We start from the raw sequence: 72089 nt of genomic DNA, 5'->3' as shown, positions 1-72089 counted from the left end.
TTTTGTCCCTAGTAAACAGAATGCATGAAATATTCTAGCCCAGCCTTCCCCAACATGATGCTCTCCAGATGTTTTAGACTACAATTTCCATCATTCCTGACCATTGGTCAGGTTGGCTGGGACCAATAGGAGCTGTAGTCTAAACACCATGTTTTTGAAGGCTGTTCTAGCTGAAGACCCTTTTAGAAAGAGAACTTTTTTTGTTCCCTTAGGAACATCTCAGCACTGAGATCTTTTTCAAAAGATAATCTTTCCAGGATAATTTGCTCATGTGGTCTCCAAGGTACTAGCGGGTCTTGAGGAAGAGGAACATCAAAATCCCCTTGATCTATTGTCTCCATCAGAATGGCAACAGTCAGTGAGTGCTAAGATAGTACAGCCCACTCCTTCTCAAACAATTCCCCTTGTTGCTTTACCTCTAACATGCAATCCTGCTCATGCCTCCACCTTCCCCAGTGCTCAACAGTTGAGCCACTAGGCCGCTCAGTCCATTCTGCCACTCTAGGGTTAATGAAAGGAGGTTGGAAGGCCTCTCTTTCCCCCAAGGGAGCAGGTGGCCAGTGAGAATCCTCCTAAACTGACTGTATATTAGCTCTTCACCCCATTCAGGTGTTGCCCTGCCCTCCCCGGCACGCATACCTTTTCCTTGTCTTTCCCAAGTTTCTTCTTCTGTCACTCCCTTTTCTTGCATTTTTGTCCTTCTTGGCTTGCCTCCTCTGCCGTCCTTGCTCATAGGCAATCTCTCTCTTCCTGCAGCCACCTCCCTCCTTGCTTTCCTGTCTTCCTTTTATCCTCCCTGCTTCTTCCCCTTTCCCAGCCACCACCACCCCACTTCAGGTGATGCTCATTTTGGGTGATGGGGCCAGCTGCAGGCACGCAATGGCTAGCGATGCCCTCTGTTTGAATTGTCGCCATCTGCAGCCACTCTGTCCTTGCCCTTTGTGCTGGTATGGGAGCCTGGGCGTGTGCAGAGAAAACCAGCAATGCCATGAGTGACTCGACAGGCGTCTGGTAAGAGGCGGTGAGCCTTGCTGATCCCTCACAGTAACTTAATACTAAAAATTATTCAGGCTGACAGCTGATGCTTCCCAGCTATCGTGGAAAGTCAAAGAGGTCTTTACCTCTTAATTTGATGTATGAACTGTCATGTCACAATTCAATCTTGGAAATTAATGCTATAAGAAGAAGATCTAGAATTCTATGATTTAAAAATCCCAGGTTCTGTAAACAGAAAGTCTGCATTCTATAAATGGAGTAAGTTACGGAGAATATTGGGTGTCATCCAATGTTGCGCAACTGGACAAATGTTTGCAATGAGATTTCCCCTTCCTCTCTTCCCCTGCACCCTCCCCCTACTCCAGGGCAGATTTAGGAGGGTGAATCTGTTCCACCAGTGGTGACTGTTATGCTGGCAGACAGACACAGTTGGATACAACCCTCTGAATATTCAGTGCTGCCCAAGTTCCAGCGGGACCCACACTTGTGCAATGGGAATTTAGCACTTTGGATAGGAACTGGAAACTAGCAGAAACACTCATTTCTGGAATGGGGCAAGTCAGTGGAGCTTGCCTAGCAAAGCTCTACTAACCTGTCTAGACCCAGAAATGAGCTTTTCTGTTCATTCCAGGGCTTGCTTTTTGAATCGCTAAATTGCTGTTGTGCAAGTTGTGGGTGTACAAACACACACAGAAAGGTTACTGTAGTATGAGAACCCTCAAAATATTTTAAATCAGCATGATACAGATGTCCATGTTACATATACACCTTTGTAGGTCAGAATGCAAGGTAGTACCTTAGGATGTCACAAGTTCTTGAGACACTGTAAGCAACCAGAATGAAGTTCTCATCTTCATTATCGCTACAATATTTGCGACTACAGATCTAACTGTTCCATTCACAATTGGAACCTCAAAGAAAATGCTTCCTGTTTCCTCCTAGCTGACACAAGTGATGTTATCTGCTTACTACGATGCTGGGAAAGATTGAAGGCAAAAGGAGAAGGGAACGGCAGAGGATGAGATGGCTAGATAGCATCACCGATGCAATGAATATGGACTTGAGCACACTCCGGGAGAGAGCGGAGGACAGGAAGGCCTGGCATGCTATGGTCCATGGGGTCACGAAGAGTCGGACATGACTTAATGACTGAACAACATGAAATGGATTTAGGATAACTAGGTACATGAAACAAAGCTAACTGTCCCATTGCTTCTAAAAAAATTCAAGTTACCTCTTCCTCAAACAACTTATCTTTCTGCCGCAGGATCTTATCATAAAGGTTTCCCCCTGCAATTAAGAGAAAGAAATGCTTAGCTGTTGATTGTAAATATTTTATCAGTATTTACTAGGAACACTCCAGGAATTTGCTGTTTTCCTAAAATGTTTTCTATTGAAAAAGGGAGTCCCTCTTCTCCCATATTCTTTGCTGTTGCTTACTGAAATGCACCAACCAAACAAATCCATGGACCCACCACTGCTGTATATTACAAAAGGCAAAATTATACATTCAGAATTAAAAATAAATCTCTTACTATAAATGTGTGGTGTATGTACACCCAACAGAACTTGCTTATACAAGCAAATACACAAAGTGTCTAACATTGGAACAATTGTTTAAGAATGCAGTACCGTGTACTGACAACCATAAACAATTTAAGTTCAAAAATCTCTATATGACAATAATAAACGTTAGTAGGTTGTGTTTAAACTACACTTTATACAGACATAACAACACTATAAACACAGAGTATTAACAATATACAAATTGCTCCTCAAGAATACAAAAGGGTGTAGTGCCAACTATACACAAAATGAATACAAGTCAAGATGTATCTTACAACAAACAATGGCAAACAGTAGTAAATTTTAACAACTCTGGAATATAGTATTGTTTCTGTACTTCATCAGGAAGATAAATCTATTTTTTTCTGTATCTGTTGCAATATGCAGCCAAACTGTGTTTGTCTCAGTTAACATGCTCTATCTAAAGAGACAAGATGAGAAGGCAATAAAATAACAACTTGCAACAAAAGCCTGAAACAACTATTATTAAATTTGCTACTACCACCTGAGAACATGAAAAAACTGAAGTGCTTCAATGACCAATTGTCAAAAGCTATGCGGAGTCAGAGCAAAATAATTTTTCTGTTATCCTAAAATAGCAAAATAGCAAATTTTAGCAAACAAAGCAAACGGTTAGAATTCATGACTGATTCCAGTCAACTGAAGTTTGTTTCATAATAGCATATGGAGATTTTAGTCTTACCAAGTATGTTCCAGATCAGATCTTACTCCTAATTTAAGAAAATAGATGCACACAAGCATATGGGAGGTTATCCGTAGCTTGTTCAAGAGAGAATGCCACAAAGTGGCTTTATATAATAAAATCAAGTTAAAGAGACAGAGTAACTATTTTCAGTAGAGACGACTGAACAACAACAACGAAAGTCAAGAAAGGTTCAATTGATATGAGGGACACCTGTTGATATCATGACTGGAAAAGAATGTAAAGAATTTGTTTAAAGAAAAAACAGACAAATCTAACTTATCATGTAAACCCTCCGGACACATGGATTTTCATTTATGTATCTAAAAGGATTCCCTTTTTGCTAATGCCTGTTCTGTTGGGAGTACATATGGCACACTTTTACAGTGAATTTCAAATTCTGAATGTATAATTTTGCCTTTTGTAATATAAATCACCTGTGGGTCCACTGATTTGTTTGCTTGGTGTTTCACATTTAGGGTCCTCCTCCTTCTTGCTTCATGCTTACTATAATGCACCATGAGCCCAAGTGATGTTGCAGACAAAAGGTTCGGTAAAATACATTTATCTGCCAACATCTGCAGGAGCTCTTCTTCAGAACACACATCACTTCTGTAAGCCTAGAAAGTAACAGTCTCTCTTTCAGATTTATTTTTACTAGGATGGCAAGACTAGCACTTAGCTGATGTTATCCACCATCCTCTACATTTAGTGCAGTTCAAATGCAAACCATTAAGAATTTTGTTACTGAATTTTATGTGGTTTGTACACTTGGTTAGAAAGTCAGGCTAGCTAGATGGTTCTGCAATGAGCTAAAAATATCACCTGAAAGCAAACAAGCATGAATCAGCAAGAAAAAAAAATTGCAAGAAAATGTCAAGAACAGCAGATATGCCACATATTCCATGTCTTCATTTTCTCTGTTATCTTTGAGATTTGCCACTGTTTTGTGTTCACCAGATACAGCAGTAAAATGTAAAGGTGCCATATGGCATTGACGATTTAATCATAGCACTGTCCAGCAATTAACACAGGACCTTAGGCAAAGAAAGACTGCTTATTTTCCAGTGTACTATTAAAGTTCTTGTTTTATTTACCCTGCAAATTTGTATCTGATTTGTTGCCCATTCAGCACCACATCTTTCCTTTAGCTAGTTTTGTTCCTAAGCTGCTTCTTCCCACCAAGTATGTTTTAGATTATATATCTATGGAACACAAATGGCAGTCCTCCAAGATGAGTCTGGTTTGTGTTTCTAGATCTGCCACTACAGCTGGGCGTCTATAAACAAGACCTAGCCGCTCTGTATTTCATCTTTCTCCACAGAACCCAAGATGGAAGAGGTGCTTGCTGTTTACAAGACAGAGTTCTCACCATTACAGTACTCCAGTTCAATCAACAGCGTGGTGTTATCCATGAAATGATTGTAATAGGCAATGATGTTGTCATGCTGCAACAGAGCAAGGATAACGATCTCATTCAAAGCATCACGACGTTCTTTTTCTGACAGTCTGGTAAGATCCACTTCCTTCCACACTACAAGTGAGTCATCCTGGAATACAAGAAATTTTGTTAGTTAAGGGTGCAATCCTACGCATGTTTAGACAGAAAAGAGTCCTACACTCCCAGCATTCCCCAGCCAGCCATGCTGGCTGGGGAATGCTGGGAGTTGACTTTTTTCTGTCTAAACATGCATAGGATTGCACTCTAAGCGTATTGAGGTTAAAAGTCCTTTAAAGTTGGATGTCATTGCTTAGAAGTAAAAAAATGTATGCACTTTCTGATTCATCCAACAATTATCTATGGAATTTAAATGGAGTTTCCCTATTTCTGTTGCCAAAAATCAGTATCAACAACTGACACTTTTTTCCTTTTGAATAATTATCAAACGTCATAAACTTTTCAGAGGAAGGATTGTGTTTTTATTTCATACACATCTCCACCCAAACACAGTCTATATTCATAACAGGAACTGATTAGCTCATGGGAGATATTCCATGATATTCCATCCACAGCATTTATAGGAAAAAGACATAAAAGTTAGGGGGCATTTAGTATCAATATTTCATCCTTGTAGCAAGATTCAAGGTCATTCTATAGTTTTATCCTTCCTTGAGTGTTGTGCTTGCTTTATTAGCCTATGAGTAGCCTTTGTTATCAGCCTCTATGATCTGTAAGTGATACGTCTGTAAATCCTTGCAGAAATATGATGCAGGGCCACAGCTGCCTTCTTTCTCTCTCCTTTCCCATTCTGTCATTCCTTTTCTGCCTTGTATAGGAAACTGTTGGAAAGGAAACAACATCCCTACATCCTTGTGCAATATTTCATTTCCAAACAAATTCTGTAGTTTTCAAAAAGGCAAATTAGAGCTAGAAATTAATAATTTGACATCAATGGAAATTTTCCTCCCAAGCCAAATAGTAGCTTCAGGGACAAGTTTAGTGAGGACTACAGCATAGGAGCAAAGTATTACCCCCATCCTCACCCCCATGCAGATCCAGATTCTCCTCCACTGAACAGCAGCTATTTTCAGTTAAAAAGTCATTCACACAACTGCAAATGGTGCATTTAATTAATTTAAAGAAGTAACTGAGATTAGAGTACCACGTACAAATGAAGTAACTTAACAAAATCTCCTGGATTCTCCAAAAGCAGAAACTTTCTGAGTTCAACCATGGTTTAACATCATCATCGTGAGGAAGAACAACCCTCCTTCCAAACAGCCAGCTACAATGCCAGCTCCTGGTGTAATGTAGTGGTTAGAGTACTGGACTAAGACTGGGGGACCCAAGTTCAAATCCCTACTCAGCCACGAAGCTCATTGGGAGACTTTCCGCCATTGAGTATCTCTCAGCTTGGCCTACCTCACATGGTTGTGGACTCACCAATAAAAGTTTTTCCCATTGCTATTTTTCTCTAGGCTTACACTGCCGAATGTCTTCCTATCATGCAGTTGCTCAAAGACACAGAAGCCAGAAGAAACTGTTTGCAACCCTAGGAAATGGTAGGGCTAAATCTGAGCCAAGGCTAAACAGGGTTCTTACTGCTGCATAAGGCATGGCAATGCAGTTACTATTTTGAGCATGCACAAAGTGCTTTCTCCTCTTCACTAAGCAATCATAACTAGTCTCCCAACACAACTGAGATTAGGGAGAGCAGTTTTCAGAGCAGAGCTGGAGGGCTTGAGCCCCAGTACCTCTTCTTTTAGGCATGAAGCACCTTTAGATGCAGGAGAGGAAAATGTTTAGATAATACCATGTCTGGGGGGCAGGGAGAGAAAGGAGACTAGGGAATGTGGAGCAAGGATTTGGAGGGTGAGGATGACAGCGGCAGGAGCAAGGCCAGCTGTGGAAAGGAGTACATAGTGCCCCCTACACACACCAAGAACTTTGAACATAAGAAGGGGTGTACTAGATCAAAAGCTTATTCCTTCAGCATTCTGCTCCCACAGTAGCCAACCAGAGAGATGCCCATTGGAAGCCCACAAGCAGGACATGACTTCAACAGTACCTGCCTGCTTGTGTTTCCCAGCAAGTGGTATAGTATAATATACAGCCATCATAACTAGTAGCCACTTATACACTTAGGGTGCAATCCTATGCATATTTAGGAAGGAAAAAGTCTTACAACTCCCAGGAGAATGCTGGGAATTGTAGGCCTTTTTTCTGTCTAAACATGCATGGGATTATACCTGTATCGTCCAAATGGGGTAGGGAGAAAGGAGATACAAAAGTTTGGTCTCAGGGCACAAGAAGGAATGATGGTGTCACGGAGGGGCCAAGGGAAGTCTGGGAAAAGTGTCAAAATGACTATTAAGTGTGGAGCTGTTGTGTTTATTTTTTAAGGGAACACCACCCCTCAATGTTGGAAGAAACTCCCCAACCCCCCAGAGAACCTCATATGTCAGTTAGATGTTGCTGCCCAAAGTGCTCATGCCCCACCCCCCACAACAGTCCAGCAAAGCATGAAATTAGTATTCCTTTGCAAGACAGAGAATTGTTGGGGCATTAAAAGCTGCGGAAATAGCGATTTCCGCCTAAGCAAGCAAAAATTGCTTGGGACGCAGGAGCTTTCATCTTCAAATACCTCACTTCCAAAAATGTGAGATCATAGTGGCCTACCTTGGGGGAAGGGGCGGGAAGTGTTGCAACCAGCACAACAAGAAAACGGATTGCAGGTGGAGTGGAGTGGAGGGTCCAATCCCCACATAGTGCACCAGGCCCAGAAGTTTCTGTTGACACCTCTGCGACAACGAACACTATTCCTCCCTCTTCATAAGTTACAAGGGCTGAGATTCCAACAAAGGGAGAGGAGAACTAAGGGGGTCTCAGAACAGAGGCCTCGAAAAACGCGACGGAAAGCGCGGGGAGGAGACAGGATGCCCGGGACGGGGGGGGGGGCTTCAGATTTACCTCAGTCCGGCGGTACAGAGTGGCCTCTCCGAAGGCCCCCCGGCCCAGAATACGGATGGGGGCATAATGCAGCTCCTCTTGCTCGCCGCCCAAGACAGGGCCAGGGGCAGGCCGGGGGCCGCTCCTGTTGGAAGACTCGTTGCCGAAGTCGGAGCTGATGGAGTCGCAGTGCCTCTCATACTGGTTCAACGACATGGCTGCTCAGCCGCTGCCGCCTGCCTAAGACTGAGGAAGGGGACGCCGAGCGGGAGCCCTGCAGGGATAAAGGGGCGCTGCGGCCCCCCTCTAGGGTGATGGTGGGCACGCTTCCTGCCGTTGCCTCAGACGCCGCCGCCGCCGCCACAGCCGCAGCTTCAACGGGGCTGTGCGCACGCGCGCACCCCTCCCCCGGCCTCAACCCAGACAGGGTCCCCCGGACTGCCCCCCTCACCGGCCTCTCCGAGGCCCCTCAGCCCCCGAACGCTCCATGCTGGCTGCTTCTTCCACTGACCCGGAACCACTTCAGCCCCGCCGCGTTCCCGCTCCCGCGCGGGAACCCGCACAGGCGGGGTGGAGTGGCGGCGGGGCACCACAGAGCCGTGCAAAGAAGACATAAGACAGCAGGGGACTCTGAGGGGTTATTGCGGGTGGGGTGGGGTGTCTATAGGGAGAGTCGGTGGGTCTGTGGCCCGCTTTGGGAGAAGAAACTATAAGCGCTGCGAAACGCGAACGGGTCCATCCGCAATCTACTGGCAAGAACCCAGGATTGCTGCGGCTGCCAAGACGTTCTAGAACGAATGACAAGAATGCCCATTGGTAACAATGTGAGCTATCTGAAGACCCATAGGAAACTATGGGAGCTGCGGATGCCAATGGACATGGCCTGGCCCCCTTGAAATCAATGCGAGCTACACATAAAGCAAGAAGGGAATGCGGAGAGGGATTTTATTTCGTTTAAATCGCTTTAGAAAAATATTGGTATTTTAAAGCTTAGCATTCTCTTAAATATACAAATCATGTTAACTACACTGACAGTGTGAAATGGTGGCGAATAGCAAAGCAAGACCTTGAGAAGTTACTATGATGTTGGGAATGGATGACAGGCCTGGGCCTGGAATGTCGGTCCCTGAAGACATCCTTCTAGCCTCTCAGGGTCCGCCATTCCACTCCCAGGGACAATCAATCTACTCCCAGGGGCCAGGATTCCTGGTCCAGGGACTGTCATTCTACTTCCAAGGGCTGTCATTCCAATCCCAGGGAATGTCATTCTAGTCTCAAGGTTTGCCCCATCATTACTTCCTGTCAATGTGGCTAATATGGTTTGCTTATTTAAGAGTTTTCTAAGCAGCCTTTAAAAAATATCAATATTCTTTACAAAGTGAGGTAAAGGATATAAGAAAATCATATTAAATATATTAAGGGCACAATCCTATGCATGTTTAGACAGAAAAAAGGCCTACAACTCCCAGCATTCTTTTTTCTGTCTATTTCTATTTTTTTCTGTCTAAATATGCATAGGATCGCACCCTAAATGGCCCTTCCAATTCTTTGATAAAAACATTTAAGGGCACAATCGTATGCATGTTTAGACAGAAAAAAGGCCTACAACTCCCAATATTTGCTGGGAGTTGTAGGATTTTTTTCTGTCTAAATATGTATAGGACTGTGCCCTAAAACAAAAAGACCAATATAAACCATTTAATTGCTAACCCTGTGAACCCCCTGCTGACGTGTAATGTATGAAACAAGTTGAGCCAAATGCTTTGGCTGCAATCCTATTTACATTTACCTGGGAGTAAGCCCCACTGTACACAATGGGGCTAACTTCCAGGTAAACATACATCATGCTGCTAGATTTTCATCTTTAAAAATTCCTCACATTTGCAACATCTTTCCTAATCTGCCTTCTTGTTGCATTGGCTGCAACACTCTTCCCCCAAGGCAAGCCACTATTATCCCACATTTTGGAAGTGAGACATTTGAAAATGAGAGTGGTGATGCTTCAAGAATTTTTAGCACGCCCCTCCCCTTGCTTGCAGGGAAATCACTATTTCTGCAGCATCAGTTCCTATCAATTAGAATGTGTCTCTCAAAGGGAATAGTAATATTATCTCTCTCTCTCTCTCTCTAAGCCTTTGAGTCAAAGGAAAAAGTAACTGCCTGCCTTGCTGGACTGTTGTGAGGTAGGGAAAGGCACTTTGGGCAGTGTCATCTAACTGACATGAGGTTCTTTGGGGGTTGGAGGATTTCTTCCAAAATACTGAACGGGGCTTCTCTTGAAATTTAAACACAACAGCTTCTCATTCCTCCTCCATGACACCTCCTTTGGCCTTGCCACCAAACTTCGGTAGATTCATGGAATAAGAGAAGGGGTCTTTCTATGGACTGGTAACTGGTTAAAGAACAGAAAGCTGAGAGTAGGAATAGATCTAATAGTAGAAGAATGTAAACAGCAGGGAACTTTATTGGGACCAGTTCTTTTTAACTTGTTCATAAATGATCCAGAATAGGGAGTGAGCAGTCTGGTGGCCAACTTTGCTAATGACACCAAATTATTTAGGGTAGTTAAAACAAAAAGGGATTGCAAAAATTCTCTCCAAACTGGGAGAACGGGCATTAAAATGGTAAATGCAGTTCAATGTAAGCAAGTGCAAAGTGATGCATGTTGGGGCAAACAAATCCCAACTTCAGATATACACTTATGACATCTGAGCTGGTTGTGACTGATCAAGAGGTCTGAGGGTTATGGTAGATAGTAGTTCAATGAAAATGTTGACCCAGCATGTGGCTGCTCTGAAAAAGGCAAATTTTATGTTGTGCGTAATTAGGAAATGAATCAACTGCCAATATCATACTGCCTGTATATAAATCTATGGTGCAACCATACTTGAAATATTGTGTACAGTTCTTGTCACTGGACTTCAAAAAGGACATTGTAGAGTTGGAAAAGGTATAGAAAAGGCAAGCAAAATGATCAAGTGGCTAGAGCAACTCCCTCTATGAGGAAAGGTTACAATGTCGGGATTTTTTAAAAAAATGTTTAGCTTAGAAAAAAGCCAAGTATGGAAAGACATGATAGAGGTGTATAAAATGATGTATGGTGTGGAAAAAATAGATAATACTGGAACCCAGGGTCATTGCATGAAACTGGGAGGTACAGGATAGATAAAAGCAAGTACTTCACAGCCCATCGTTAAACTGGAATTTGCTACCACAAAATGCAATGATGGCCACTAACCTAGATGGCTTTAAAAAGGGATTAGTCAAATTAGTGGAGGATAAGAGTATCAATGGCTACGAGTAATGATAACTATATATTACCTCCAGTATCGGAGGCAGTATGTCTCTGTATACCAATTGCTGGAGAACATCAGTGGGAGGGTGCTATTGCACTCATGTTGTACTTGTGGGCTTCCCACAGACAGCTGGTTGGCCACTATGTGAAAAGAATCCTGGACTAGACAGGCCTTTGGTCTAACCCAACATGGCTGTTCTTATGTCTCTTCATTGAGTTCAATGGGATTACTCCCAGGTAAGCATATTTAGGATTACTGCCTTAATAGATCTAATGTATCCCTAGGAAAAAGACACGAGTGCATATTCACATTTTTACTGCTAATAAGTAAACACAAATATTTATAGATTTATAACAGCACCATACATGTAAAAAAAAACCCCAGAACTTTAGACCTTTCAGGGTTTGAAATATGCTGCACCTTTCAGATTTACTATATTAATGTTTATGGCAAAACAGCAGCATATATTTTTTAGATAATTTGCTTGATGGTTGTTTTTATCTCAACACAGCAGCTGCATGGATATTTGCAGTACAGAAGGAGTGGGCAAAAATTAAATTGGGATCTACTGGTAGATCTCTGGGTGATTTGCAATAAATCAGCAAAGGTTTCTGATTCCCAGTGGTTTAAAAATAGAAACAAAAGCCCCCCCTCTTAAATTACAGAAGAAAGCAGTAGATTTGTGTGTGAAAGGATGTGTGCATGAGCTCCAGTGTTGGTAATGAACAAATTCCTGGGATCTGTATGTGCTCACAGGCCCATTGTGCTGCAAATATACATTCACCTTCCTAAGCCAATATTTGCCCTTGGTTCCAATTGGTGGACGTCAGGGTTCAAGTGAAAAACAAAGTAGATCCTGCAAGCCTAAAGTCTGCCCACCCTTGCAGTGCAGACTTGCTACCTGCTTCCCAGGTGATGCCCACACAAGTATGTCAATAGCCATGCACTGTGTTTGCCCTTCCCTTCCTGTGGGCTCTACTGAAGAACCAACTTGGCCAGGGAGTGCAGTTCTGGGCACACTTGCTCAAGCTCACCAGCGGTGTAGCTACTTAACAGTCTTATGCAACTCCATTTATGAAGCAGAAAACTATAATTTCACATCTCCACCCAACATTATTCCATGCTTTACAACTGCTTCTACATTCTTGATAATGTTAGAAAGAGTAAAACTGTTTGCCAAACTTGATTTGTTCAAGGAATACTCTGAGCATGTGCAGTTTCACATTTTAAACTCTCTTAAATAATAAACCATCATGAATACTGGAATAAGATGGAGTTTGCTTCTGCTGCCGTGACGCTAAACACATTTACAAGGCAATAAGCACAATTTTGTTGCAAGAAATGGATAATATTGTTATGTATCAAGCGGGGGGTACTGTGGCTTAATTATCGTTTGGAGCCTGTAGAGCTGGGAGTAGCAACAGTGGGTGGAGCTTCTCATCACTGTGGGTGGAGCTTCTCATCATGTCAGACTTTGAAGCTTTGGGAAGGAAACTCAAGAACTTTGGGGCCCAGATAGTTTTCTCATCCAGCCTTCCAGTAGTTAGAAGAGGGATAAAAATGAAAGAAAAATACTCTGGGTGAATGACTGGCTATGAAGGTGGTGCCGACACAAGAGATTTGGTTTCTGGGACCACGGGCTATACTTTCTGGAAGAAGGGCTGTTGGCAAGGGACGGGTTGCACCTCACAAAGGATGGGAAGAATGTGTTTGGCCACAGCATGAAGAACTTCATCAGGAGGGCTTTAAACTGAATCCTACGGGGAAGGGAGATGTAAAGTTGGAGATAATAATGGACGATGGCTCATGCACCGCAACGGAGAGAACAGCTCTAATAGCACCCAATAATAGTCTTCAGACACAGGAAGAAAGCCAGACTATGAAGCACATGGTCTTCGATGTCTATATACTAATGCCCAGAGTATGGGAAACAAACAGAACGAACTTGAACTCTTAATACAAGAGGGAAATTATGACCTGATAGGTATAACTGAGACTTGGTGGGATGACTCTCATGACTGGAATACAGCAATTAAAGGATACAACTTGTTCAAAATGAACAGGAGGAAAAGAAAGGGAGGTGGGGTTGCACTGTATGTGAAAAATACATATCTCTGCACAGAAATACAGGAGGATGAGCTTAGCAGCCCCATCGAGAGCATCTGGATTAAAATAAATGGAGCAAAGAATAAAAGGAACCTGATGGTCGGAGTCTACTACCAGCCACCCAATCAAGGAGAAGACGAGGATGAAACTTTTGAAAAGCAAATAGCCAATGTTTTAAGGAAGCATGATGTAGTAGTAATGGGGGACTTCAATTTCCCTGGTATTTGTTCTAAGGGAAGCAAAAGCCGAGTGTAGTCAAACGCATACCCTGGATTTTAGGAAAGCTGATTTTCATAAACTCAGAACAATGATCAGTAAGGTCCCAAGGCAAGCAACGAGAAAAGGAGTCCAAGATGGGTGGGAGCTTTTAAAAAAGGAAATTCTCAAGGCACAATTACAAACAACAACAAGAAGAAAAGGTGGAAGACAACAGAAGAAGCCAGTGTGGCTTCACAAAAAGCTTAGAGATGACCTGAAAACAAAAAAGCACATATATAGGAAGTGGAAAGAAGGCCAGGCAACAAAGGAAGAGTACAGGCAGGTAGCACAGAATTGCAGGGATGGTGTCAGGAAGGCTAAAGCTGAGCACGAGCTGAAGTTAGTGAGGGATGCTAAAAGCAACAAAAAGGCTTTCTTCAGCTACGTGCATAGTAAAAGATAGAGGAAAGGAATGGTGGTTCAGCTATTAAATAAGGAGGGCAAAATGACAACAGATGACAAAGAAAAGGCAGAGGTGCTCAATTCCTACTTTGGCTCAGTCTTCTCCCAAAAGAGGGCCTATGACCCGCCTGGCAAAGGCGAAGTACAGGCTGACGGGGCAGAATTGCAGCTTGAGATCGATAGGCATATAGTCAAGGAACACCTAATTACCTTGAATGAGTTCAAATCTCCAGGCCCAATGAACTGCATCCTAGAGTAATAAAGGAACTGGCAGAAGAACTCTCAGAACTGCTGTCTATTCTCTTTGAGAAATCATGGAAAACAGGTGAAGTGCCAGATGATTGGAGGAGGGCTAATGTTGTCCCTATCTTCAAAAAGGGCAAAAAGGAGGAACCTGGGAACTACAGACCAGTCAGTCTGACATCAATCCCTGGGAAAATTCTGGAGCAGATGATAAAGCAATCCATCTGGAAGCACCTTGAAAACAATGCCATGATTACTCGAAGCCAACATGGATTTGTCAAAAACAAATCCTGTCAGATGAATCTGATCTAAGTTTTTGATCAAGAAACCTCCCTTGTGGACTGTGGGAATGCTGTAGACATAATTTACCTCGACTTCAGCAAAGCTTTTGACAAAGTGCCCCATGATATCCTGATGAGCAAACTAGCTCAAAGTGGGCTAGATGAAACAGCGATCAGGTGGATCCACAGTTGGATACAGAATCGGACTCAAAGTGTGCTTATCAATGGGATATTCTCCAACTGGGGAGAGGTAATGAGCGGGGTACCGCAGGGCTCAGTCCTGGGCCCAGTGCTCTTCAACATTTGTATTAATGACTTGGAGGAGGAGGTGCAGGGAATGCTGATCAAATTTGCAGATGACACAAAATTCTGCGGGATAGCTAATACTTTGGAAGACAGAAACAAAATTCAAAGTGATCTTGATATACTGGAGCACTGGGCAGAAAACAACAGAATGACATTTAATAGGGACAAATGCCAAGTTCTGCACCTAGGAAAAAGAAACCAAATGCACAGTTACAAGATGGGGGATACATGGCTCAACAACACTACAAGCGAGAAGGATCTTGGAATTGTGGTAGATCACAACCTGAAGATGAGCCAACAATGTGATGTGGCTGCAAAAAAGGCAAATGCTCTTTTGGGCTGCATTAATAGAAGCATTGCTTCCAAATCCCGGGAAGTACTAGTTCCCCTCTACTCAGCACTGGCGAGGCCTCTTCTGGAGTACTGTGTCCAGTTCTGGGCACCACATTTTAAGAAGGGTGCAGAAAAACTGGAGAGGGTTCAGAGGAGGGCAACAAAGATGATCAGGGGACTGGAAACAAAGCCCTATGAGGAGAGACTGAAAGAACTGGGCATGTTTAGCCTTGAGAAGAGCTGAGGGGAGATAGGATAGCACTCTTCAAGTACTTGAAAGGTTGTCACAGAGAGGAAGGCCAGAATCTCTTCTCGATCATGCCAGAGTGCAGGACATGGAATAATGGGCTCAAGTTACAGGAGGCCAGATTCCAGCTGAACATCAGGAAAAACATCCTGTTAGAGCAATACGACAACGGAACCAGTTACCTAGGGAGGTGGTGGGCTCTCCCACACTGGAGGCCTTCAAGACGAGGCTGGACAGCCATCTGTCAGGGATGCTCTGACTTGGATTCCTGCACTGAGCAGAGGGTTGGACTCGATGGCCTTGTAGGCCCCTTCCAACCCTACTATTCTATGATTCTGATGTCCCAGTGAAATACTTATAGCAGAGTTCCCGATAAAAAGTAATAGCTGCAGAACTCCTACCTAGTTTATTTTCCATAGGCAGGACAAAATATTAAAAAATCCAGATTGCTTGGAACTTTTAAGTCATAACCCTAGTTCAAATGATTACAATTAGAAAATAGCTTTGCAGTATGTATGTGCCTAAAGAAGACATTCAAAGGAGGACTTGTGAAGTGACTGTGATCATTGAGGATGCTGGGAATTTCCCTTCTGAAAAGATGATAGGTTGTGCTTTCAAATTAGACTTATTAACATTAGTCTAAAAAACAGTAGGACTCTAGATCAGTGGTGGGCACACTTCAGGCTTATGGGATTTTTTTTTGTTACTAGAACCCCATGGCCCACTAATTGGATTTTAGCGCAAAATAGTGTTTAGGGGTAGAGCCAGAGGCAAACTGGTGGTTTGGGAGTGAGGTGAATTAACTACTGCATCCCCCCATGATCCTGAATATAGAAGTACAAATCTATATCTAAGTTACTACTAGTACAAGACTCTAAAACTGGCCAGCAAAGTTGCACAAACACCTGGTCATAGGCAACCAATAAATACTCCTCTATTTTATAGGAGATGAACACTGAGGCAGAGACAGACATGTTTAGTTCAAGGCTAGATGTGACAGAGAATGTTTGTTTACTTGGAATTTTAATTGCTATTGTTAAAACCTTTGTTGAGTCAGAAAACCTTGTTTATGTACTACAAATTACTCTGTGATCTAATATTAGGGCCTCCTCTACTTTCTGCCCACCCCTGATCTAGAAAAGGTAAATCTAAAGCAGGCTAGTTGTAGCCTGCACTACAAGTTGTTTGTGCAATGAGGCTAAGCAGATACATACAAAAGGATTGTTATTGGCTGCATTTGCCTGTTACCAGTTTATAAACTCCTTTACAAATCCTTATTCAAGCATTTAAATCTTTCACTTCAGATGCATCACTTTGGGAACTAGTTGAATGCTATAAGAGGAGAGACTTAACAACTGCCATTCCTGCTCTACATATCAACACAAGTGCATCTTGAAACGTAGCAAAGTATGTGTCTACCCATTCAAGTCCCAGCAAAAGGGTTAAGAGTTCCTTCAAAAGTAACTTGTTCACAACAGTAACAAGTCTCCATATAAGAAAGTGTGTGCAGAATTTGCCAGAACTGTGGAAGTTTTTGTTTGTTTTTACAGGGGTGAGGATGCCCAACCCCAAACCCCATGATCAGCTTGGAGGCTAGGATCAGCCACTGTGGAAGCACCTTGTGTAGGGAGCCTCCCACTCCCACAGCATCAGTTTCCCCCTGGTAGCTATGATAATGCAAGTAGAGAGTGGCCCCACCCCCATTTTTACTCACACAATGCATACATAGTTAATTGAGAACAATGGAACCATTTCATTAATGATCCACTTCTCCCTACTGAAGTTATCCATTTTTTGCCACATAGAAGACAAGTGTATACACATGTGCAAACTAGTCCAGCAATGGCCTGCTAGGTTACTATTATTTCAGATGGCCGAATTGCAGCTTGTGTGCCGAATCTGCCCCCCTGCTCTCTCCCCAAATCCACACTCAAGCATTCTGTACTTTGCCATGTGAAAGCATCTTGGCATTCTGTGCCAACTGTCTCATCCCAGAATTCAGTGTATGCCTTGGCACTGTAACTGTGTTTACCACTGTACTGGAAAAGGCATTTCCACTGCTTTCCTTAGGCCAAGAACCATGCAAATACTCTCACAGCCATGAAGCATGGGCTGAACACTGTGTAGGGGATTTTTCGTATTGGCTGTAAAAGTGCAGGGAGAGGCCAACGTGCTTTACTCCATCCTTCAACTGAAATATTACTTTGAGATGTGCGCGTGCATATCGACAGATGGGATAGCTTCTTTGCAAATAGGGATGTGCATTATTGGCTGAACACAGCAAGGAAAGCGCTGTATGCAAGGATGAGGGAAGCAGCAAGTATAGACTGGCTGGCAACAGTCTATACCTACCTTTATGTTCCTCCTTTAGAAACTGCAGTGTATTTAGCAACTTTTATAACAGAAATCTTTAACGATGTCTCTGTATTTAAAAAGTTGAATTCTTATGTTCCACCTTAAAAATAACCTCTAATTTTATTAACTGATGAATTAGGAACATTAATTGTGCACAAATGCTCCAGGCACCAAGGCCAAGAACAATTATGTACATGGCCCTTGGGCTAAGGAAGTTTGCCATCAATATTTAAACACACACACACATGTCACTATTCCTTGAGGAAACTCAAGAGTAGCTTATAGAGAGACCTTCCAGGCAATCTCTGCTCCAAGCATTAAACAGGTCAAGACCTGGTAAGCTTTAACAATGTTAACAGTTTCATTGCTTTTACACAATTCTCACAATGGACAGTAGCTTCCAGCACCCTGAATTTTATTTAACTGATATGTTGGCAAAGCAGTTGTCAAGCTTGGTTCTACAACTTGGAGACCATTTAATTGAAGAACCAGGCTTCTCTGTCTTTTATTTGGGGCCAGTGTGGTATTTTGGAGAGTGTTTGGGGTTTAGTGGCAGGTTTCCCAGGTTCAAGTTCCTACTTAATCATACACCCCTCTTGGGGGGAAGGATAAGTGAGATAAGGCTAGTGGCATGTTTTGTACAGTGAAAAAAATCTAGAAATGATAGCCTACTCAAGTCACAGAAGCTGTAAAGAAATAGCTAATTAAGTAAGTTAAGGTATAAAGAGTTCAAGAGTTTTATAGAGAAAATGATCTGAAGAAAATCCCCCCACCATTTTTATTGAAAAGTGACAAATCCCCAACCACTTGTTACAGATAAATCTGTACAGGTTTCCACAACCTGTTCTACTTAGCATCAATTATACCACAAGAATTAGGAGCAAAGTCAGGACATACTACAGCAATGCCACTAAGACATAAATCTAATAGATATCAACTCAACACTTCACCAACTTAAAAATGTAATTTCTGATTGGCAAATAAGTGGCAAACTCAAAAGAATGAACAAGAGGACACCTCTCCCAAATAATTGCTTATTTTCTTAAAATTTAGCAAACTTGTTACTGCAGTATAAATAAGGGAATCTAAAATAGCCACTACATCCCCTGAAGCACAACCATCCATCACCATTTCTATTTTAGGTTGTAACTGCAGGAAGTTCAGGGATCTTAATTTAAAAGCAATGTTGAGCACTTGCAGACAAAATTCACAGCACTGATTTTGGGGGAAGAAAAGAACTAGGAGAAGATGACCAAAAAAAAGTTTTGAGGTTCCAATCTAGCTCCCTACATTTTAAGTTTCTCTTGTGAGCATTGCTCTCTCTATGTTTGCCTCATGTGTTTAGATAATATTTAAGACTGAAGCCAAACAACAAATAAATGTTTCTGCTTTGTCATCAGGAAAATGTTTTTTATGCTCCTTCATTTGCCACAGAACTGGGGAATGCAATCAGAATCTTTGGATTCCTGAAGCCAAACTGGAAAGAAAATGGCAAATATTTATCAGTTAATTAGTTAACCTAATAACCCCATGCACCCACCCAATGAGTGGCATGTTCAGCAGTGTCATGGTGCTGACAATTAAAGAATTACAGAGGAAGCCTTTTCTATACTACACCATATTTAATGCAAATATATGGGAGCCAGAAACTACAGAACGTTTTAGGAGCAGGATCCTTTTTATGAAAACAGAGCTGAACATCTGTTGTGATTCAGAACCACCATGTGGAAGGTATTTTTACCACTGAAGTAAGTCCTGAAACTTGTAGAGCCCAGGAACTACATGTTTTAAAATTTAGCGACAAATTACAGTTCACCTTCATTTTCTCCCATTGGCTCACTCCCTGTCATTATGCATCCAAATACTATAGTGCATGGATGCAGGGCTACAAGCATATGGATGTAACTTGATTTAAAATTTGCTACAGTGCAGGTATGATACTGTCCAAGTAGCAATTTTACTTATACCTATGGCAGATGACAGAGGCAAATTCCTAACCACCCCAATGGAATTAACTTGAGCGTGCACTTCAAGTATGCATCTTGCAGGTTCTTCTTACAATTAAACAAATGGCCTTTCACAGTATCCAATGTGCTTTCCAGAACTATAGCACTTTAGAACAAGAGACGATAATACCTCAGAGAATGCAACAAGATGAGAACAAGAGCCTGAGAAGTCTATACATCAAGCTTTTCTTCTGTAATCTAAGCAATATGGCCCATCTATTTTCCTTATGGTCTTCCTGCTCCTACTAACAGAAATATCAAATATTTTGACAATTACCACTGGTAGTTTCTTCCCCACGCTTGAAATGTAGCTAGTGATAATTGTGGAAAAAGATCTGCTTCTGGGAGATTTGGCTCCAAGCACATCTGAGCCATTCTCTCACAAAACTCTTGTGTGGTAACAAATGAAACGCTTCAAGTTTAAACAAATTCTGTGTATTCACAAGTGGTTTAGAGGATCAGTTTGGTGACATCGGGAAGAGGTCACCTATTCTCTGCTGTAAAGGAGAGAAAGAGACAGCGCAAGAGCCAACAGCAGCTGTCTGAGACAGTTTTATTTCATCCCTGTCCAAGAGTCCCCCAAAATCACAACTTCTGCCCCTCCCAAATCTATCCAATAGTTCAGAAGCTTCCTCGTTGTTTTCTGTGCCAGCATTTCCCTCCCTCCCTTTGGGGGCCAATTGCAGAAAAAGCTCCATTTGGCAGGTCAACTCCAAGGTGCCTCTAAACGGCCACAACTGGATCACTGTGTTGTTCTGCTGGGGTTTTAAAGAAGGGGGAACTGTCCCTCCTGCTACTCAATCAACTTCTTGGCCTTGAAGAAACGGCGCAGATAGAAGACCTGCCAGGTAGCCAGTCCAATGAGGCAAAACATTGAGAAAATGCTGAAGTATAGTACCCGAATGTTGGTAGACTCTGAAACAAAAAACAAAGTTTGTTACTTAGAAGAAATGCCAAGAAATGCCCTTGATCACTTCAACCCCATAGTCTACTAAAGGGATGAGGAACCTCCCGCCCACAGGCCTAATCCTGCCTGTGGACCCTCTTTAGGTTCCTCCTGCCCCCCACAGGAATCCCTGGTTACCTCCAATCTAACATATAACAGCAAGGGATATGGGTGGCGAGCGAGGAGGAGCAGCCCCTCTTCCCAGCGCTGGCTGAGTCCTTTAGCACAGCGCCCTCATAGGGATGATATGCACTGTGCAAAGGCCAGGGAGGAGTGGCAGCATCAGTTGAGTCCCTTGCTCCATGCTGAAAGAGGCACAGTATTCCTCTCAGCATGGAGAAAGGCAAAATGGGTGGGGCGATGAAGTCAGTAGGTGTGGCTAGACACACTGACCTTTTCTGTGCAGTGAAGAGCTCAAGGGAGGACAATTTGGTCTTCATCTCAAATTGATTTGGCACCCCGGTCTAGTATCTTTTCGCTTGGAAACACTGACATTAAAATAAGCAGCAAAAAAGATGGAGATGCATGTAGAAGATGGAGATGTATGCAAGAGTAACGTAGGTCTTTCAGCAGAAACCCCAGATGCTTTCACTCAGCAAAAGCAGAATTTATGATCCTAGTCCTCATGGCTACTGAAATGTGTTTGAAAATAACACAGGCAGTGTCTGTGAAAGACTTCAGGATTCACAGATGGAGCACCTCTGCCATGCATGAACACTATTTATAGAAATGAGTACATTACATACATTTCATTATTGTACCCATTTGGAAGGAAGAACTGGTTTCCTTAGGGCTGGATACAAACAGCCCTCATTATGGGTGAAAAAGAAAAAAATGACAGAATCCAACTGAGAGTGGAGAGAAGGAATTGATTCATTCGTCGTCATCATCATGGTGATCACTCATGACCGAGTAAGATTGTCTTCCAAAGATAGAGTCTATATAGATAACTCTTTAAAAGGATTAGACAGATTCATAGAAGATAGGTCAATCAACACATTAATCTCTAGCAGTGGGTCTGCAGGTGGCTGTAAAGGCCGATTCTGGATCTACACAACCTCCCACAGTGAGAACATAGGTTTCCAGGTAGAAGGCAGTCACGGTGAGGGTTTGCTTGATGTGCCTTCCACTGAGCTCGTTTCTCCCTTTTGCTCTGTACTCGTGCTTCTTCAAAGTCCATAGCACCTTTAATATAGGCTGACCTCCAGTTGGAACACTCATGAGTTAGAGCGTCCCAGTTCTCAATCCTTATGTTACATTTTTTTAGATTAGCTTTAAGAACATCTTTACATCTCTTTTGCTGTCCACCAATATTCCATTTTCCACTCATAAGTTGGGAATAGAGTAACTGCTGTTGAAGACAATAATCAGGCATTCGAACAACATGGCCAATCCAGCGAAGTTGATGTTGGAGAATCATTGTTTCAATGTTGGTGGTCTTTGCTTCTTCCAGTATGCTCACATTACCGTCTGTCTTCCCAAGTAATTTGCAGAATTTTTCGGAGGCAGTGTTGTTGGAATTTTTCAAGAAGTTGGGAGTAGCGTTTATAGATGGTCCATGTTTCACAGGCGTACAGTAAGGCTGGTAGTACAATGGCTTTGTAAACAAGCATTTTGGTCTCCCTGCGAATGTCCCAATCCTCGAACACTCTATGCTTCATTCAGGAGAATGCTACAGTCGCAGAGCTCAGGCGATGCTGAATTTCTGTGTTGATGTTGGCTTTGGTGGAGAGATGGCTGCCCAGATAAGAAAAGTGATCAACATTTTCCAGCATCATACCGTTAAGCTGGATTGATGGCGCTACAGAGGGATTGGTTTGTGCTTGCTGGTAAAGCACTTTGGTTTTTTTGATGTTAAGCGAGAGGCCGAGCTTTTCATATGCTTCTGCAAAGATGTTTAGGATAGTTTGGAGATTTTCCTCTGAATGTGCGCTGATTATGTTATCATCAGCATATTGAAGTTCTATGACAAAGGATGTAATTACCTTACTTTTTGCTTTCAGCCCACTGAGATTAAAAAGTTTTCCATCTGTTTGATATATAATTTCTACACCAGTGGGAAGTTTCCCAACAAGGTGTAGAATCATAGCAATGAAGATAGCGAATAAGGTTGGAGCAATGACGCATCCCTGTTTAATGCCTGATCCCACTTTGAATGGATCACTTTGAGAGCCATTGTTATCCAAGATTGTTGCGGTCATGTTGTCATGGAGGAGCTGCAAGATGTTCATAAATTTATTAGGGCATCCGGTTTTCAGAAGGATGGTCCAGGGAGCAGTACGATTTACAGTGTCGAAGGCCTTAGTCAGATCAATAAACGCCATGTACAGGGGTTGGTTTTGCTCCCTGCATTTTTCTTGGAGCTGTCGTGCGGTGAAGATCATATCCACTGTCCCCCTGGAAGGGCGGAACCATTTTGGGATTCAGGGAGGATGTCTTCTGAGATAGGTAGAAGGCGGTTTGCGAGGATCCTTGCCAGGATTTTGCCTGCCGTAGCTAGAAGGGAGATGCCTCGATAGTTTCCACAATCTGTTCTATCACCCTTTTGAAAGAGAGTGATAATTATGGCATCCCTGAAGTCTGCTGGGATCTCCTCCCTCATCCAGATTTTTTCCATGAGCTTGTGAAGCTGTTGTGTAGCTTCAGGCCCACCTTCTTTAAAGACTTCAACAGGGATCCCACTTATGGTGGTGAAATATTCAGTTATCATGACAGGAAGTTCAGAAGTTGATAGATGATACATCTACAAATAGGTGGATTATTGCAAGGTCTCAGAGCCTTACCTAGACTACAGACTAAGCATCAAGTAAGCATTGTGACAGCGTAATCCCTAGCCATATGACTTAGTGAGAGATGTATATCAGTGATGTTACTCCATGACTTGGAGCATGCAAATACTTACCATTGGTATCCCGCATCTCCTCTTCCCGCTTCTTCATGTAGGCAAAGTCATTGACAACAGATTCTGAAAGATCTTCCAGGCGTCGCAGTTCTAGCTCCAACGGCTTCAACTTCTCCACCTTAGCAATCTGACAAAGGAAGAGACCAGAAAATGACTGAGCCAGTCAACACCAGTCACACACATTTAAATTTGGGCTTCCATTTCAATAAGCCAATGAACAACATATAGCATTCCTGCCATTAGGAGGCACTCCAAGAGTTCAATCCAACAGCCACTAGAGCAAAAGTCCACTCACACAACGGAACTTCTGCTCATGCAATGGGACTTCCCCATCCTCTCTTTCCCCATAAAGTCCTCTGTGTGCCCCAAATCTGCTCTAGAGCAACTCCCAGCTTTCCAGGGATTTCAGAGGTACAGAGGAGTTGCAGGAGGGAGAGGAATTCCATTCTGCTAGCAGATAACCAGTGTTATGTCTACATCCAAGCCTTATTCCCATTAAGATGTTTCTTTTGAATACAGAGCTCCTTGAGTACAGTTCTAGGGTTGGCTAGAAAGTAGATTGGGATCTACTGGTAGATCTCTGGGTGATTTGCAATAGATCAGCAAGGATTTCTGACGCCCAATTGTTTAGTAACAACAACAAAGTGACTCTCCCCCACCCTAAATTATACAGAAGTGAAGAAAGCTGGGTGGGGGAGTAATCAGGAATGGATTTTTACGTGGAAGGACTGTGACCTCCGTTCAGTTCTGGCACTTAAAAGAAATTCCTGGGCTCAGAATTATATAATTTTAAGTGCATGTCTTTTGCACCACAATCCCACTGTTATATCTCAAGGTTCTAGTAAAAAACCAAAGTAGATTCCACAAGTCTGAAGTCTGCCTATCCCTGGTTCTAAGTAATAAGCATGTTAAGCACCACAATAGATAAAATTACTGCACATCTTTGTTTGTATAGACATATTACAAACCTTTCTCCCTCTACCTGAGTTCTAAATTCATTTCAAGTTAATTTTTAGAGTTGGTTGGGTTTTAAAACAAGGCTGTGTCACCATTACTTGAAAGGAGAGTCCTAATTCAAAAATGCAGCTAGCTTAGTTTATTTTTGAACATATGAAGCTGCTTTATATGAACACAGACCATTGGACTATCTGGATCAGTGTTGTCCACTTTGACTGCACATGATTCCTCAAGGTCTTGAAGAGGTGTTCTGCTTCTTCAGATCCTTTTAACTGGATATGCCAGAGACTGAAGTTGTGTTCATCTGCATGTAAAGCCTGTGCTGCACTGCTGAGCTATGGCCCCTCCCTTCCTCCTTTTGACAGCATATTCTTAAAAATTACTATTATTAACGTTGTTGACCACACAGTCAGATTTGGCTGCATGACATCAACTGATAGCAAATGAAGCCAATAATTTCCCCTCAATCTGAATGGGTAGGGGAGGAAATGTGTCAGCTCAACGCTGGGCCAAGACTCCTTTTTTTGCCACACTGAACAGTCTTGACTGGCTACTTTGACATGATCCCCATTTGGCTGGGATCACACTGCAAAAAAAAGAAGAAACAAAGCACCAGAAACAAGGAGAACACAATGGCTGTAAGCTGTTATAAAACGCTGACACAAAGAGTACATGTGTGTTGTTTCAGGAATATTTCTGCATCCCTTTCAGGAATATTCATGTAATATAATATACATGTGTGTTGTTTCAGGAATATTTCTGCAATGAAATTTCTACACAAGCACTAGTTCTAATACTCTGAAGTACATCTTGTGCTGAGCAACAAGCTACCTAAACCAGGAATACCTCCCTTTCCCCATCTACTGTAGCTTGCAGCTCTGGCTGAATACAAGAGGGCAGCAGCCAATGGACTGCACCTCATTGTGGCAGGGGTACAACAGGACCAACTGCCTGGTGATGGGAATTGCAAAAACCTTGGCAAGCCCATGTACACTCATTTGATTTGAGCCAAGGATGGTTTCATTTTAAACTAGGATCAACATATTTAATTCTTTAATCCATTAGATTAAGTTGATTTAAAAGGTACCCTTGATTAATCAGGCAGATTTTTAAAATGCAAATTATTTTTTTAACACCAGGACTTATTAAAATTGCAGAAGGCAACAACCATCTTAAAAAGAGACGTTCTATCCAGTGAGGGAGAGAATGGACAATGTCTCTTCTAAGATGATGCCAGCTGTTACACATGTACAATGTGCGCATCATCAAAAAACAAGTAAAAGTTGTTGTTTCTTTGGAACTATTTTTTCTCATGTGAAGGTATGTAGATTAATCAGTCAACTAAAACTTATATAATTAACAAAGAGAGCAATCTTCTGTATGTTTACTTTAGCAACATACTCCTCCTATACATGCCTACTCAGAAGTCTCACTGAATTCAGTGGAACTTACTCCCAAGTAAGTCATTATAGCAGGGTGGATAAAAATCAATGATAATTTTTTTTAAAAAAAAAATCTGATTTGTAAAATTTAAATCAGATTGTTGTTTTAAAATCATAATTAAAATGCTATTTTTTTCTCATTTTCAAAAATAACAAAGTTACAATTAAGTCTCATCATATACATGGTATATATACATGGTTTAAATATATGTAACCCTACACTTACAGTATCATAAAAACAAATTCATGGCTCTGTCACACTCACACATAATTGGTAGGAAACTCAATCAAACACAGACATTCATTTTAGTTTTTCATCTCATGAAAATGGCTCAGCCTGGTCTAACTACGCTTTTTGAATGTTCTGGGCTTTTGATTTCTGTTTCTCTGACTAAAGCTACACGTGCAGTGGCACAGGCTGGATAGGGTTGCTGCTGTTGTTCTGTGTGTATGTGGTGATGGAGCTGGGCCAGGCAAGGAAGAGGGGTTAGTTAAGACAAAAAGACAACATAGAATGGTGGTGAAAAAAAATCAAAATTTTAAACATTTAAATCCAATTTTTAATTTGAAAAACATGTAATTACCACATTTCTCTTAAACAACAACTTGTTGTTGTTGTTCAGTCGTTAAGTCGTGTCCGACTCTTCGTGACCCCATGGACCATAGCACGCCAGGCCTTCCTGTCCTCCACTCTCTCCCGGAGCGTGCTCAAGTTCATATTCATTGCATCGGTGATGCTATCTAGCCATCTCATCCTCCGCCGTCCCTTTCTCCTTTTGCCTTCAATCTTTCCCAGCATCAGGGTCTTTTCCAGAAAGTTTTCTCTTCGCATTAGGTGGCCAAAATATTGGAGCTTCAGCTTCAGTATCTGTCCTTCCAATGAGCACTCAGGGTTGATTTCCTTTAGGATTGACTGATTTGACCTCCTTGCAGTCCAGGGGACTCGTAAGAGTCTTCTCCAGCACCACAGTTCGAAAGCATCAATTCTTCGGCACTCAGCCTTCCTTATAGTCCAGCTCTCACAGCCATACATTGCTACTGGGAAAATCATAGCTTTGATTATACGAACCTTTGTTGGCAAGGTGATGTCTCTGCTTACTATGCTGTCGAGGTTTGCCATAGCTTTCCTCCCAAGGAGCAAGCATCTTTTAATTTCATGGCTGCAGTCACCGTCTGCGGTGATGCTGGAGCCCAAGAAAATAAAATCTGTCACTGCTTCCATTTCTTCCCCTTCTACATGCCAGGAAGTGATGGGGCCAGATGCCATGATCTGAGTTTTTTTAATGTTGAGTTTCAAACCAGCTTTTGCACTCTCCACTTTCACCCTCAACAAGAGGCTCTTGAGATCCTCTTCGCTTTCTGCCATTAGGGTGATATCGTCTGCGTATCTGAGGTTGTTGATAATTCTCCTGGCAATCTTAATTGCGACCTGTAATTCATCCAACCCGGCGTTTCTCATGATGTACTCTGCATATATGTTCAATAAGCAGGGCAACAATATACAGCCTTGTTATACTCCTTTCCCAATTTTGAACCAATCAGTTGTTCTATGTCCGGTTCTTATTGTTGCTTCTTGACCCTCGTACAGGTTTCTCAGGAGACAGGTAAGGTGGTCTGGTACTCCCATCTCTTTAAGACTTTGCCACAGTTTGTTGTGATCCACACAATCAAAGGGTTTAGCGTAGTCAATAAAGCAGAAATACACGTTTTTCTGGAATTCTCTTGCTTTCTCCATGATCCAGCGAATGTTGGCGATTTGATCTCTAGTTCCTCTGCCTCTTTGAAACCCGCTTGTACTTCCGGTAGTTCTCGGTTCACATACTGCTGAAGCCTAGCTTGCAGGATTTTGAGCATAACCTTGCTGGCATGTGAAATGAGTGCAACTGCGCAGTAGGTGGAACACTCTCTGGCATTGCCCTTCTTTGGAATTGGAATGTAAACTGACATTTTCCAGTCTTATGGCCACTGTTGAGTGTTCCAAATTTGTTGGCATATTGAGTGCAGCACTTTAACAGCATCATCTTCTAGGATTTTAAATAGCTCAGCTGGAAGACTGTCTTCTCCGCTAGCTTTGTTGTTAGTAATGCTTCCTAAGGCCCACTTGACTTCACTCACGAGGATGTCCGGCTCAAGTTCAGTGACCGCACAAGTTCATGGCTATCAGGGACATTAAGATCTTTCCTGTATAGTTATTTTGTGTATTCTTTCCACCTCTTCTTAATCTCATCTGCTTCTGTTAGGCCTCTGCCTTCTTTGTCCTTTATCATGCCCGTCTTGGCACAAAACGTTCCCTTGAGATCTCAGATTTTCTTGAAAAGAGCTCTAGTCTTTCCCATTCTATTGTTTTCCTCGATTTCTTTGCATTGTTCATTTAAGAAGGCCTTCTTGCCTCTCCTTGTTATTCTCTGGAATTCTGCATTCAGTTGGATATATCTTCCCCTTTCTCCCTTGCTTTTTGCTTCCCTTCTTTCCTCAGCTACTTGTAAAGCCTCATCAGACAGCCACTTTGCTTTCTTGCATTTCTTTTTCTTTGGGATGGATTGAGTTGCTGCCTCCTGAACAATGTTACAGACCTCCGTCCATAATTCCTCAGGCACTCTGTCTATCAGGTCTAATCCCTGAAATCTATTTGTCACCTCCACTGTATATTCATAAGGGATATGATTTAGGTCATACCTGAATGGTTTAGTGGTTTTCCCTACGTTCTTCAATTTAAGCCGAAATTTTGCAACAAGAAACTCATAATCTGAGCCACAGTCAGCTCCAGGTCTTGTTTTTACTGACTGTATAGTGCTTCTCCATCTTTGGCTGCAAAGGACATAATCAATCTGATTTTGATATTGACCTTCTGGTGATGTCCATGTGTAGAGTCACCTCTTGTGCTGTTGGAAAGGAGTGTTTGCTATGATCAGTGTGTTCTCTTGGCAAAACTCTTATTAGCCTTTCTCCTGCTTCATTTTGTACACCAAAGCCATGCTTGCCTGTTATCCCGGTGATTTCTTGACTTCCTACTTTAGCATTCCAATCCCCTGTGAAGAAGAGGACATCTTTTTTTGGTGTTAGTTCTAGAAGGTGTTGTAGGTCTTCATAGAACCGATCAACCTCGGCTTCTTCGGCCTCAGTGGTTGGGTCATAGACTTGAATTACTGTGATGCTGAATGGTTTGCCTTGGATTCGAACTGAGATGATTCTATCGTTTTTGAGATTGTACCCCAGTACTGCTTTTCCCACCCTTTTGTTGACTATGAGTGCTATTCCATTTCTTCTAAGGGATTCTTGCCCACAGTCGTAGATATGATGGTCACCTGAATTAAATTCGCCCATGCTTGTCCATCTGAGTTCGCTGATTCCCAAGATGTCGATGTTCAATCTTGCCATCTCATGTTTGACCACCTCCAGCTTACCTTGATTCACTGATCTTACATTCCAGGTTCCGAAACAATATTGTTCTTTACAGCGTCGGGCTTTCTTTTCACCACCAGACACATCCACAGCTGAGTGTCCTTTCGGCTTTGGCCCAGCCGCTTCACTCTTTCTGGCGCTACTTGGAAATTCCCTCTGCTCTTCCCCAGTAGTATATTGGACACCTTCCAACCTGAGGGGCTCATAGAATCATAGAATAGTAGGGTTGGAAGGGGCCTACAAGGCCATCGAGTCCAACCCCCTGCTCAATGCAGGAATCCAAGTCAGAGCATCCCTGACAAATGGCTGTCCAGCCTCGTCTTGAAGGCCTCCAGTGTGGGAGAGCCCACCACCTCCCCAGGTAATTGGTTCCATTGTCGTATTGCTTACAGTCAGGAAGTTTTTCCTGATGTTCAGCCGGAATCTGGCTTCCTGTAACTTGACCCCATTATTCCGTGTCCTGCACTCTGGCATGATCAAGAAGAGATCCTGGCCTTCTTCTCTGTGACAACCTTTCAAGTACTTGAAGAGTGCTATCCTATCTCCCCTCAGCTCTTCTCAAGGCTAAACATGCCCAGTGCTTTCAGTCTCTCTTCATAGGGCTTTGTTTCCAGTCCCCTGATCATCTTTGTTGCCCTCCTCTGAACCCTCTCCAGTGTGTCTGCATCCTTCTTAAAGTGTGGTGCCCAGAACTGGATACAGTACTCCAGATGAGGCCTAACCAGTGCTGAATAGAGGGGAACTAGTACTTCCCGGGATTTGGAAGCAATGCTTCTATTAATGCAGCCCAAAATAGCATTTGCCTTTTTTGCAGCCACATCACATTGTTGGCTCATCTTCAGGTTGTGATCGACAACAATTCCAAGATCCTTCTCGCTTGTAGTGTGGTTGAGCCACATATCCCCCATCTTGTAACTGTGCATTTGGTTTCTTTTTCCTAGGTGCAGAACTTGGCATTTGTCCCTATTAAATGTCATTCTGTTGTTTTCTGCCCAGCACTCCAGTCTATCCAGATCACTTTGAATTTTGTTTCTGTCTTCCAAAGTATTAGCTATCCCGCAGAATTTTGTGTCATCTGCAAATTTGATCAGCATTCCCTGCACCTCCTCCTCCAAGTCATTAATACAAATGTTGAAGAGCACTGGGCCCAGGACTGATCCCTGCGGTACCCCACTCGTCACCTCTCCCCAGTGTGAGAAGTCCCATTGATAAGCACTCTTTGAGTCCGATTCTGTATCCAACTGTGGATCCACCTGATCGTTGTTTCATCTAGCCCACTTTGAGCTAGTTTGCTCATCAGGATATCATAGGGCACTCTGTCGAAAGCTTTGCTGAAGTCGAGGTATATGATGTCTACAGCATTCCCACGGTCTACAAGGGAGGTTATTTGATCAAAAAATGAGATCAGATTTGTCTGGCAGGACTTGTTTTTGACAAATCCATGTTGGCTTCGAGTAATCACGGCATTGTTGTCAAGGTGCTTCCAGATGGATTGCTTTATCATCTGCTCCAGAATTTTCCCAGGGATTGATGTCAGACTGACTGGCCTGTAGTTCCCAGGTTCCTCCTTTTTACCCTTTTTGAAGATAGGGACAACGTTAGCCCTCCTCCAGTCATCTGGCACTTCACCCGTCCTCCATGATTTCTCAAAGAGAATAGACAGCGGTTCTGAGAGTTCTTCTGCCAGTTCCTTGATTACTCTAGGATGCAGTTCATCTGGCCCTGGAGATTTGAACTCATTCAAAGTAATGAGGTGTTCCTTGACCATATGCCTGTCGATCTCAAGCTGCAATCCTGCCCCTTCAGCCTGTACTTCGCATTTGCCAGGGGGGTCATAGACCCTCTTTTGGGAGAAGACTGAGCCAAAGTAGGAATTGAGCACCTCTGCCTTTTCTTTGTCATCTGTTATCATTTTGCCATCCTTATTTAATAGCTGAACCACCATTTCTTTCCTCTGCCTTTTACTATGCATGTAGCTGAAGAAAGCCTTTTTGTTGTTTTTAACATCCCTTGCTAACCTCAGCTCATTCTCAGCTTTAGCCTTCCTGATGCCATTCCTGCAATTCTGTGCCATCTGCCTGTACTCTTCCTTTGTTGCTTGGCCTTCTTTCCACTTCCTATATGTGTCCTTTTTTGTTTTCAGGTCATCCCTAAGCTTTTTGTGAAGCCACATTGGCTTCTTCTGTTGTCTTCCACCTTTTCTTCTTGTTGGAATTGCTTGTGATTGTGCCTTAAGAATTTCCTTTTTTAAAAGCTCCCACCCATCTTGGACTCCTTTTCTCGCTAGCATCGCTTGCCATGGGACCTTACTGATCATTTTTCTGAGTTTATGAAAATCAGCTTTCCTAAAATCCAGGGTACGCATTTGACTACACTCGGCTTTTGCTTCCCTTAGAACCAAGAACTCAAGTACAACATGGTCACTTTCCCCCAGAGTTCCTGTAACTGCTACTTTATCCACTAAGTCATCTCTGTTGGTTAGGATCAAGTCAAGGATAGCCGATCCTCTAGTTCCTTCCTCTACTTTCTGTAGGAGGAAGTTATCCGCCACACAAGTCAGGAATTTCCTGGAGGGGACACGTTTTGCAGAATTTGTCTCCCAACAAATATCGGAGAAATTGAAGTCCCCCATTACTACTACATCATGCTTCCTTAACATTGGCTATTTGCTTTTCAAAAGTTTCATCCTTGTCTTCTCCTTGATTGGGTGGTCGGTAGTAGACTCCGAGCATCAGGTTCCTTTTATTCTTTGCTCCATTTATTTCAACCCAGATGCTCTCGATGGGGCTACCAAGCTCCTCCTCCTGTATTTCTGTGCAGAGATATGTATTTTTCACATACAGTGCAACCCCACCTCCCTTTCTGTTCCTCCTGTTCTTTTTGAACAAGTTATATCCTTCAATTGCTGTATTCCAGTCATGAGAGTCATCCCACCAAGTCTCAGTTATACCTATCAGGTCATAATTTCCCTCTTGTATTAAGAGTTCAAGTTCGTTCTGTTTGTTTCCCATACTCTGGCCATTAGTATATAGACATCGAAGACCATGTGCTTCATAGTCTGGCTTTCTTCCTACCTGTGTCTGAAGACTATTATTGGGCGCTATCAGAGCTGTTCTCTCCAATGCAGTGCATGCGCCTATGTCCATTGTTACCCCCAACATTACATCTCCCTTCCCCATAAGATTCAGTTTAAAGCCCTCCTGATGAAGTTCTTCATGCTGTGGCCAAACACATTCTTCCCATCCTTTGTGAGGTGCAACCCATCCCTAGCCAACAGCCCATCTTCCAGGAAGTATAGCCCGTGGTTCCAGAATCCAAATCTCTCTCATCGGCACCACCTTCGTAGCCAGTCATTCACCCGGAGTATTTTTCGTTCTCTTTGTATCCCTCTTCTAACTACTGGAAGGCTGGATGAGAAAACTATCTGGGCCCCAAAGTTCTTGAGTTTCCTTCCCAAAGCTTCAAAGTCTGACGTGATCTCTTCGTAGCTCCGCTTGGCGGTATCATTTGTTCCCACATGGATGAGAAGAAAGGGATACCTGTCAGTGGGCTTTATGAGTGCAGGCAACCTTTCAGTCACGTCTCTAATCTGTCCTCCCGGAAGACAACATACCTGGCGAGTCCATGGGTCTTCGCGACATACTTGGGTCTCGATCCCACGCAGCAAGGAGTCTCCCACTACTACCACTCTTCTCTTCTTCTTCTTGTAGGCCTGTGTTTCATCACCTCTGTTTGACTGACCTTTAGCCTCTTGCTCACTCTCATGCAGGTTCCCCTGTGATTCTTCCTCTGCAGGCTGTCCTCCAGTCTCATCCGCAAGTACCTGGAATCGGTTCCACAGCTCCACTGCTTCCACTGGCGCAGAGTGGCGTCTAGTTCTTCTTCTAACTGTCACCCTTTTCCAAGGAGTATCCTCTATTCCATTTTTCTTCACCTCAGCATTTCCCACTGCCTCATCTTGCTGTTGCTTTTCAAGCTTCTGGTCTGCCCTTTGCTGCTGTAGTTCCCCCATTCTGTCCAAGAACTCTTCGTGTTCTCTTATTCCCCAGAGGGTCGACAGTCGCCGCTCCAGTCCACTTACTTTTTCCTCCAGCAGCGTGATCAACTTGCACTTGTTGCAGGTGTAGGCCATGTTGTTCTCAGGCAAGAAAACAAACATTGCACACACCTTGCAGGTCACCACCACTGGAGAGTCTTGTCCTTCCATAGCCTCTTTTCCCTTTTTGTGTCTAGCTTTGTGATTGTTCTAGACTAGCCTGTGCCTGCTCCTCTACTCAGTAGAGGTTAAAAGCAGAGTCCCACTGGTGTGAAAGTGTGTGTTACAAGACAAATAAATGGAAAAAAGTTAGTTAAAATAAAAAATAAAAATAATTAAAAAAAATGTTAGGGGCCTCCCCCTTGACCTCCCCTGCCGAACTCCCCTGGCCAACTCCTGTTAGCTCCCCCGGGTCACTCGCTCTGTTCGCTCGCTCTCTGGGAGCTTGCCTGCTTCTGCTCTGCTCTGCTCATCTTCCGGCGTCATATCTTTTAGCCTTGTGATACATTCCATGGGGTTTTCTTGGCAAGAATACTGGAGTGGGTTGCCATTTCCTTCTCCAGTGGACCACATTTTTTTCAGAACTCTCCACCATGACCTGTCCGTCTTGGGTGGCCGTGCACAGCATAGCTTATGGCTTCACTGAGTTACGCAAGCCCCTTCACCAAAACAAGGCAGTGATCCATGAAGGGGAAAAAATAACTAGGTTAATATTAAACAATGTTAATGTCTGGACAAAAGCATGTTAGCAGAACAATTAAGGCACAATCCTACGGTGATGCCCGTAAGCCTCCGCACTCGGAGGTTTACAGGCATCCTATGCAGAGTGGGAGGAGTGGCGGAAGCGATCTTCACTTCTGCCCTCCTCCCAATCTGCATTTTGGCTTGACGGGCTTTTTCACCCATCTAGCTGGGGCGCATCAGGAAGGAGGCTGAGGAGGTCTTGGGATATGTTGTATCCCGGCTTCCCAGTCCCCTCCCCACCCCGCCCACTGGTACGCCCCCTTTACCCTCTCTCTGAGGTTACCTTTGTGACCTCAGAGAGGTAGCCGGCACGGTTTTCTTCACACTGGCTGCGAGGGGAAGGGGGCAGGTAGCACGCCTTTCTAGATCCGTGGTCTCTGACCTCAGATTCAGGAATCCGAATTATCCTATGCATCCCCCAGATTCTGTCTAGGGGCCACAGGATTGCTCCCTCCATCTCTAAAAAGAATCAACACCTCTACCAAATACATTGGTTTGGAGAGAAAAGCCTCCTTTAACTCAATCTGATGATCTCAAATATGAATATTTACACTCTGCCCAAACATAGGCATTGCACCTTCACCTGATGAAAATAAACTATTCTAGTCTGCCCAGTAACTATCATATCTTGTTTCTACCTATCAGGCATGGGCATTTCATTCTTGTTTCCTACTTAGTTTTTGTGAGGGTAAAGCTGGGCCAAGACAGAGCGAAGCAGAAAAGACCACTGGAAAGAAAAAGACGACAAAGTTGTCCAGTGTGCATTTGCCTGCATCCCCATAGGCTGCAATCCTATAAACACTTGCCTGGGAATAAGTCCAATTGAACTCAATGGAACATATTTCTGAGTAAACATGTATAAGATTGTGTTGTTAAGCTCAAAGTGTCATGGGTGCTTGTCATAAGAAAGATCCTTTATAGGAATATTTTAAAGATATTCCCTCTATAGATAAAAAAAGGAAAGCATGACAAATATATATAGTGAGATAGAGATGCAAAGTCTACTTGTAAGAATGAAACAGTGTAAATAATACTCCACGTAGTTGTAAATTAGCATGGTCAGATTTGTGTCACTGTTGAGGCAACATCTGAAAACATTTCAGTGGGAAACATGATTTAAACCAGTGATTTAAATCTTGATTTCAAATCTAACAACCCTGGGGTACTGGACTGCAGTCTAAGATTTCTTTAATCAGGAGTCTACCCTAATTTGAATATCCATACAGACCCAGTTCACATCCAACAGCAGCAAATTGTGGGTTATTGGTACTTCCCAACCTGTACAAGATATCTTTACTTCCCAACCTTGCCCAGACTGGAGGTAGTTTCGTGACATGCGAACCTGGACACAATGGGTTATTTATGGGTTAAACAACCCACAGTTAACCTATGATTAGTTCTTAGGTTAACTGTGGGTTGTTTAACCCACAAATAACCCATAGTGTCTGGGTTCACACACCAGAAAACAACTTCTAATTGAACAAATCAGAGGTTGATTATGCAAAGCAGCAGCATGCAACAGGCATGCAATCTGGCAAATTGTGAGTTAATTAACTCACGATTTGCAGCTATTACATGCAAACGGGCCCGTTATTTTAGTCCAACTTGAGTAATGGCTGTAAGTAGTCAGAAGGAACAAACAAGATTTTATTGCCTCAGTTATTGATATGACCCCTATTGTAAAGCAACAGAAGACTAAGTTTCTGCATTTAATTAGTATCTACAAGCATTAAGTGCAGCTTAGAAGCAGTTATTAAGGGTCTTGCTCTTGTCCCCTAACTATCTCTACTCTGAAGCAACACAGAGGTAGGAGTAGCAACTGTGAAATGCCACAGGAAGAAGTCCCTAGAAGTTATTGATTGGCTAAGGAGCAGGGAGCAAGCAAGTTGTAAAGGATATGAAGAGAGAAGCGGTGATTGGGGTGTAAACATGTACAGGACAGCACTGTAACTTTTTGCTTATATTTCCCACATTACACCATAGATCCCAGTACAGAAAGTACTCTACCCAATTGTTCAGTAAAGCTGATCCCACCCCTCTGATGTCTGGCCAATGAGGGTAATGGCAATGGGATGATTCACAGGCAAGGAAAGCAGTGACTTCCTGCTTCATTTCCGTGTATTGCATGTGCTAACACTATTTCAGGAGAAGTGCAAGGTATCTGTACTTCCCTCCTTTGTCAATTATTAAAAAATTGCCAAAAAATTGCTCCACATTGCCATGACCGCATTGTGTTCCTGCCTGGTGGGATGAACACTGATTTTCCTGACTTGTGAACCACAGCAGTGGGTAACACTATATTTATTTTACAGGCTAGAGGACAGCATGGTGGGCACTAGTCATTTTTTAATTAACATTTAAATAACCTTTCACAAAATAAAAGGCAAATTAACTTTAAGCTTACTAGTCTATCACATAGAAAAAAGTCTCATAAGGCCAGAAAAGTCACATGGGAGGAACAGCATAGTCAGAGAAGCAGTATAATAATACAGTCATGGGTTTAAGACCTCCAAGTTCAAACTGCAAGGTGGCTTAGACTCCAATCTTAAACACACTTACTAGGGAGTAAACCGCAGTCAACACTATGGGACTTACTTCCAGGTAAACATGCATAGGATTGTACTCTGACGGTGTAATCCTACCTATCTCTACTCAGAAGTAAGCCCCACTCAGTTCAGTCAGACTTACTCACAGATAAGTGTGTGTAGGATTACAGCCTTAATGTAATAGAGCAAAGAAATACAGAGTAGATTTACTACAATGACTGCTCATTGTAAGTCATGCCACAAGGGGGCAACCAAACCACGGTGACCATAAACATTACAGCAGCTTTTTGTGATGTAGCAACAGTACAAGACTAATCCATCCTTTCAGTTAAAGCCTTGAATTTTAGTTCTAAAGGATACGAACAGGATCTAGAAACCTACATGGCCAGAAACAACAACTTTCAAGAGAACCATACAACTTGTGTCACAGATTTTTAAAGTGAGATGCAGAAAGGAAAGGACCAATGTTATGTTTAGCAGGAGAAACATTTTGAGAATTTGGGGACAATTTGCACAAAGCCACAGTGACCTGGAAATATCTGGGTACCTCCATTCATGAGGTCAGCTACAAGTTCTGCCTTGCTTTTATACCTTGCAACATGTGCCTACTGGACTCCAATGGTCTGTTATCACCATCTCTTCTTACTTAGGGAGCTTTGAGGTGGAAGCTTTTATGACTGACCAGTTACTCAAATCAGCATTCCTGAAATGTGCAATCCTCACATAGAGATTGCATGGATTCCCATATGGATTTCTAGTAGCCCAAATGGTCTAGAAGAATAATCACAGAAGACACAGCAAATGAGATGCAAGATAACCTCTACACCAGGGATGGGGAATGTGCAGCCCTCCAGATGTTGTTGGACTGCAACTCCTGCAATCCTTCACCATAGGCTATGCTGGCTAGGGTGATGGGAGTCTCAGATTCTCCCTTTTAAACTTAAACTACTGGAGACTTATGAATGGGTCTCTTTTCTCTCTCCTTTACAGATGTGGCAGTGCTGTTTTACTCAGCACTGTTCTATCTATCTATCTATCTATCTATCTATTTCATTTCTATACCGCCCAATAGCCGAAGCTCCCTGGTTTTACTCTGTTTCTACTATTTGTTTTATTGTTTGTGGGCTTTAGTTATTCCTATAAGCCAGTCTGAGAATCCTTTAAAGGCGAGCAAAGGGCTGGATGCGCCCGATCTCCTCTAATCTCGGAAGCTAAGCAGGGTCAGTCCTGGTTAGTACTTGGATGGGAGACCACCTGGGAATCAGGCTTTCTGCACTGAGCAGGGGGTTGAACTTGATGGTCTTGTAGGCCCCTTCCAACCCTATGATTCTATGACTCAGAGCTCATACAGTCTCAAAGCTCATAATTGTCCCTAAAGATATTAGCAATACTGGGCAAATAGAAAGAATTCTTTAGGAAACCTTCACATGGCATCAACTTTCAGAGGGCTAAGTTCTATAGGGTATGCTAACTCCTTCCATATACATTATGGAGCTGATTTTCATCCACATTATATTCGATATGCATGCAGCATATAATTTTGAACAAAGGAGGCTTTAGCACCAAGTATGAGAGAGCAATCTGTAACAATTGGCACTAGGCCAACCTGTTGGAGCTTTAAACTGGGACAAAATACAGATGACACTGATGCAGATATCTATCCTAAATGAGCAGTCCCACTACAAAACGAGAAAACCCATTCCAGTGCAGGCAATATATAGATAGGATAAGTGATACAGGGTAAAGGAAGAACTAACAGTAAGAGATCTCATAGAATCATAGAATAGTAGGGTTGGAAGGGGCCTATAAGACCATCGAATCCAACCCCCTTTTACGCTCCTTGTGTGGGTTGGTCATGAGGCCATGACCTTTCTCTAGCCAGTGTGTGATCAATGTTTAGGACTGCTTTATACGTGCTTTTTCTGTACTAGAGACACCTACTGAAAACACAAGTACACCACCATATTATGAAATGCAGCAAGTTTATTTATAATCCAAATAGTCACAGCAAAGCGAACTTGCACTGTGTTTTATACCAGACAAGGAAATTTGAAAAATGTCATGAATGACGCAACCATGAAAAGCCACTTTCCATGATTCTTCTATATCTTGCTCCAGGGAAGGAGCCTGAAATTTAGGAGGAGAACCTATGACCATTAAAACATAGAATAAAAAGGGAAGGTCTGTAACTTAGTAATAGAACACATGTTACTTTCGTCTGAACCATATCAACAACATGAAGCTGTCTTATACCAAGTCAGACCATTAATCCAGCTTGCCCAGTATTGTCTACTCCAACTGCTAGCTGCTCTCCAAGAACTCAGGCCAAAGTGTTTCCCAACACTTGCTACCCGAGAGTCTTTTAACTGGTGATGCCAGGGATTGTTCCCAAGGCCCTCTATATGCAAAGCCCTTCCATTGAGAGCTGCACCTCCCTTTGTGTGCACAAGGCTTGAGGTTCAATGCCTGGTATCACTAGTTAAAGAATCTCATCAGGGCTGGCAAAGACCTTTGTCAGACCACAGATCCATTTAGCCTGGCATTCATGACTCTCCAAGGGCTGGGGCAAAGTATAAGGCAGCTTCATGTGCATGCCAGCAGGAAGTGACTGACTTGATCTGATGGAAAAGATAAAAGCTGCAAAGAAATAGTTATAACTTCAATACAGTGAAGTTCATGCAAAGTCTTTGTCACTTTTATATCCAAAGCATCTATTACATTGGTAGGGTTTGGGCAATCATACCCGGCTTAATGAGCTTAGATAGGAACAAGCCTTTTCCTGTGCATGTAGCCCCTTTTCCTTTCCCTTCATGGTATGCCTGATTGGAATGTGGAAGTCTCCAGTTAACCATAGTTTCCCATCTCATCCAAAACAGGAAACTTTGGTTGCCAACTATGCAATAAGCCAGAATCTTAGACCATGATTTGAAGATGGCTTCAAATCCTAGTTTGTTGCAGAGCTTGTAACCAACATTTCCTGGTTTGAAAACTATGGTTAACTGGAGACCACAGCATTCCATTCAGGCATACCATGAAGGAATAAAGGAAGATGCTGTGTGCATGGGCAAAAGTCTTGTACATATGCCAGCTTATGATTGTCCAAATGCAGCCATCGTATGTACACTGAGCTGGATACCCCACTTGATGACTGATCTTTCCCCTTAAATATAAAATTGAGATGTTTCCTAAAATAACAAGGAAAAATAAGAATGCTCCATTAACAAAAGATATATGCACTGGAACAAAGTGGACAGAATATAAGGAAACGTTTCTGGGTCACTGAAAAGTCAGATGCTGAAAAAATCAAAAGGCAGAAGAAGAAATGGTATCTCAAATGCAAGTGTAAGAAATAGACTTCAGGTTATTCAAGGCTGAATTCTCATTTTAGATTGACCTGATTCTTCATTAGGTGGCACTCTAGTATGTTCACCACCCCCACATCTTCTTACCTCATGCACATACTTCTACATGTCTATGAGGTGAATAAAATAGCACTTCCTGTAGCCCAATTCATAAACTATATAAAGCAGATAATTTAGGCCCCAGGTTAACTTACAGTGAAATCCTAGGCATGTCTATCAGAAGTAAGTCTTACTAAGTTCAATGGGGCTTACTCCCTAGTAGATGTGTTTAGAATAGTAGCCTTAGGGAGCCATCCTATGCATGTTTAAACAGAAAAAAGTCCTACAATTCTCAGAATACTCCAAGCAGCCAGGATGGCTGGCTAATGCTGGAAGTTGTAGGACTCTTTTCTGTCTAAATGTGCACAGGGTTGTGCCTTTAATGTCATTATTTTTCATAGCTTTAAGCTGGTGAAGCAGATGCTTCATGAAGTCTTAATAATAATAATAATACAGGAATCTGCTTGTAAGTTTTAAGTCTCTGTTTTAAGGATTTATGTATTTTTCAGCATTGTCATTAAACACATTTATTCATCGCTTACCAGACATATTGGTATCTTACTACTGAACCTTGTGATGAAATGAACTAAATAAATCTAACTTCACGGCTAAGAAAGTCATTGCCATACATCAGATTCCCTTCTCCCCACTGAGTTTAGGAACTTTTAAAAACTCCACAAAATGAGTGCTGTAGTCTATGCTATATACAATATCACATGATTGGTAGGAAGAGAATCAGAGGCACAGGCAGAAAAAGCAGGGATGTACCTCCTCGTAGTTCTTTGCTTCCACTCCGTGCTTCATATTCAAGGTCACGAGCTGGTCTGGCATCCGCCCTGTTCCTGGAAGTGCAATGAAAGGATTCATTGTATGCAGTGCCCAGGCTGCCAGGAAATTCCCAGCCCCCCACCCCCCAAACTAGGGAGGGATTTGCAGCTCTCCTGCCATACAAGCCTCTGAACATCTAAAGAGGCAGTCCAGCTTTGCCTAAAATCACAGAAAAATCTGCAGATAGGATTGGCTAGAAGAACTCCCAGAAGTAATGAGAACAAGCTGCAACTAAGCATGTGGAGCGTGCAGAACACAAGGCACTCGGATTTCCTGGTCTTCACTCCACCCCCTAGCAATAAGGAAACATACAAAGCATTTAGTGCCAGACAAACTGGAAGGAGCTAAACGGTAAATTCTATCCAAATGGAAATGCAAGTAGAAACCCAAAGTGGTGTATTAGACTGAACAGAAAAAAGAATTGACCATAAAGGAATAGACTGTTCCAAGGTTAAGGATCACCTAGCCAACTACAAAAACATTTGGGGACTGGTTAATTAAGAATGATACTTGTGTCACTGTGATGCCACCTGCCTGATCCCTCTTTCTTCTTACCTTCCTTTGCCTTTCTTTCTCAAGCAACCAGGGCTGATCAAGTCTCCCCTTTGAAACTCACCTTCAGTGTGAGTTTTGCCTGTAAAATTATATATAAGCCTATAGCATATGCTCAGTTCAGTCTCCAGTGAACATTTTGCAGCCAATGTATGAAATCGCTAGCTCAGTCATTCAATTTTAAACCTGACGCCTTCTGCTTTAATGTACATTCAGTGCAAATGCCATTGTTCAGCTTTGTATTGTTTCATGTCTCATCCTGCAAGTGACAGTAATTTGTCTGTGCAGGTTTAGTACTGTGGGCTTATCTCCAGTCTAGAAGTAGGCAACTTGGTGTCATAGAATCACAGAATGGTAGGGTTGGAAGGGGCCTACAAGGCCATCGAGTCCAACCCCCTGCTCAATGTCCTCCACATGTTCTGGCCTACAACTCCCATAATCCCTGACCATTGGCCATGCTGGCTGGGGCGGATGGGAGTTGTAATCCAAAACATCTGAAGGGTGCTAGGTTGCCTACCAAATAGATAAGATTCTATCTAGATTCTTTAGTACTGTGGCCTTACCATCTTTTATCTGCCCCGGGGCTGTATGATTTGGTATTTCTTCCTTTCTGATATTTGAAGGAATTGTAACTATTTTCTTAAGAGGAAACAGATCGAAATATATATTTTTAAAGCCAGTTTATTCTCAGGCTTCCTGTTCCTAGATGTATATTGTTGGTCTGGTTATGGTTACTTGGGCACTGGTAGGGTTTGAGCCAAGCAAGGTGGACCAAATTAAAGGGGAAGGGAAAAGATGGGAAGGCCCACCTTCAGTTGGAACAACCCTTACAGCTATAAATGACAGTCTACAACAGGGGTGGGTAACTTGTAACCCTCTGGATATTTTGGCCTACAACTCCCATCAGTCTACACTAATGGCTATGCTGGCGAGGGGGGTTGGACTTGATGGCCTTGTAGGCCCCTTCCAACCCTACTATTCTATGAGGGCTGAAGGGATTTGTAGGCCAAAACACCTGGAGGGCCACAAGTTCCCACCCGTACTCTACACATTTACTTGGAAGTAAGTCTCCCTGAGTTTAATGGAGCTTACTCCCATCCCATATACATTTACCAGGGAGTAAAACCTACTGAAAACATTGGGACTTCCTACGTTTTCTGAATATGCATGTACAAATATGTCAGCTTGGGCAGAAAAAAACCCTACAGAAGTTTCAGTTTAGGGTAGAGTTTTTTTTGGTCTGACTTTTTTGGGGGTGGAAGGGGTAACTGCTTCTCATTTCTACTATGAAGTAACTTCAAAGTATTTTTCTTTCTTTCTTAATGCTTCAATTGCAGATCAGCTGTTTTTACACTCATTACTGTTAAAGGCATGAGATAGGATTTTAAGTGGGGGCTATGAAAGGGCAGGTATGCAGAATGGAAGTTTTATGCCACAGTAACAACCAGGTCATCACCATCACCATCATTAGCATTTCTATACTGCCCCACAGCCGAAGCTCTCTGGCGGTTTACAAAAGTTAAAACATTAAATACAATATAAAAAGTTTAAAAGCCATTTACAAAAAAGCACACAGATCATGCAATGTCAGACACAGCATTGTTCAAATTAAAAGATACCTTAAAACAAGATCAGGACACAATAAAAAGTCCATGATAAGGGATCCAGCCTATCAGAGCTTCAGTCACTCCAGTGTCCAAGTTAACATCAAAGGTAATACAGCCCATTATGGAAATGAATAGTATAATTATGCTGGACTGTTTTTCTGCCTTAGAAGTTAAGGGAATTAAACCCTATTTTGGAATACATGCATAAAGCTTGCCTTGCACGGTAGGATGTGGATATTTTCCTAAGCTAAAAGAAGGGGGTGGGGAGAACTGGCTAGCTAGCAAACCGACCTCTCCATTCATACCCCAAAAGAGCTCCTAGCTACTGCATGTACATCTACCTCATAGATCAGACATATCAGCCTGGGATTCTACCTTCTCCACAGAAGTGAAAGACACAAGGTGTTGGCATTACTACTCCGCCTTATGGAGTAGCCATGCAGCAGTGGCAATTTTGGGTTCCTATCTGCCAGTTCTATGCAGGCAGTGGGCAGCTGCATGTTCCCCTGCCATGAAGCCAATTGCTCCATGACCTCCAGGGAGTGGAGAGGGGAGTAACCAGGCGGGCTCTAATTAGAAACAACTGTGTATACCCACCTGCTGGTTCTAGGAAGCCAGCTGGCAGATGGAGTCACTGCAGAAGGCAAGGGAATCTCGTTAGTCCCTCTGGTCCACCCCTTTTACCTATCACAAATGACTGCAATGCTTCATATAATATACTTGTGTTTCATGTAATGTACAGCAACTCTTCTTCCTCAAACCAGGAAGGATTTATTACAGTGTACATTTCACAGGTAGGTGGCAGCACAGCACAGTATATGAAATGCAGTGTGTGGGGGTAGGGCAGAGAAATACCTCTCTTCACTGGATGGAAATGACAGCATTTTCCATGGTTCTGTTCCTAACAACTTTGAAGATGCCATCTGTAGTTTTCATAATAGTAGAGGAGCAAAGTAGCCCCCCAGACCCTCATTGTTGCCCATTTCTATGTAAATTAATTCCCAGTATAGGCATGGAGATAATAGTTATATAATGAGTGTGGACATATCTGCCTAAACAACTCGGGGCCACTATGTGACATCTAGAAAGCAAGCCTTCTCAGCATTGGCACCCAGTCTCTGGGACTCCCTTCCCTGTGCAGTTCACAAGGCAGAAAATGCCATGAGTTTTAAATCCCTCCTGAAAATGTACCTGTTTATGCAAGCTTTATCTGGATTATAATTGATACCATGCTGCTGCTTCATTTTATTATTTTTCCATTGTTGTTTTTTAATTGTTTGTTATTTATTTTTGTTGTACCTGTAATTGTTTATTGAGTATTTTAATAGTGGTATTAAATATTTTAGCATGTAACCAGCTTAAAGATTGTATATCAAGCAGTATACAAGTATTATAAATCAATAATAAATAAATAATATTCATTTTAGTAAATAGTATTCTTAAGGCTGTATTCTTATGAACATTTATTTGGGAGTAAGCCAACTTAAGTCAGTAGAACTTACTTCTGAATAAATATGTGTAGGACTGCACTACACACGATTAAACTACAGACACTTTGGTTCCTTAGACAGAGATGCTGGAACAGATAGGAAGAATAGCATCTGAGTAATACTAGGCCAAACTTATGGCAAAAATAATAGCAGGAACTTTCAGAATAATAAAGTGTTGCTTTGAACACATGTTAGATAAGCACCATACAAATACTTAAGAGAAGTGACAGAAGTACTCCAGTGGATTTCAAAACGTAGATAGGCCACAGAAATCTAAACGGTATTGATGAGAAAAGTTTCGAAATGTTGCTTCCAACTCCATGTGATATGCCTAAATGGCTCAGCAAAAAACTGGTATTCGTGATAAAAAGTATGTATAAGCAAATTATTATTATTATTATTATTATTATACCACCCCGCCTTTTTCTCAGTACTAGGACACAAAGCAGCTTACAAAAATTAAAACATATGAAAATATACAAAAACTAAAATATAAATTAAACAATACAATTAAAATTATATTAAAACATTCAAACAGCATTTATGCATTTTTATGCAATACAATATATTTGACAGTCAAGATCACATGATAAACACACAAATGGTCCTTACTTCTTTAAAAAGATGTATTACTTTATGCACCACTGTATCCATGTTCTTGCCTCAACAAGTTCTTTACCATTATTGCAAAAAATCTACCTTAAAAACAGAAGGTGGGGTTTATATGAAATACAGCTTGCACAATATTTTTACCACAAAACCTGTCCATAACAGGTCTGAAATTGACGAGCCATATCAAAATCAAAATGGGATCACTGCATATACTGCAACAAGGCTACCTGCAGATCATACAGCATGCACTCCTAAACTGTTCCCCCTTAATCCCAACAGGACCACGAATCCGGTAACATCAAGTTATACACTTGCCACGGTGAGCGCACACTGTCCTCTGGTGAGCAGCTCCCTTCCGTGATTTGGAGAAGAAAAGGCGGGGGAAGTAAGTAAGAGAAGTGTGGTGTAGTGTTGGGTGCTGCGTCCCAAAAGCACATGGCATGCCTTCAGCCAGGTGCGCCCAGCAATTAATGCTCCTGTCTCAACCCATTTAGCCTTGCTTTTGAGAGAGATGGAGTGGGACAGAAGGGTTAGGTGCTGGTGCCTAAAGGTGCTCCAAGGTGCTTTGGGAAGCGGTGCCCAAGAGTGTGTGCTTCATACTGGTGAGCCTCGGGAAAAGCCAAGTGACAGGAAGCCTGAAGGTGTAAGAAGTGCCTTCAAGAAGCATCGCCCAACAGCACGTGCTCCCACCCCATCTGACATTATGCTCAGAAAAGACTCCATGAGTGCTGCTGACCAAAGGTGCTGTGTGCTCATTTGGGAAGCAGAATTCAACAACACGCACTCCCCTACACTCCGCCTTTTTATTAGGAAAGACTGGGAGAAGGGGAGCATTAGACACCCCTTCCTGATGGTACACTGATTGCCTTCAGAACGCAGTACCCAAGAGCGGGTGCTTCCCCCCTCATTCGGCCTTTCCCTCAGGAAAGGCTGAGAGAGGGAACCATCTCCTGAAGCTTTCTCTGTGCCTGCCAATATGCCCAACTCCCATTCATAAAAACTCACTTAAATGTTCTCAGTGTTTCATGGTTTTAAAACAATTGCTCCTTATATGTTCAGTAAAAAGGTAAAGGTGTCCCCAACCAGTCGTGTCCGACTCTAGGGTGTGGTGCTCATCTCCATTTCTAAACCAAAGAGCCAGCGCTGTCCGAAGACGCTTTCGTGGTCATGTGGCCAGCATGACTGAACACCGAGGTGCACGGAACGCTGTCACCTTTCCCGCTGAAGTGGTACCTATTTATCTACTTGCAATTTCTTGCTTTCGAACTGCTAAGTTGGCAGGAGCTGGGACTGAAGACGGGAGCTCACTCCGTCACGCAGCACTCGGGTCTCAAACTGCTGTCCTGCCGACCTTCCAGTCTGCAGTTCAGCGTTTTAACCGCTAAGCCACTGCAGCCCTTCCTTTGCTCAGTAGGAAGGATCTTTTTAACAAAATGGGATCTTTGCAAATTTAGGCAAGGTATAATCAGAGAAAAGCAAGAAAAAGAATGGAGTGCTCCTGATTTGGCTTTGAACATATGCCTGTTATTAAACATAATAATATTGGGCAAGTAATTTCCGCACAATGGATCTTCAGGAGATATTCCGGCTGAAAGGACACAACATTGCATTTAAGACAAATAAGTAAAATTTGATCCCGCAGAAATGTCTGGCACATACTATCCATTCCTCCCAAACTTCAGCACATAGTACAAGGTGCAGGAACACCGCAATTAGAGAATTGCACAGACACGACTTTGCAGCCCCAGGAGCAAAGTGAGTGACGCAAGGAAAGAGCCCTGTGATAGCAATATAGAGCTCACCATGGGGACCTCCCTAAATCTTGCAAGCCAGCTCTTCCCTCTGCTACGGTCTCTAAAAAAGTTGTGCCTTTCACTTCCTCTTCCCCATTTTTGTGGCTAAATGCTTGAGAAATCCCATTTGCTCAGACTCCACTTGGCTCAACGGCCTGAAGTGTCTGTTGTCCTGGCTCTGCCTTCCCAAGGCAGATATAACCCTGTAACTATGACTGACACAGCATCCTCAACCACTCCACTGGCAGTATGTCAAAAACTACCAATAATCTAGATCAGGGGTCCCCAACTGCCGGGCCACAGACCGGTCCCAGTGCGTGCCCTGTTAGCAACCAGGCCGCAGTAGGGGTGTGAGAAACCGATTAGGATTGCTGGGTCTGCGCAGTGCTGTACCCGGCATGGCGTGTGGCTGATGAAATGAAGCGGGAGGGTACTGTGCGCCTGTGCAGTGATGGGAGGAGAGGAGGGCGTGGCCCCGGCTAATAAGCGGCCGGCGTGGGGTGGTGCCGCCCAGGGCGCGTCTCCTTCTCTCTGTGCTCTCACGGCCCACGCTTTCACGGAGCTGGGTTGGAGTAGGCACCATGGCCGGCTACTGCGTGGAGGAGCGCAGCTGCCCCAACAGCCTGGACTACAGGCTTTACTTCAGTGAGTCCTCCATGGCTGGGCTGGCGAGAAGCAAGGCTGAAAAGCCTTCCCACCGAAGGCGGACCCTGAGCACGTGTGGATGTGAGTATGAATAAAAGGGACGGAGCAGCATGCCTCTTCCTCAGGAGGCTGTTCATGGGGCAGCAAGCAGCCAGCCTGGGAAAGCCGCCACCGTCGCTGGGCTTCTCTGTTTGTGCCACAGCTGCGCCTGGAGCCTCCTCATTTAAAGAAATGATAACAAGCCAGGATCATAAAAACGTAGCAGAGTCGACCTTTGGCATTATTGATGATGACGAAAGTTAAAGTAATTCCATATTAGTAATATGCAATCCTAAACATGCTGGGGTGTTAAGCCGCATTGATCACAGTGGGACGTATTTGTGGGCAATAATAATAACTTTATGTTATTAATGTCAATTATTATTTTATATTAATGTCAAAGGTCAGCCCTGGAAAGCTTTTATAATGCTGATTCATAATTATTTAATCGAGCAAGTTCTGGGGCACGGCCAGTAGTTGCTGTGGATGTTAAGACTTTTATTTCTGGTGTTAGAACTGCTGTAGCTTAGTCACTGTGGAATCCCGTACATATCTAACTAGAAGTAAGTTGCGCTGCTGTCAGTAGGGCTTCGTCCCAGGTAAGTGGGTATGGGATTGCAGCCCAAGGGACTTGCAGCATAGTCCTTTTGAGTCCCTGTTCTGCAAGTAATAGGCTACGTAAATCTTTACGTAGCCGATTACTGCAAAGAATAGGGATGCAAATGGCATGCACTACACGGACGCCGTTTGCATCCAAGCGGCCAGAAGTCCACCAGCGAAACCATCCCCTCCCCCGGTCTGTGGAAAAATTGTCTCCCACGAGACCAGTCCCTGGTGCCAAAAAGGTTGGGGACCGCTGATGTAGATAGTACAAAGGTCTATTATTTAGGGACATTCCAATTTCTTTAGACCCACTACAAGGCACTGTGCTGATATAAGAACTGCATGTGTTTGAGACAAATATGAAGCTCTTAATTACTTGTCTTGAGGCATGGATAATTCAGTGGTATCCTTCAAAAGGCAAACGTAATTAAACAAGCATTCTGACAAAATCCCAGTCCTATTTCCTTCTACCCTCAGAAAACATACAATTTCAGCCAGGGAAATTACTCTCCTTCTAAAAGCAGCAGCAGATTTCACTCCCAGCATAATAGTTATAGCTTAGCCCCATCTTTGATAACCTTCCACCAGCAGACAATTACATTTTTATTTACACAAGCCTTTGGCCCATAAGCTAACTTGCAAATATATTGTAATTGGTTTTAAATGGTTGTTTTGATGGGGTTTAGTGATATTTTACCTGCTCTGTTTTTATGTTTGTTACTTTGTATTTCAATGCTGTTTTATTGTATTTATTATATTCTATTTGCATTACTGATATTAGCTCCATTCAGCACCATTTAGCAGAACACTTTCTGTGATGTCCCATTTTAAGTACAGGAGGCATTCAACCCATGAGTTCCAGCTGTGACAATGAGAAGCAGGAAGGTTCCTCAAGCCTCAGCAAGGCTTCTGCAAGACACATGCTGCCCATTTGTGACCAGAAGCAGTAGCAAAAAATACGCCTGGAGAACTATGGGCTATTTGCCCTGAATGTCAACCCAGATGTCTGGCAAAAAGAAGGGCAAGTGCGTCACTCCCAAAGGAAATGTCAGCTCTAAGACTTATTAGGCAACTGCCCCCACGGCCTGGGTACACAACCGACGTACTGCACACTTCCCCTTCTTCCTCTCATGACAGAACACACCAACCACGTGTCATGCGTGTACCAGAAATGGGCTTTCTGGCTGGCTCAAAGATGCTAGCAACTGATTGACCAAGAGACCAAGGTCCATCTCCAAGGAGTAGGAAGTGCTCCAGTGTTCAATAGGGGGCCATACTTTGAACCAATAGGGGCAAAACAAGAGTTAGCACCAAGTTTGGTCTAATATTGGGATCCCGCAGAGCAAAGAAGATTCACTGAGTGAGGGAATGCCAAAGCTTTGTCACTGGAAGCCCAAGTGGCTGAAGCAGCCAGGGGTATCTCTTATGCGCTTTGGCTGGTATGCCAGCTACAACCATTCCTGGACAGGATAGCTTGGCTACAGTAACAACTTTGGACCAGCTTACCTGAGGAAGCACCTTCTCCCACATTGTCCTGCTAGCTCACTGAGATCTGCAGATGAAACCCTCTTGATGGTGCCACAGCCATCAGTTATCCACTTGGCAACCACCCAGAAGCGGGCTTTCACAGCGATAAAACCTACTCTTTGGAACAGCCTCCCCTTGGATATAAGTCATACTCTGACAATATTATTATTTCAACACATACTGAAAACTTATTTCAACAGGCATTTCCTGACCATGATACTGGCTGCATACACTACCGCCAGATTAGACAGCATCTTTATTTTGAATTGTTTGGGTTTTTTATCTTGTTTTATTGTTGCTGATTTTTGTATTATTTTATTTTGTAAATTACTTTTAATATTTGTTAATATAAAGCACTATAGAAAGGTTTTTAATAAATAAAATAAAGAATAACAGAATCTTTCCGTGCCTCTTGTACAAAAGAATCAGTGTGCAGATGGTGGGATCCCATCTGCATGTGGCATAAGAACAGGGCACAAAAATGTAATTTCTACTTCAGGAAGAAATATGAATCATTTGCAAAATTAGCCCTGGGTTTGTTGGCTGTGAATAGGAGGAAGCAGTTTGTTGTGCCCACATCCTGTTGATTTTGGATGTGTGCAGGCAAGGTTTTGGGGATTTGGGGCCCCCTCCCATATTAAATTCCAGCAAGAGTCCACATATCTATCTGATGTGGAAGACAGCAAGGGGTTTCTTTCTTGAAGAGACTCATGAGATTTCTGTCATAGCCACAAGTCTAATTTTCTTATCCTGTGCTTCTTGTCCTCCATCCTGGACTATAACTTCTTTTTCAGTCCAGACAATTCTGATTTCACCATTCCTCAAATACAAGTACTTCTGGGAAGGATTGCAGCAACTGGCCTTCACCAGTGATTAAATGTTTCTTTCACTCTAAAAGATCTCAAAACACTTGGCAAAGCATATGCCCCCCGTCTCTCATCCAAATCTTATCCTTTTAAATGCAGTCTACAAAGAGAGAAGGGAAAGAAAAGAAGCATAACAGGGCCTTTCACACTCACCCACAGGGAGTTTGCTCTCAAAGCAGGCCTCAAACATGTCATAGTCTTCCGTGGTGAAAGCAAATTTGCCCTTAGAAGCATCTTCCTTGGAATACAGAATATGCCCAGCAGAGTCAGTGATCTGTGGAGAAATGAAGAATACGAAAGGCAAACAGGTTAACATCCTAGTCCTATGCTAAAATATGGGGGTGGGGAGGGGGAGACAGAAGATTAACATCTTCCCAAAACACGGCATGCTTCACTCCCACCATAGCTGAAGAGATTAAAACTGTAGTGAAAATAATCTCTGATGAATTAGAGTTGTCAAAAAAAAATCTGCCTCGCTAGCCTCTTCTGACATGTTAAAGCTGTAACATTCCCATAAAAGCACTCACTGAAACAGAAGGCAGCGGAGAGTGATGGGAGAACTCATTTACTTCACTGAACATACATTACAGCAATTCTGAGCAGAGCAAGCCACAGGTGATACTGACCAGACAATTGCACAACTGAGCCTAATTACTAAATGAGACACTACATTTGCACATTTTCCCCAATGCCAAAAGAGCATAATATAAAATAATATTTAAAGAGTTCCTTAAAGCATGTTAAAAGCCACCTAAGGTCTCAGTAATTTAGTAAAAGGTTAGAGGATCCTCAAGTATGGTTCTTTCATAGAAAAGGGGCTGATATGCACCACTCCCAACCCCAAGCTCGCTCCTTCCCAGCATTAGCTGGTGCACGTCCAAAAGTCTATTGGGCCAGCTCTACTTTTCTTTTCCTCTGGCATCAGATGACAGTTGCCTACATACAGGCAGGCACAATGTCCATCAAACTAGGTACACGTAGGGCAAACTGTTTAAAAGTCAGCCTACACAATTGTGGGGGAGCAACCAGCCTGAAAGATGTTCCACAATGCTCTGGCATTACATGCAGTAACATCATCATCCTTCACAAGCACAGCTTTCTTCCCCACATTGCCAGCCTGAACAATAAGCGCCCACACAACAGGGATCTAGTGGGATGACAGTCATTAAAGAACCTCCTCCTTGCAGCCAACTGGCATATTGGATACATTCTTCAAGAACAGAAAGTATAACTGTTAATGCTGAGACGTCACAATAAGAGAATACACAACACAGTGATGAAGTATTATGAACACACCAAAAACGGCACAGTGACTAAGAATCACTTCAGTCCCAGTTAGCTGCTTCTCTGAGACTATGCTCTTCTGAGCAACAGCATTCACATGGCTTTTTGTCCCTCTGGAAAGGAAATTAGCATGTGATCACTAATAACTGGAAGACCTATCCCTGACAGTTAAGACACTTATGTGAGTAGTTGCTCCACAACAACCAGCCTTGGACATTTTTATTCTGGATGAGCAGCCTTATTTGCTTGGGGGCTACTTAGTGAACTGCCAAAGTCAGAACCCAAACACTGATTCCTAGTGTATAGCACTCCTTTGCCCCACTGTGGGCTTGCAGAGGAAGTGAAGGCCTAATACACAAAGCTAAGACTTCATTAACCAGCATGCTAGAGCGCTCCTGGATAATTAGCATTTGGGTGAGGGTGAAGTACTGTTATAGCAACAATGATTTAGGTTATTACCAAACCTATGTTGCAAAAAGAAAAAAGTAAACTATCAAACTCAAGATGCTTAAAATTATAACAGAACATTGTGCGTGCACGCACACACACCCTACAAAGTTCATATCCGAAACATGTACTGCTGTAGTTTCAGAGTGTACTTTTGGAAGTGGGCAGTTTAAATGTTTTTAAGTTAAAAAGGTTCTTAAGTTAAAAGTTAGGTTGAACCTGGGCACAGGTTCAATGTGATTTATTCCCAAGGAAGGGTGGTTAGGAATACAGCCTTTGTTGCATATCCTATGACTGACACATCACTCTAACAGTTGCCATTCTCCTTCTCCACATTACTACCATGCTGTCTGTTGTCCAAAGACCTCTAGCAAGGCCTTGTGGATTCAGAATCCTTTCTTCAAAAACTTAGGGCAGATATACACATTAGAAAGAGCATGGTGACAATGCTGAAAACAGCCCCACTTGAAGGACCCTCTCTGTCTTCATAATGACTAATTGCAGCTAATTCCACTGTGTGTTTTCTGTCCCACATTATTGGCTATTGCTAGCACAAGAGCATACAACATGCTGATTATGTAACACAGGATAGTGAACTAGGTATTACCTGAAGAAACACTTAAATTGGAGCTGCTATTTGTGTTTGCAGACCCATGATCTTTGTAACAAGTAGTTCTTTTACATACAATGGCACTTGCAAAAGCTTAAACCCAGTGCCCTGATTTTCATGGCATGGGCTTAGTCCTGCCATGCCACCAGATTGCAAACAGCTGCGCCACCTCATCACTAGCATTCTTCCTTTACCCAACATCCCAACAGCCACTCTCCTGCTCTCTCTTTGATGCTAATAGAGCTCTCAGTCTCTTGCAGCTTGGGATGCAATCCCTCAGGCCACTTATTCTGAGGATCATCCCAAAACAGGGATGAGCAACCTGTGGCCCTCCAGATGTTTACGCCTAGAACAGTCCATGGCCAATAGTGAAGGATGATGGGAGTTGTAGGAAAAAAGAAATCTGGAGAGCCACAAGTTGCCCACTCCTGGCCTGTAGCCTTCCTGTACTATGTGTTGAAAGTAACTGTGCAGAACTCAGAAGCAAAAGACTGTTGGGCCGGAAGTCAAAGCTGGAGTAAATCAAGATTGAAAGAGGAGCCGTGGGTAGGCGGTGGTACGATTCAGCGAGAGAACTATAGCAGGGGAATAGCCTGTTGCGCACAGGGAGAGGAGCAACCCTGGTGAGGGCCTGACGCTCCTGCGGGCGATTCCTCCCCGCAAGCGCACAGCGCTGGGCTTATTTCCTGCTTCTGTATTTCGGCCTCCTGAGGAGAGACGGGATAGGCTGACGTGTCCCAAGAAGTGGAAGGGCCGGGAAGGCCAAAGCGTGGCTGGTAACACACGGTCGGGGTGGGGAGGCCCACGCACCGCCTCTGGGCACGGCTCCGCGCCCCCTGACGGCGGGGAAACATGGGTGGCGCGCTAGCAATAGTAGGATTATTCCCCCGCCCCCAGCCGTTATGTGCTGGGCGGATCTCCCGGCGTCGCTGGAGCGAAAAGGGTGTCCCTCCACCCGGGCGAGCCCCCAGCTCGCTCCCCCACCCCCGTCGGCTGGCTGGCTGGCTGCACCTTGAGGTTGGCGGACGGGCCGCTGGACGAGCCTGGCGGCGGGGCGACCTCGTACTCGCCGGTGACCAGCGTGTCGCGGTGGATCTCCTCCCGCAGGCATTTTCGGGCCTTGCCCGGCAGCTGGAAAGAGATGGGCCGCGCAGGGCCCGGCAGCAGGACGAGGAGAAGGAGCGTGAGGAGGGGCGAGAGGAAGGCCGGCCTGAGGTGGACGCGGCCACCGGGCAGCGAAAGCAGCAGCATGGCGGCAGCTCCGACCGACACAAGGCCGGGCTCTCTGCCTCCGCCCCCGGCACGTGACCCGCCGCGGCTTGCGTGACGGGGGGAGGAGGCCTCCGCGCGGCGACGGCGGGCGATTGCGTCCAGCGGGAGGGAGTATTGGCGGCCCTAGAGGCCGACGGAGCGCGCCCGTTAGCGCGAGTGGCTCGTTTCAGAATGGTGGGCGCAAATCAGGTGGTTATCTGGTGTTAGAGCAGACCCATAGAAATGACGGGGCCTTAGACGAAGATTGGCGCCGAACCTCTTTATTATTTTCAACCCCAGGCCTCAGCCCTGGGATATGAGGAGGTCATATGAGCAAAAGAGCGCCCTTGAGTATGCGTAGTATGCCGTTTCTTCTTGTCTGACCGTCTTACTTCATTTGGAGAGTGAATGAGGTATAACCAGATACCTAATCCACATTTAGAAAAGTTGAGAGGATCATCCTTTGGTCGTGCTCTTAAGTTGGCACTCACTTGAAAGCATGAGAACAGTGGGACTTCTAAGTAAGTAGGTTGGATTCAGATTTAGTAACACTTAGAGCAGACTTATTGAAATCAATGGGACATAAGTTAGTAATGACTAAGTCCCATTGGTTTCAGACTAATTTGGATCCAACCCAATGTATTTAGCTTGGATCAGTTTGCCAAACTAGAGCAATGCCTATACTTTACAAACCGTAAGGCCTCAATCCTAAATAAATCATACATATAAAGCTGCAATTGCCAAAAAATCATTTATGAAATCAATGGGACTTACTTCTGACTGCAACTTTTGCCATATTTACTACTAGTGAGTCAGACTTACATCTGAGTACCAGTGCAATCCTACGCGTCTTCTCAGAAGTAAACTCCATTGAGTTCAATGGGGCTTACTCCCAGGTAGATGGGTATAGGATTGCAGTCTAAATATACATATTGTGCCATCATAGAAGTTTTATGCATGTATTGGTCTGATATTAGAGTTTAATGGACTAACTTTGGACTAATGTCAGAAGTTTCATTGAAGTCTATAGAATTTCTCTGAAGTGGTTTTTGCATCTGCAGTCAAAATTATATGGTTTGCTGACTCTCATAGTACAAATGGTATCTCTGCACATTTTATCTGAATACTAATGGTAGTGGTTTCCTTATCAACCTAAGCAGTTTTGTGGCACTTTAAAGACTAACAAATTTATTCTGGCACAAGCTTTCAAGGACACTGGCTGCTTCACAGCTACCCCTCCGGAAACTAGCAGCAGTTTTGTGATATTTAGGGCACAATCCTATTTAGGGCGCAAAACTATTCTATGAATCCTATCAAGATAGGCGGCCGCCTCAAAATTCAGAGGCGACTGCCTATCCAAAGCAAGGCAGGAGAGGCACGGGGGCAGGGGAACATTCCCTCCGTGCCTCTCGTGCGGTGCTATTTTCCACTAGGCAGCCGTTTTTGGCTGTCTAGCCACCGGGGGTGGGGGGGACTGGGAGAGGAGGCTGCTGTACGACACATTGGATGCGTTGTACATGCAGCTCCACTCTCCCCACCCTGGAATGCCTCTTTTCAGTCACTCTGCACTCCTCTTCAAAGTATGGAGGATGGGGCTTCTCTGCACTGCCTCTGAGGCAGCGCGGATGTGGGGGGAGGTCAGTTTTCCGCAAACCAACCTCGGAGCACGGGCTCTGAGGTTGGTTCCCGGAAAACAGCATATCCTATGGCCCTCTAGACAGTGTCTACTGGCCATAGGATTACTCCCTTAGTGCTTCTGTTAAACATAACCTTACTTAAAACACCAAGTAGTGTCAGAAACACACACACACACACATGATTTTGTACCACTATTAGCACTGAAATAACATCTGTGGAAAGGTAATTAAATGCTGCCAGCTTGTGACCCAGAGAAAGCAGCACCTGTTGCTTTTACATCTGCCTAGTGTTGAGGCAAGCCATACTCCACCCATACTCCTACCATCCTCCCTACCAGCTGTGAAGAAGAAGACCGTATAAGAAGGAAACTCTACAGCATCAGGGCAGGAGGCAATGTTCTTGATTAATATTTTGCTTGGTGGCCTTTCTGTGAGGAGTCTGTTCCATAAAATGCTTGGTTCTTATTCTGATTCTCCATCTACATTTGTAATGTGTTATACTGTATCAATATTCTTATTTCGTAGCTAGTGCGTTCTCATTTTGCACAAGCCCCCCTTACCTGCAGGTATGTATTTAAAGTTAAGTCACACTATAATTCAAAAGAATAAAGCTAAGCATTTGTGCTGCCAAATGTATGTCTAGCTTGTATCTATGTAACTTAATTCCTGTACTGACCCAGGGCTGATACATGTACTCCCAGAGTGTGTGGATTATATAAGTATGACACAGGCTTGTGTATACTCTGTTGCCATGCTCAGAACCATTCAGTTAAGTGGGGTCTGTGTGCCTATGTGTTTACATGTGAGGACCCACTCATACAGTCTAGCCATTACTTTTCAAGTCATGAAGCCCAAATGTCATTTCTGTATCCTACCAATGTATATAACCAAACAGCAATATTACAGTGAACTAGCCCTCACACTATTTAAAAAGTGTGTGTATTCAGTTAATATATATCTTAGTTTAAGAGACTATTTGTTGCACGTTGTGATCTCTCTTGGCACTAGTGATTTTAAAAACCACAAAGTCTGGGCAATCCAACAAAGCTGTGTGTGCATGCAGAGAGGAGAGCTGTATGTCTAGTCAGAACTCATCTTTGAAGCTTCTATTGTGGCTACCCTCATGGCCAAACAGGCAAGTTGCTATTCAGCTTAAAATCAGCTTGCTTGTTAAGCCATGTGAACTTCAAAGAAACCTCTGGCTGCATAAGCACATTACTTTGTAGGATGTTGGCCAAAATCAACCAAAAGCTAACTTCAAAGAGAAGTTCTGTTCTGAATGGTAAATTACCATCAATTTGTTTCCTGCAACTGCAAAGTTACATTCATTTTGCCAGGAGAGTCAACGTGGTGGAATCTGTAAGATACTTATCAGGTCCAAATGGGAAGCATACAGCTCAGCACAATGAGGGACTAATCATTCATTTGTCAGTGGGTTTAATGCTACAAGTAGCCGTGTCTCCACTGAACATGTCGTAAATGACTGAATTCATAAATGCAGTCATCCATTCTTTTGTTAACATGGAGCTTACAATAGACAGGATCTTGATTTGGGAATCTAAATTATTTTACTCATAAGTGGAGGAGCCCAGAAAAAATAGGAAATGACCTCTTTATAGGTAACAATGACAAGATCAGTGTCCTGTGGAGGGAGAGATCACTGGAGATTTGACACCATTGCGAAAACAAAAAACCAAACCTGTTTCTTGAGAAAATATATAGGTTGATAAAGATGCAGAATCCAAATTTAATAACTCCTAGAACACATCAGGTTTGTTGTTCCTCAGGCTTGATCAAGCATCTAACAGACTCTAGGGGCAGTATCCTAGTAGAGATGAGTGCTAACATGAATTATGTTGTGCCAGTATAAGGGACCGCTCACCAATAGAGTTAGCTAGCGTGGTAGGATTCCCCGGAAAACCCATTCTGCCAGCTAACGCTATTGGCATTACACAAATATAGTCCCTTATGTTAGCACAAATTAATTTGTTAGCACTCATGTTGATTTGGATTCTGACACAAACTCACTTTTTTCCACCATTCGCTTATAACTATGTCATGTGACTTCTAAACGCTAACTTAGAGAGCAATCCTATGGCCACTAGACAGTGTCTAGATGGCCATAGGATCTTTTGGTTTCTCCAAGCTTGGTTCCCAGAAACCACACTCTCCTTGCCCTCCCCTGCTGCCTTGTAGGTGGCACGGTTCTTCCCCATCTCCACACTCAAAACCACAGTGCAGAGTGGGCAAAAGGGGGACATTCCCAGGGGAAGGGAGGAGACCGCGGAAGCGTCATTCCACCTCCCCCCTCACACTCCCACGTCCCAAAATTGGCTGTCTAGCTGCAAATGCAGGATGGGCAGAGGAGAGGATCCCCACTGTGCTCCACCCTCCCTGCGTTGGATAGTCAGCCGCCTCCAAGTTCAGAGGCAGCCGACTGTCCCGACAGGACTGCCCCCTAAACTAAATGACAGAGTTGCCCTGGCACTGGAGAGCTGAAAGGTGGCAAATTATGAATCAGACCAACGGGAAATACATCCCAACCTGAAACCAAAGAATAAGCCAACTGGGATAGATAAACAGTGTTCTATATAACTAATAGGTGTGAGAAGTTTGGACTGAAATATGTGTATATTAATCTTTTTAATATATCTTTTCATATACTTTTTTATATACTTGACCACTGAAGAAGACCTATGGTCAAAATGCTCTGGGTTATTTCTAGAACTGAATGACATTGTACAACTTGATCATACTCTCTTCTGTTGCTTAATGACTGTAGCCTGTATAGATCTACAGACTGGAACTACAGACCAGTCAGTCTGACATCAATCCCTGGGAAAATTCTGGAGCAGATGATAAAGCATTCCATCTGGAAGCACCTTGAAAACAATGCAGTGATTACTCGAAGCTAACATGGATTTGTCAAGAACAAATCCTGCCAGACGAATCTGATCTCATTTTTTGATCAAGTAACCTCCCTTGTGGACTGTGGGAATGCTGTAGACATCATATACCTCAACTTTAGCAAAGCTTTCGACAAAGTGCCCCAAAGTGGAGAGGGTTCAGAGGAGGGCAATGATGATCAGGGGACTGGAAACAAAGCCCTATGAGGAGAGACTGAAAGAACTGGGCATGTTTAGCCTTGAGAAGAGAAGACTGAGGGGAGATAAGATAGTGGTCTTCAAGTACTTGAAAGGCTGTCACAGAGAGGAAGGCCAGGATCTCTTCTCAATTATACCAGAGTGCAGGACACGGAAGAATGGGCTCAAGTTACAGGAAGCCAGATTCTGGCTGAACATCAGGAAAAACTTCCTGACTGTTAGAGCAATACGACAATGGAACCAATTACCTAGGGAGGTGGTGGGCTATCCCACACTGGAGGCGTTCAAGACGAGGCTGGACAGCCATCTGTCAGGGATGCTCTGACTTGGATTCCTGCATTGAGCAGGGGGTTGGACTCGATGGCCTTGTAGGCCCCTTCCAACCCTACTATTCTATGATTCTAGATAAAGTAATGCTATCATACTTTTTGGATATTACTTACCTTCACTGGTTTATCTATCCCAGTTGGCTTACTGCTTCCAGGATGGCACAGGGGGCAATAGCCACTGGGAGGCTGCACCCTCTGCCTCCCAGGAAGAATCATGGCAAGGGGGAGACCCAATCTGGGCCTGTACATCAGTCAGAGGAGGAACCTTGCTTTACTCTTCCCTGGCAGGAAGAACGTCTGTAAGAATTCTGTAACTAAGAACTAGCGCCTAAGCTTGCTTTTCTCCTCATTCCCAATCCCTTTCCCTTCTGTGTCATGGTTAGAGTAAACTTGAGGGCAGGAATTCCCTTATTAATCTTTGTAGTACTCTGGGAACCTTTTTTGGCTGAAGAGGGGGGTAAAAATATTTTTAATCATCATCATTTAAAGGACTGATTTCTCCCATATGATAACTGCTCACCAACTGAGATCTTTGAAGGGGGTCCTGCCCATGTGCTGCCACTATTAGGTTAGGCTGATGGGTACTTGACATTAGGCCTTCTCTACAGTGGCACCTAGGTTTTAGAATTCCCTTCCCCAAGAGGCATATTTGGTGTTTTTTTGGCAGATGGTGAAAACCATGCTCTTCTGCCAGGATTTTTATGATGACTGAATTGTTTCAATCTCTCTATCTCCGGTTATTTTTGAGATGTTAGTATTTTATCTTGTTCTGATTTAATTGAACATTTTGTTTTGTTTTATGCTTATGAATTTTAATTCTTGCACACCATTTTGTGGGTCTTCAGGCCAAAACATTGTATAAATGTTAACTTTTACTTATAGAAAAACACGGATTATACATTGCCGAGCAATCAGTTCAATTATATGTGCTAGTTTCATCAGGCTGGATTTACTAAGGCATTCCACGCAGTGTAAAGGAGAAAGCAGTTTAGGGCACAATCTAATGCATGTTTAGACTGAAAAAAGTCCTACAACTCCCAGTATTCCCCAGCCAGCCATGCTTGCTGTCTAAGCATGCAGAGGATTGCACCTTTAGACGTATTACTTGGGCATTATATGCAGGCCAATCCTACAGATGTTTAGTTGGAAATAAGTCCTGGTGAGTTCAGTGAAACTTGCAAGTAAATGTGTATAAGATTACAGTTTTAGTGAGAGATCTAAACATTTTAGGTATGGTATAAATTAATCATATATACTAATGGAGAACTCAGGTGCAGAGTTATGATAGCTAAGTAGCCAAAGCAGGGTTCCTGAGAAATAAGGGGGGGAGGTATCAGCATGTTCAGAAGAACAGCAACAGCTGCCCAATGGGAGTGAACATGTTCAGTGTCCACAGAATGCTGAATGTTAGTGAAGAAAATCAGAAAACTGGGGTGGAGGGGTGCAGGGATGGGATGGAGTGTCCTGAAAGAATGCATGGCTCACTAAGTGCAACCCTGAACAGGAGCATTCAGCACTGAAACATTTTATTACAAGTCCCACTTTCAGTAAAAATAATAAACTGAGATAATAACAGTGACGCATATAAAATTACAGGTAGCGTTGAAGGGCCCTATACATATTGCATTCTCTACCTGTGTAATGTCTCCAAAGATGCATGGTAAATAGTCCCTACTCACAGCTTGTGCTTTGTCTAGACAGTGGAATGAAAAAAATACTTCAAAATCAGGGCATCTAGAAGATTTCCTAGTGCTGCAGGAGGCTGTGGAGGGGACGAATGTAGGGAAGGGGGAAGTTGGCTTGATAAAAATTGAGTCAGCAGTGTATTCATACTCTGCAGAGACCAGTGCAAAAAGGTAGGAATGGGAAGCACTGAATGAGCACAGGAAGTTCCCTTTCCTGCTGGCACAAGAGGAAGGCACTTGTCCCTGACCAAAAAACACACGGTGGCACATGGGGTGAAGCAGTATTAATATCTTTTCTAAAGTAAGACTTCTCCAGGGTTGGTGCCTCATCCAGACCACAATAAGTGTGACTTAGAGCAGATGGGGGTACTTCTGCATTCTGAAGTTCCGTAAGAGGGGCCAGACTCACCAGCTGGGTTGCTTTGACCTACAAAATGCCCTTAAGGACACAGAGCAGAAAAATAACTAAGAAATTAATATCACCTACTGTTAGCCTGGCATCCTGGATTAAAGTTGCTAACAATGTATATATGTGTGTATATGTATGTGTGTGTGTGTGTGTGTGTGTGTGTGTGTGTGTATTTATTTATTTATTTATTTAAAACATTTCTTGGCCACCTTTCAGAGCAGAAGCCCTCCCAAGGTGGCTTACAGCAATAAAATACATAAAAACAGCTACAATATTAAAAGTGCTAAGAACATAAAAACAATAAAAACAACAATAAAAGCCAACAATAAAACCAGCAACAACTATAATGGCAGTAACAGCCACAACGGCAGCCATATCAAGAGAAGACCATGGTAAAATAATATGTTTTCAAGGCCTTCTTAAAAGTCTGCAATGATGGAGCATGGTAGCCCTCCAATGGCAACTTGTTCCAAATGTGTGAAGCCACCGCAGAGAAGGCCCTGTCACGTGTGATCACTCAACTGATTGCTCTCACTGGTGGACAAATGAGAGGGGCCTCTCTTTCTGATCTTACAGTGTGGGCAGGCTGATATGGTTGAAGGTGGTCTTTCAAGTAACTTTGTCCCAAACTGTTTAGGGCTTTAAACCCAGCACTTTGAATTGGGCTCAGAAACACATCAGTAACCAGTGCAGCTGATACATTATAGGCATTATATGATTGAATCACCTTGCCCCTACCAATACTCGGGTGGCCACATTCTGCACAAGCTGGAGTTTCTGAACCATCTTCAAAGGCAGCCCCATGTATAGTGCATTACAGTAGTCCAGCCTACGTGTCACTAGTGCGTGGATGAGGCAAGGGCTGTCCTCCAGATAGGGCCGCAGCTGGCATACCAGCCTAAGCTGGTAAAAAGCACTCCTGGACACTGCAGCCATCTGGACTTCCCCAGTTAGCTCAGAGTCCAGGAGGTCTCCCAGACTGCGCACTTGGTCTTTCAGGGGGAGTGCAACCCCATCTAAGACCAGTTGTAAACCTCCATCCGAAGTGGTTGGTTTCCCAACCCACAGGACCTCCATCTTGTCTGGATTAAGTTTCAGCTTGTTCATCCTCATCCATCCCAAAACAGCCTCCAGACACTGGTTCAAGAGTTCCACAGCCTCCCTAGGGTGTGCACTTGGACATGAGAGGTACAGCCAAATATCATCCGCATACTGATGACATTTCAGCCCAAACTTCCTGATGTTTTCCCCCAGTGGTTCCATGTAGATGTTAAAAAGGAGGGGGGACAAGATAGAACCTTGTGGCACCCCACAGGCTAATGGCCGTGAGGTGGAACAGAAGTCCCCCAGCACCACCTTCTGAGACCGCTCCTCCAGAAAGGACTGGAACCACTTTAAAACCATGCCTCCTAAGCCCAATCCAGATAAACGATCTAGAAGGATACCATGATCAATGGTATCGAAAGCCACTGAGAGGTCCAGAAGAACCAACAGGGTTGCACTCCCCTCATCCATTCCCCAGCATAAGTCATCAACCAGGGTGACCAAGGCTGTTTCCATCCCATTGGCAGGCCTGAAACCTGACTGGAATGGATTTAAGTAATCAGTCTCATCCAAAACAGCTTGGAGTTGTGAGGCAACCACACACTCCAGCACTTTTCCCAAGAATGGCAAATTTGACACAGGGCAGTAGTTATTGAAACCAGAGGATCTAAATTTTGTTTCTTCAATAAAGGTCTTACCACAGCTTCTTTCAAAGCTGCAGGGACCTCACCGTCCCTCAAGGAGGCATTGACAACCTTGGAGGTCCAGATATCCAGCCCATTTTGTGAAGTGGACCTGTAAGATAAGGATGCAACCCTATGGCCGCTAGTCAGTGGCTAGACAGCCACAGGATAGGTCAGTTCCTGGGAACTGACCTCAAAGCCCGCACTCCGAGGTCAGTTCCCTGAGAACTGACCTTCACCCCCGCCCATGCTGCCTACAAGGCAGTGCAGAATGGCCCTGCGTCCCGCCCTCGGAAGAGGAGCATGGAGTGACGAAAACAGGGCGTTCCTGGGGGCGTGCCAGGGCGGGGATGTCAGAAATCTGGTATGACACATCCAACGTGTCATCCGGCCGCCACTTCCCATGCGCCAACTTCCTGTGGCTAGAAAACCAAAATCTGCTGTCTAGCTGTGAATGCAGGGCGGCTGAAACGCGGAGGGGACGATCCCTCCACGCTTCTCCGAGTTCTGAGGGGGCCGCCTATCCCGGTAAGATTGCTCCCTAAGATGGTTTGTCCTAAGATGCAGGAAAATGGCCAGCATTATTGGTAATGCTGTACTATGATTGATCCTAGCCTAGCCAGTCTTTTGCTGTAGAGGAGCTTTCCTGAAGAAGGGCCTCAAATGACTAGGAAACATTTACATGGATATATTGTCTTTTTATTCCCTGAAGGATGCCCATGTCTTACCATCAATAAGTATTCGCAGAAGTTAAGACCAACAAGGAATTTAAGGAGTCCCTTCTGCTCTGGTCTTTCTTATATACTTCCTAGGGTTTCCTACTGATCAGAAATTTCTCCTCAGAGCCAAAATTGGAGGATGGAAAACTTCAGTGAGCATTTTGGGATATGTCCAAAAGCAGCTGCATCCATGCTTCTGGAGTGGATCTGGCTACCCATGCTGGAACAAGAACACAACAACCAGGGCTGAAAGGCCCATTACTTGGGTGCAAAGTTGGCTCTGAGCAAAAGTGGGTGACTCAGGACCAGTGCAGTAGTGCTAGGCTTAGGCAGTGTGTCCCTGAAAGATCCTCTACATTTAAGAACTGTATGGAAAGGAACCTTGCTCTGGCTACTGAATCACTTACGCTGCAGCTCTGTGATGGTAAAAGCCACACTTCCCTAGAGGTCTGTGTGGATGGAAGATTGGGTGGAGCCAGGAAGCAACTCTTTCATTCTCTTCCTGCCTGCTGAACAGGAAGGAGAACCTGGCATCCTAATGTTTTTCAAGGTTTTTTTTAAAATTAAAAATACATTTTTGAAGGGGGCAGGGAGTGGAACTTTGTGGGTGCTGTTGGAGCACCCATGGGCACCACAGTGAACACCTGGACTAGACCCCTATCATTTTAGCTATATCTGGGTTGCCTGTATAATCAATTAAATTTGTATCCTGCCTTTTCATCATCTGTAGCTTGGGAACCATTTGATGTGAGGCCACAGTCTTGGAGATACTTAACTATCAAGACTAAAGGTGGCTCCTCATAAGGTTCTAAAGTGGTGCTTGAATCAATAAGGAGTAGAAGGCTTCCAGATGAGACCTAAGTTGAACGGAGAGACATCAGTGGAAATCTTCTGAACTATGGTGGGTACTTCCACACTAAGCATTTAGTGTGGAATTGCCACACTATGTTAACTCATTTTTAATGGGGTATTCACACAGTGTTATAATCGAATCAGTCTTGTTTTTCTGTTGGTTCTTCCATCTTTTTTCATACTGCAGAAAATCCAAGTTTAGGGGAAGGAACTGATCAGTAGTGCAGTCTCTGCCATTGTAGATTATTTTTAACACTACTATATCATTCCAAGGTTTGTGGTTCCAATGTGTGCAGTAATGTATCAGGTGGCTGAACCTATTGCTGCTCAGCACACCTTCACTATAACCTTTCCAATGGGAACGATTTTATCACTCCACTTATTTATTTTAAATTGATCTTTTAATTAGACCTAAAACCCTTTTCCTGCTTTTAAAAAAATTGTACAATAGCACTTAAATGAAAGTGTTATAAATTAATTTATAATATTAATTTTATAATTGATTTCCAATTAAATGTTTACAATCTCCACCTCTAATCCAAAACAAACATTAAACACTTTGTTTTTTGACATTTCATGGACAGAAAGCAGGCAATCACACTTAAATGAATAAGAACTTTAGTGTTTCTTTATTTTAAGAATCTTCAGGGGGAGAATGTTTTTTTTTTAATGGCCATGGGTCGATTGGTCCTTCTTCCCCACCCAGAGCAGCTGTGTCAAGCCCACAGGTGTGAACAGAACGTAGCAAGATGTATACATGAAAAAAGTGCAATACCCCTAATAATGTGGAAAGTAAACTGCAATTCCAACTGCAGCTTACAGCAGATGAGTAATTATTAGGAACCATACATCTGGAAGCACCCTTAATGATCGCAGCTGATGGGAGAAAATTGCAAGAGGGCATTACCCTGTAGTGTGGCTGGGGGGAGCCCTTGAAGCCTCACAAGTTATCAGTGCTATAGAAGATAGGGGAAGTGCTTGGAGTTTGCTGTGATGCAGGTACTATGCAGACTTCTTGATGCTAATTTTTCTGCAAGTTGCACTGAGTCAGCCAGCCAGACCACTGAGGCTGTGGGGATTTCCAGGAGAATTATCAACACTGAAATCCCCTTGGATGCTAGCATAGACAGAGTGGTATTCACTCTGAATGTATATGACAGGCTTATGCTTCCTCTTTGTTCAGGAAGCACCAGATGCCATATGGAGTTATTTTGGGGTGTAGGACCAAATTTGTGAACAAGCTATGTGCAGAAAGCTTTAGGAATGAGGCATTCACATTATCCAGTTCCTCTTTGTATTATTGAAGGACCAAAGCACATGTCACTGTCCAGTGGGGAAAAAATTAAGGGCGCAATCCTATCTAGATAGGCGGCCACCTCCAAACTTGAAGGCAACTGCCTATCCAAAGTAGGGCAGGAGAAGCATGGAGAGGATCGTTTCCTCTGCACTTCTCCTGCCCTGCTTTTTCTGCTAGACAGCCGATTGCGGCTGTTTAGCCACAGGAGCACGGAGCGGGGAAGGAGGCTGCTGTACGACACATTGGATGTGTCGTACAGGCAGCTACGATCTCCCTACCCCAGAACTCCCCCCCAGCCACACCCCTTTCTGGCCCCTCCACATTCCTCTTGCAAGCATGGAGGACGAGGTTGTTCTGCGCTGCCTCTGAGGAAGTGGGGGGAGGTCAGTTTTCCAGGCTCCAAGGTTGGAAACAGCATATCCTATGGCCATCTAGCCACTATCTAGCGGCCATTGGATTGCTCCCTAAGAATCTCTATGAATTGGTGAAATATAAGACCATAAGAACAGCTATGGTGGATCAGACCATCAGTAGCCATTCATAGCCTTATCCTCCATGAATATGTCTAATCCCCTTTTAAAGCCATCCAAATGGGTAGCCATCACTACATCTTGTAGAAGTGAATTCCATAGTTTAACTATGCACTGAAGAAGTATTTCCTTTTATCTATTCTGAATCTCCCACCAATCAATTTCATGGGATGACCCCAGACTCTAGTATTATGAGAGGGGGAGGGATGCCTCCCTGTCCACTTTCTCCATACCATGCATAATTTTGTACACTTATCATGCCTCTCCTTACCTTTTTTCTAAGCTAAACAGTCCCAGACATAACTTTTCCTCATAGGGGAGTTGCTTCAGCCCCTTGATAATTTTGGTTGCCCATTTCTGCACCATTTTAAACTGTACAATATACTTTTTTAGGTACTTTGACAGAACTGTACACAGTATTCCAAGTGTGGTTGCACCACAGGCTTGTATAACAGCAGTATGATACTGGCAGTTTTATTTTTAATTCCTTTCCTAATTATGCCCAACATGGAAAAAACTTCAATTATACAAAACCCATAGCTACTAAGATATAATGCCTCTTTCTTCCCATACACATAAACCTTATGCCGATATCTCCTTCGCAGCACAATCCTATATACGTCTACTACTGAGAAGTTTCCTGGGGTTTACTCCCAGGGAAGTGTGTATTGAATTCAATGGGACTTACTTCTGAATAGACATGTATAGAAGTACAATGCTCTTGTCCTAGCTGCCTATCATCCACTGACAATGCTAGAGATTAATTAATGTTTGGGCCCTTCTTGATGGTGTATGGTTATTGAAATGAAAATGAACTATGGCCCTTCCACTGCTGCAGGTACACCCGTTTTTCCCATAGCAAACACATCATATGGAAACAGCAGCCATGCGTTCTTAGACACCCACATGCGTATGTCTGGAACTGCAACCCTTACTGGGCTGTGGCTCCCTGAGAGGCATATGCAGGAGTTTAAGAACATTTCTCTGTCATTTGCACTTAATATTTTCCTGCAGGAAATACCAGCGAATCTGCAACAATCAACATATGTATAAAGTGGAAGAGTTCTGATGCCTAGGAGAGAGAAAATGGAAGTTCACTTACACCGGTTTTAGAGAGCAGTAGGGCAAACCAAGAAAAATGGCTTTTGAAAATTGCAGGGGCATTCAAAATGGCTGAAAAAGGCCTGTGAGAGGCAACTTGAAAGGTTGTCACAGAGAAGAAGGCCAGGATCTCTTCTTGATCATCCCAGAGTGCAGGACACGGAATAATGGGCTCAAGTTACAGGAAGTCAGATTCCAGCTGAACATCAGGAAAAACTTCCTGACTGTTAGAGCAATACGACAATGGAACCAATTACCTAGGGAGGTGGTGGGCTCTCCCACACTGGAGGCGTTCAAGACAAGGCTGGACAGCCATCTGTCAGGGATGCTCTGACTTGGATTCCTGCATTGAGCAGGGGGTTGGACTCGATGGCCTTGTAGGCCCCTTCCAACCCTACTATTCTATGATATGAAGTACTTGCCATAACGGGGATAGCTCTTTTCATCCAGTAGAAGTAAATGAAGACACTTTTATTCCAGCAAATGTCAAGCATGAGCAGGGGCAAGCACTGTGAGTTTTATCTACAGGTGGTATGCTGTTTTAATAATGTTTTAAAACTTTAGACTCTTTGGCCACATTTGGACGTCACTTTAAGCCATGGTGGCTTAATAAGCTACTCACAGTAGCTTATTTTTGAAATAGTCCACAATGCCCTGCCACCCAACTGGGCTAATAAGCTACTGTGTGTAATCTAAGTTATCCCCCAGCCCCCTGTCCTGCTGCAGTCCTCCTGCCCAAGCAGTGGCACTGTTTCAGCCATTGACAACTTTGCAACAGCCTGTTTTAACCTTCCACAATATCCCAATGAGGGGGGAGAGGTGTGGGGTGAAGTACAGGTGCTTAATTCAGTGCTTTCAGCATCACCCCGACAAGGGGGTGGTGGCTCCAAAGCACTGGAAGTTTGCAGGATCGGAACCAAACTTCATACACAGCCTCTCCTAGTCAGGAGGCACCCAATGCACCATCAAAACCCTGTGCGATTACTCACAACAGAGAGGGAATCCCATGTGCACCAAAAAGGGGGTGGCAGCTATAAAACCTTGGAGGTTTGCAGGATCAGGACCAAACCTCGCACACAGCCTCTCCTAGTCAGGCAGCACCAGATGCACCATCAAAACTCTGCACAATTACCCCAGAGGAGGGGAAATACTGTGTGTACCAAAAAGGGAGTCACACAAATAAGCTCTTGAGGGTTTGCAGGATTGGGACAAAACCCTTAATTGTGCATTTCCACCCATAGTCATTGCTGGCATAGATGACTCTATTATCCAAAATTGATTACAATAAAATGGAGCTGCGCATTTCACACACACACACACACACTGCTGGAAGATTCACTTCTGTTCACGATAGCACTTTAGCGCTAAAGCATAATTGCAACAAAGCAAAATTGTGCACCTCCCCCCCCCCCATAGCCATTTTACTTCTTCATGGAAAAGTGGCCAGAGAAAGGAAAAGGGGGTGGGAGCTATAACTCCCTGACAGTTTACTGGGATGGGGCAAAATTGCACAGATGGGGTACCTTCATGCAGAGCCTTCGGATGCCATAGTGGATTCAACAATCTATTTGACCAAAGGGAAAAGACAGTGGGCCAAAAGAAATGTGTGGGATGCCTCTCTCAAACCACTAAAGAGTTTGGGGCTTTGAGTTCAGAAAAGGATGACTTGCGTAGAGATAAAATGGAGGTTTATAAAATTATGAACAGTGTGGAGAGAGTTAACAGAGAACACAAACCAGAATAACACCATTGATTTTTTTAAAAAAAATTGACACTTCAGTTTCAAATATACATGTTAATATAAGCAGACCATATGCCTAGGTAAGCATCCAGACTAAATTGACAAGTGCAAGATATGCATTCAAATGTAGGAAGAGCAGTAAGAACCTCAGTCCAATAAATAATAGGTGGTGTGTGTTTATCCTTCCAGGTTTGGAATATAAGATTCTTTCCAACTGTTAGGCCTGTCAGAGTTCACTTTTTTTTGTCCATGTGTTAATCCCCACATGACAGGAACATAATTTAAAAGTGCATGAGCATCTGCAATTATCACAGATTTTTTAAAAAACAAAATTTATGTGGATAGTAGCTTCCAACCAAAAGGAAGCTACCACACATGCCCACATCGTATTCCTAGGAGATGCATTATCCGCATTACATCACTAGCATCTAGCAAAGCTAGGCAGCTTTTTCTTAACCAGCCTCTGTGGTGTCCAATATACATGAAACATCTTTTTTTTGTTGTTGAATCAGCCTGAGTTTTAAATCTACCAAAAGAGCAGATATGGAAGCTAAGGCAGCTTTCCATTGAATAGGCTGTATAGAGCATTCCAGTTCCCTATTCCATTCCTGACATACTTAACTTCCACTTTATTACATTCCAAAAGACATTTATAAACAACTATTGTAGGCTTAGCTTTCTGTAAAGAGCCAATTGATTCCCCCAACAGTATAGGAGGTGCCCAAGCCCTAATTGCTGATGGCCCGTATATAAACACCAAAGGAGCTGTAACTGAATATATTGTCACCCAGCACTAGTTCATAAGTGATCCTACTCCGCAGTATTGAAAATGGTAAAAACTCGTCATCTGATCCTATTAGCTGATCTAAAGTCTAAATTCTACGATCAACCCAATTCCTCCACAAAAAGTCTGCTTCTCTATTTTCAAATCAGGATTCCCCCATAAAGTTAACTTAGCATGAGAATAAGGATCAAACTGCAGCTGACAAGACGTTATATCACATGTTTGTTTAGCCTCCAAAATTTTGGGTGGGGCCATTCCTATCTTTTCAGAGCTTTTTACACGAGGATGTTAATTCTTATACCTACTTTCAAGTTCATTGCAGAATTGAGATCCAAGTTCTACACAAAGAGCTTTTCCTTGCCTGCTTTTCTACTACATATCCTCTAGGTGGTGCTGTGCTATAGCAGAATATCTCAATTACGCAAGCAGGAAAATACCTTTTCTTTCCCTTTCAGAAATAATACTCCATTTTCCCTACTCTACACCCCCCTGGGAAAGTGCTCTTAAAAAACAGAAGCAAAACTGGAGGATCACAATGTTATCTAAAGAACCCATAAACAGCCATGAGTTTGATGAGCACACAATAAATGATGAACACACAATAAATGCCTTGTGTAGAAAAGCTCTTAATGTGCCTATATCCTAGTGCCATCCAGCTGAAAAGTTTGACTCCAAAACAACCCATGGAGGAGTATTAAATGAAAAGGTATCATCCAATCACAGGTATGTGATAACACATAACTCTTATGATATAGACCAAGATATCGGAAACAAAATCCTCCCTCCCTAATTGGCAACTGCATCATCTTAAGCGAAAACATGGGGGGAGAACCTCCCCAAATGAACTTCTGAAATCCTGCACAGAGGTTTTGAAAATACATTTGGGGAATATATACAGGAATATTACTCAATACATAAAATTACCTATGGTAAGACATTCATCTTAAGCATGTTAACCTTGCCCCAAATACTTAAATTAAGTGATGCCCATCTTTCCAAATCCAGAAATATTTCTGCCAGCAATCCACTTAACTTCAGTTTGATCTTTTGAGAAATATCTCTAGGCACTAATTAATAGTCTAACCTGAAAATGTACCAAATATATCAATTGATCTTATTAATATTCGCATAGAAGACTCTAGCCTACTGATAAGTAAGAACAAATCATCAGCATAAAAAGCCATTTTATATTAAGCCTGCTCATGTACAAACACGGCACACGCCTCAGCTGCCCCACTCCAGGCAAGAAACTGGGTGCACTAACCTCAGCCACCGTAAAAGCTCCAGAAAAGCTGTACATAATGTGCCAAGTGCACTGAGTTCAATGGGCAGAAAACAACTAACAGAAGTAAATAAGAGACACCCAATAAGGGACAGAGGGTTAAGTATGTGGTAGGAACATGTGCTGACTGGTTGTGTGAACTGGTTGGTTGTGTCTTTGATCTCTCTCAATATTTGGATTCTAGATAATGTACTGAATGTCTACATGTTTGCACTATGTCCTTCTGATCTTTTTCTGAAATAACACCTTTAATTAGGATCCGGGCCATAGGCTTTGTATTCCATTCTGAGACTCCTAGGCTATTGAAAGGAAGCTAAGGTTAAAATGTTCAGAGCATAACCCTGACGTTAAATACATAGCCATATATAGGCACTTAAATAAGCTTTGACCTGATTTTCTAAAGCATGGAGTGTTGCCCTTCTGAAGGCAATGAGAACTGCAGCCAGCATCTCTGAAAATCAGCCTTCAGCTTATTTACGTGCTTAAATACGGATCTGAATATCTAATGCACCTCCGCCCTCCCAGGAAGAACAACATGACAAGGGGGAAACCAGCCTAGTCCAATACATCGGTCAGTGATATATTTGCGTTCTTTCCCCTCCTCCTTCCCAACCCCCTTTCCTTTTGTGTTGTGTCTTTTAGATTGTAAGCCTGAGGGCAGGGACTGTCTTAATATTAGCCTTTGTAAGCCACTCTGGGAGCCTTTTTCTGCTGAAGGGTAGGGTACAAATGCTCTAGATAAATAAATAATGTCAGCTCTAGCCTGATCCTTCCTATCTCATTTTCCTTTGTAGTGCATTTAGAATTTTCCTGCCTATTTTCAACATGATGTAATTTGCAGGTTTACCCCTCCCTCAAGACCTTATGCATTCCA

The 72089-nt window shown here is 43.3% G+C and overlaps 2 protein-coding genes across 2 annotated transcripts in view; both read right to left on the bottom strand.

Moving 5' to 3' along the window:
• Positions 1-8214, bottom strand: part of NEK9 (NIMA related kinase 9) — a 45796-nt gene extending 37582 nt beyond the window's left edge. The window contains exons 1-3 of the mRNA XM_084842115.1: positions 7677-8214; positions 4638-4815; positions 2231-2286 (exon numbers count right to left, since the gene is read on the bottom strand). Of these exons, the coding sequence (XP_084698241.1) occupies positions 2231-2286; positions 4638-4815; positions 7677-7871 (429 nt within the window). The 5' untranslated portion in view covers positions 7872-8214. The remainder of the gene's footprint in view (positions 1-2230; positions 2287-4637; positions 4816-7676) is intronic.
• Positions 8215-16146: 7932 nt separating this feature from the next.
• TMED10 (transmembrane p24 trafficking protein 10) lies at positions 16147-54045 on the bottom strand. Its single transcript, XM_084842063.1, has 5 exons — positions 53779-54045; positions 50580-50700; positions 40633-40706; positions 23337-23463; positions 16147-20403 (listed from the first exon to the last, which is right to left on the bottom strand). Exons 1-5 carry the CDS (start codon positions 54016-54018, stop codon positions 20282-20284), a joined length of 684 nt encoding a protein of 227 aa, XP_084698189.1. The 5' UTR covers positions 54019-54045; the 3' UTR covers positions 16147-20281.
• Positions 54046-72089: the final 18044 nt, after the last annotated feature.

The sequence above is a fragment of the Heloderma suspectum genome, chromosome 1, assembly GCF_057233095.1.
Source record: "Heloderma suspectum isolate Gila_16-S chromosome 1, 16-S_ref, whole genome shotgun sequence".
Taxonomy (NCBI): Eukaryota; Metazoa; Chordata; class Lepidosauria; order Squamata; family Helodermatidae; genus Heloderma; species Heloderma suspectum.
This window is presented reverse-complemented; position numbering and strand designations above follow the sequence as displayed.

What these genes read in the sequence shown, in the direction of transcription:
- TMED10 (XM_084842063.1), bottom strand. Translation starts at nt 54,018, where the DNA reads ATGCTGCTGCTTTCGCTGCCCGGTGGCCGCGTCCACCTCAGGCCGGCC. An exon ending in TGAGAGCAAACTCCCTGTGG is followed by an intron (nt 40,707 to 50,579) that starts GTGAGTGTGAAA and finishes TTGCACTTCCAG; the next exon opens with GAACAGGGCGGATGCCAGAC. An exon ending in AAGCAAAGAACTACGAGGAG is followed by an intron (nt 23,464 to 40,632) that starts GTACATCCCTGC and finishes TTCCTTTGTCAG; the next exon opens with ATTGCTAAGGTGGAGAAGTT.